Raw genomic sequence first — 71,705 nt, forward strand, 5'->3', positions numbered from 1 at the left:
ATTAGTCGCTGCAGATTCACATGCTGTGCACATCCCGCCATCTGGTTTTGGGCTCGGAGTGTTACAGGTTGTTTTTCTTTGAAGAAGTCTTTTCGAGTCACGAGACCGAGGGACTCCTCCCATTTCGGCTCCATTGTGCATGGGCGTCGACTCCATCTTAGATTGTTTTCCCCCGCAGAGGGTGAGGTAGGAGTTGTGTATGCTAGTAATAGTGCCCATGCAATGGAGTAATGTACATAATGTAGTTTAAAGTAATATATTTTAAAATTTTAAATTTACAAATGTTCAAGATCAACTTCTTAACGGCTACAGGCTTCCGGGGAGGCGGGTGGGCGCATGTGAATCTGCAGCGACTAATGCCACGAACAGATGTACACTGGGTAAGTGACATTTTCCGTTCAATGGCATGTGTAGCTGCAGATACACATGCTGTGCATAGACTAGTAAGCAGTTATCTCCCCCAAAAGCGGTGGTTCAGCCTGTAGGAGTTGAAGTTGTTTGAAACAATGTTCGTAGTACTGCTTGACCTACTGTGACTTGTTGTGCCGTTAACACATCTACACAGTAGTGTTTGGTAAATGTATGAGGCGTAGACCATGTAGCTGCCTTACATATTTCAGTCATTGGAATGTTTCCTAGAAAGGCCATGGTAGCACCTTTCTTTCTGGTTGAGTGTTCCTTTGGTGTAATAGGCAGTTCTCTCTTTGCTTTAAGATAGCAGGTTTGAATACACTTAACTATCCATCTAGCAATGCCTTGTTTAGAAATTGGATTACCTGTATGAGGTTTTTGGAAAGCAACAAATAATTGTTTTGTTTTTCGAATTAGTTTTGTTCTGTCAATGTAGTACATTAACGCTCTTTTGATGTCTAATGTATGTAGTGCTCTTTCAGCTACAGAGTCTGGCTGTGGGAAGAACACTGGTAATTCTACTGTTTGATTCAAGTGGAACGGTGATATAACTTTCGGTAAAAATTTTGGATTTGTCCGTAGAACTACTTTATGCTTGTGTATTTGAATAAATGGTTCTTGTATGGTAAATGCTTGAATTTCACTCACTCTTCTTAGAGATGTGATGGCAATTAAAAATGCAACTTTCCAAGTTAAGTATTGCATTTCACAAGAGTGCATGGGCTCAAAAGGTGGACCCATGAGTCGTGTTAAGACAATGTTGAGGTTCCATGAAGGAACTGGTGGTGTTCTTGGTGGTATAATTCTCTTTAGTCCTTCCATAAACGCTTTTATGACTGGTATCCTAAATAGTGAGGTTGAGTGCGTAATTTGCAGGTAAGCTGAAATTGCGGTAAGATGTATCTTTATGGAAGAGAAAGCTAGCTTTGACTTTTGCAAATGTAGTAAGTAACTTACGATGTCTTTGGCAGATGCGTGTAAGGGTTGAATTTGATTATTATGGCAGTAATAAACAAATCTTTTCCACTTATTTGCATAGCAATGTCTAGTGGTAGGTTTTCTAGCTTGTTTTATGACCTCCATACATTCCTGTGTAAGGTCTAAGTGTCCGAATTCTAGGACTTCAGGAGCCAAATTGCTAGATTCAGTGATGCTGGATTTGGATGTCTGATCTGTTGTTTGTGTTGTGTTAACAGATCTGGTCTGTTTGGTAGTTCGACATGAGGCACTACAGAGAGGTCTAGTAGTGTTGTGTACCAAGGTTGTCTTGCCCATGTTGGCGCTATGAGTATGAGTTTGAGTTTTTTTGACTCAATTTGTTTACCAGATATGGAAGGAGCGGGAGAGGGGGGAAAAGCGTAAGCAAATATCCCTGACCAGCTCATCCATAACGCATTGCCCTGAGACTGATCTTGTGGGTACCTGGATGCGAAGTTTTGGCATTTTGCGTTTTCCTTTGTTGCAAATAGATCTATTTGTGGTGTTCCCCAATTCTGGAAGTATTTGTTTAGTATTTGGGGGTGAATCTCCCATTCGTGGATCTGTTGGTGATCCCGCAAGAGATTGTCTGCTAACTGGTTCTGAATTCCTGGAATAAATTGTGCTATTAGGCGAATGTGGTTGTGAATCGCCCAATGCCATATTTTTTGTGCCAGGAGACAACTGTGTTGAGTGTGTCCCTCCCTGTTTGTTTAGGTAATACATTGTTGTCGTGTTGTCTGTTTTGACAAGAATGTGTTTGTGGCTTATTATGGGTTGAAATGCTTTTAGCGCTAGAAATACTGCCAATAGTTCTAAGTGATTTATGTGAAACTGTTTTTGCTGAGTGTCCCATTGTCCTTGGATGCTGTTTTGATTGAGGTGTGCTCCCCACCCTATCATGGAGGCATCTGTTATTACATATTGTGGCACTGGGTCTTGGAAAGGCCGCCCTTGGTTTAAATTTATACTGTTCCACCATTGAAGCGAGGTGTATGTTTGGCGGTCTATTAACACCAGATCTAGAAGTTGACCCTGTGCTTGTGACCATTGTGATGCTAGGCACTGTTGTAAGGGCCGCATGTGCAACCTTGCGTTTGGGACAATAGCTATGCATGAGGACATCATGCCTAGTAGTTTCATCACCATTTTGACTTGTATCTTTTGTTTTGGATACATGGTTTTTATTACATTGTGAAATGCTTGAACCCTTTGTGGGCTTGGAGTGGCAATCCCTTTTGCTGTGTTGATTGTTGCCCCTAAGTATTGCTGTGTTTGACATGGCAGGTGTGACTTTGTGTAGTTGATTGAGAAACCTAGATTGTGGAGGATTTCTATGACGTACCTCGTGTGTTGTGAACACCGTTTTAGCGTGTTGGTTTTGATTAACCAATCGTCTAGGTATGGGAACACATGTATTTGCTGCCTTCTGATATGTGCAGCTACTACTGCTAGGCATTTTGTAAAAACTCTTGGCGCAGTTGTTATTCCGAATGGCAACACCTTGAACTGGTAATGTACCCCTTGGAATACAAACCTTAGGTACTTTCTGTGTGAAAGATGTATCGGTATATGGAAATATGCATCCTTTAGGTCTAGTGTTGTCATGTAGTCTTGTTTTTTGAGCAGTGGGATTACGTCCTGTAATGTCACCATGTGAAAGTGATCTGATTTGATGTATGTATGTATTTAATGTTCTGAGATCTAGTATAGGTCTCAGACTCTTGTCTTTTTTGGGTATGAGAAAGTACAGAGAGTAAACTCCTGCACCTTTCTGTTGGCTTGGTACTAATTCTATTGCTTCTTTTTGTAGCAATGCCTGAACTTCTAGTCCTAGAAGATCTATATGTTGTTTTGACATATTGTGTGTTTTCGGTGGGACGTTTGGAGGGAATTTGAGAAATTCTATGCAATAACCATGCTGGATAATTGCTAGGACCCAAGTGTCTGTTGTTATTTCCTCCCAATGTTTGTAAAACTTGGTTAGTCTCCCCCCCACAGATGTTATGTGTTGGGGATGTGTGACTTGGAAGTCACTGTTTGTTTTGAGGAGTTTTGGGACTTTGGAACTTTCCTCTATTCTTTTGGAACTGTCCCCCTTTATATTGTCCCCGAAAACTTCCCCGCTGATACTGGCTCTGGTAAGTGGGTCTTGTTTGTGAGGTTGTGGGTTCTGTGCTTTGTCCTCGAAACCCCCCTCTAAACTGTGTTTTTCGAAATGTGCCTCTGCTCTGTGGGGAGTAGAGTGCGCCCATGGCTTTGGCCGTGTCAGTGTCTTTCTTAAGTTTTTCGATCGCAGTGTCCACCTCCGGCCCAAACAACTGCTGTCCGTTGAATGGCATATTCAGCACAGCTTGCTGTATTTCTGGTTTAAATCCTGATGTACGAAGCCATGCATGTCTCCTTATTGTTACTGCTGTGTTGACAGTTCTAGCAGCTGTGTCTGCAGCATCCATTGCTGACCGTATCTGATTGTTGGAGATACTCTGTCCTTCTTCTACTACCTGCTGCGCTCTCTTTTGGAACTCCTTGGGCAAATGTTCTATAAAGTGTTGCATTTCGTCCCAATGGGCCCTATCGTATCTGGCCAACAAAGCCTGTGAATTGGCAATACGCCACTGGTTTGCTGCCTGTGCCGCCACCCTCTTGCCTGCTGCGTCAAATTTTCGACTTTCTTTATCTGGAGGTGGTGCATCTCCTGAAGTATGTGAGTTCGCTCTTTTGCGCGCTGCTCCTACTACAACTGAGTCCGGTGTTAGCTGTTGTGTGATGTACACGGGGTCTGTTGGTGGCGGTTTATATTTTTTCTCCACTCTTGGAGTAATGGCCCTTCCTTTTACAGGCTCTTCAAACACTTGTTTGGAGTGTTTTAGCATTCCGGGTAGCATAGGACGACTTTGATACTGGCTGTGTGTGGACGACAGTGTGTTAAAAAGAAAGTCGTCTTCAATGGGCTCAGCATGCAGGCTGACATTATGAAATGCCGCTGCTCTCGACACCACCTGTGCGTAGGCTGTACTATCCTCTGGTGGCGACGGTCTAGCTGGATAACATTCAGGACTATTATCTGACACTGGTGCGTCATAAAGGACCCATGCGTCAGGGTCATCTTGACTCATTCCTGTATGAGTTGGGGATTGCATCATTGGTGGAGTGGCTACCGGTGATGGTTGCGGAGAGCATTGTGGAGATGGTGGCGGGGTTACTTGTTTAGCCACCTTTGCCTGTGGCTGCTTGTCTTTTTCTTGAAAGGCAAGTTTGCGTTTCATTTTAATCGGAGGGAGAGTACTGATCTTCCCTGTTTCTTTTTGGATATGGAGCCTTCTTTGTGTATAGTCTGGCTCTATTGTTTCCAATTCCTGTCCAAATCTATGTGTCTTCATTTGTGTGGACAGTCCTTGTTCCTCAGTGTAGGAACTTGTTTTCGGTTCCAAGGCCGGATGTTTCGGTATCGAAACCTTTTCGGCTGCTTTTTTCGGTTCCGACGAAACCTTCTTTACTTTCGGCGTCGTGGTCTCTCTGTGCCGACCCATTTCAGTGCCGCTATCTCGGTGCCGAACCTGCTCGGAGCCACTATTTTGGGCCCGAGATTGCTGTGTGGCGGTATCTCGACCAGAGTCGGATGACTTCGCCACCAGCGTGCCCTTTTTCGGTGCCGATGATCGGTCACCTATTTTTCGGGTTAAGCCATGGCCTGTTGGCGGTGGCGTCCCTGGGCTTTAGTGGTTTTTTCGTGAGTTTTGTGTTTCGACGTCTTACTCACGGTTTTCGGCGTTTCTTCGGGATTGATCTCATCCGAGTCCGATTCCTGGATGGAGAATGTTTCTTCCTCCTCCTCGAAACGCTCTTGTCCTGTCGGCGCCAAAGCCATTTGCAGTCTCCTTGCTCTTCGGTCTCTTAGTGTCTTCCTGGACCGAAACGCTCGACAGGCTTCACAAGTATCTTCCTTGTGTTCCGGCGACAAACACAAGTTACAGACCAGATGCTGATCTGTATATGGATACTTGTTATGGCATTTTGGGCAGAAGCGGAATGGGGTCCGTTCCATCAGCCTTGAAGAGACACGTGGCCGGGCCGACCAGGCCCCGACGGGGAATCAAAAAAACCCCGAAGGGCCACCGGAGCTCTTCAAAAGTCGGTGTCGATCTGTTGTAACTAACCCGATACCGAACGCAAACATTACCGACGATTTTTCCGAGATTCTAACTAATTTTCCGACCCAAAACTCGGAGCGAAAAGGAACACGTCCGAACCCGATGGCGGAAAAAAAACAATCTAAGATGGAGTCGACGCCCATGCGCAATGGAGCCGAAATGGGAGGAGTCCCTCGGTCTCGTGACTCGAAAAGACTTCTTCGACGAAAAACAACCTGTAACACTCCGAGCCCAACACCAGATGGCGGGATGTGCACAGCATGTGTATCTGCAGCTACACATGCCATCGAAAATATATATATATATATATATATATATATATATATATATATAAAAAACTAACATGAAATTGGTGCCCATGTGCATTGCCAACTAAGGGTGGAATCACATTGCACCTTGTGACTCAGGAGACTTTCTTCAAAGAAAAACAACTTGCAAACATCTGAGCCAACAGATGGCAGGAGTGTGTAAAAAAATATTTATCTACTGTAAAACATTCCACAAACAGTTCTTTCCTAAAACGTAATGGAATGTTTCTGGGAAAATATCTGACAACAACAGAATTGTCTGAGATTTATTTGATGAGAGGAACTCCTTACAAGGCATAATTATTTTTTTAAAACACTTGACATTTCCCGAAATCCTCAAAACACTGTGTTCATGTGCCACTTCTGAAATTTATGATCCTGGTTTAAGAGTCATTCTCCCAATTGCCCCTAATCCAATGAATGCTCTCCTTTGGTGTCACTGCATACTTTAGCCAACATTTTCATATCTTTGAATTAAATGTTGGAGGTGAAAAAAACAAGTAAATGAATAGTGTTTCCTCCATAGGAAGATGTTACCTTATTAGGTGCTTCTAATTTAAGATCATTCGTTTGTAACCAGAAGAAACTGATTGAAAATTATACAAAATCAAAACCCAAAATCGACTAGCACATCAATGTTGGTTTAAAATTCAGGAGGACTGTAAGGTTCCTCATCAGTATCAAATGACTGGTGATGGCCCTTGAATTCCTATTGTTCCTCTATGCTTAAAACCATATTACATTTCGCTTCTTGATCTTTGCTATCACAATTATGTGTAACATGAACTTTTCTAGAGCTATTTTTTGGTACAAGAAATATTGCCAACATTGGCACGGTGACCAAACTGTTTAAATTTGAAGTGTTCTCTCCAACAGAGGATGTATTTTGTAACCACAACAGCATTTTCCTTGTTTAGTATTATAACTGAGGACTTTATTACGGTTCAGTTTCCTGAAGGGCCCTGGCAAAATCTTGCCATGGGTTTTTTGGGTTTGATCTACAGGTTAGCCATTTCTTTTGTAAATACATTTTAGTTTTGGTAGATTCATTCTCTAAGAGATTGGAATAAACATTTACTAAAGAATCCAACACAGATGTTGTCTTGTCCCTTTTATATCTCGACCTACACAGCGCATGCTGCTGAGAGACTTATTGTTTACAAATCAGTGGGTTTACAACTCACCCAAAGCATACCAATAGTTGTTTTTGTTGTCACTCTCATTTGCAATCTTTCAAATGCTTAGGTCGCATGGGCTTGCCTTCCTTTGTTACGACACCTCCTCTTTGGTGTATGGACTAAGTACATGTGTTCTTCCTTGTCTTTTTGCAAAACACTACTATTTTCTTTCTATATACGTTTCAGTATTATTCCTGGACATGCAATGTGCTTTCCTACTTTTAAACCAGGCATACAGCTTCTTATATATGTTGCTTTTACCCTTTATGCAGTCTCTTACACTTGTGAGACCCACAACTGAACTACTCCAGGCCACACTACGCCATCCCACTCTACATCATTCTTCTATATGCAACCCTTCCACACAATACCACTCTACAACACTCCACTTAATGCCACTATATTCCAGTCTACACCTCTCTAGTCTATGCCACACCATTCTACACCACTCCCTCCACACAATGCCACACCAGTCTATGCTACTCTACTGTAGGCCACTCCACTCAACTCAACTCACTTTTAGCCATGCTGAACAGCAGCTACTGTGCTACACAACATTACTTAAAGACATTTGCAAAGCCAACAGCTCTCACATAAGCAAGACTTATTGATTTTGCCAAAGCTTGGTAAAAGAATGTTTCAGAGATGGCTTTCTTTTATCCATTACCACTGACAATGGAATACAGTTTACTTCACATTTGAGGACAGAATTCCTTCACTGTAATGGTATTTTGCATAAACATACCCTCTTTATTCTCTTAAAAGTATTGGTCTTGCTGAGAGATAATGAGGTTCTTGTGGAAGGAGTGAGTAAGCAGCCATTGCAAAGTGTGTGTGTTTTAAACTTACTACAAGAGAACATGTGGGCAAATCAATGCATTCTGCACTAAACTTCCACATGCACCCTAACCTGCAGCTGCACAGAAACACTGAGGTGATTTGCTTCGTTCAAATATTTATTTAGGTTTTATGCTGGAGCTTGAATTTCTAAATTAAAGCTGTGCACAAACGACAACATCCACCTACTTCCTCCCAACACTTTCCCTCCATCATCCACATACAAAAAAACAAAACTTTACAATAATTTTCTTTATTAAGTCATTTATATTGTTAACAAAAAATATATTTTTGTATAAAATTTGAGTGCAATGGACCAAGGTATCCCTTTTACGTTTCAAGAACAAGCAGAATAGGTCCTTGTTGGTCAGAGTCCCTCTGGAAAATATTGGCAGCAGATGTTGGGTCAGTCTCAACATCACCCATCAGTTGGGGGTCAGCTGAGGAAACAGAGAATAACCGTAGGAAGTGTGCCTCCGCACTGCAAGCACATAACAACAGGAAAGCGATGTATCCCCTGCAAAGTCCTCACCAGGTTGGGCTATCTAGAGAAAGCACATTACTAAGCTGAGACAAACTCCACAATGCTTTAGGTATTTGAAAGGGACCAAGAGGACACTCACTACACCAATGTCTCCACTACCTTATGGATTTAAAGTCCTACAACCATGTGACTTACTCCAACATCCATGTTTGAGTCATGAATACTTCCACTGGGTTTTGCTCACAGGAGGGTCACAGCAAGAAATATTGAAGCAATAAACTGGGAAGTTTAAGGTCGGAGGAACACGCTATCTGGCACACATCTCATTGCGCACAGATCTACAAGTAAAAACATAGGAACTGTATCAGAAGGTGGATACCCAATTCTATTCTTGCAACTACAACACGACGGCGGTGCAACATCTTGAAGGATGGGAACTAAAGAGGTTTAACGGAGCCGATTAATTTGGTCGGTTCTGTCAAGTCGGATTCCATTCACGTTACTGAATAAGTATATGGGGAAAAAAATGTGCAAAGGTAGCAGCTTTCTAAATATCAAACTGTCAGATATTCTTATTACCAAAAATAAAAAATAGAGGCTCCTTTAGCCTTGGCTAGATAGGCATTTAACAAGGTTTACTCACCAGTGCACATTGCCACAATCTATCTGTACCGAGAGGCATAGGGGCTGATTCTGAATGAAAAGCTCTGCAACAGAGTACCTATCTTGTGCTAGTATTCTGCCTTCGATTTTAATGCATGGATCCTTCAGCATGAAAACAAGGTTTTGTATTTTTCAGGTCTCTTCTAATCAAAGTGCAGATTATCTCAGCGCATGCCAATTAATGTTATACATGTGCTGACGTGCTTTTCATTCAGCAGATAATGCTATTGCCCCTGGAAGAAAAAAATAAGCTATGCTGAACAGAGCAGACACCCTTGCTCTGACAATATCTCTCATTACTATTTATATCTTAATTTCTCCCCTTTCTAGTTCTTGCAACGTAATTTGACCAGGGGCACGTTATAAAATTTCTAACATAAACAGTTACTTATAACCTGATTAAGAGAAATGGGTCTAGAATGACAAACTCATAGCCTGCTAAATGTATGGGAGGGACGGGGGGTGGGAAAAGAGACCCTGGAAACTGTTGACAGAAGAACCAACAACCAAACATCCCCACTGTTAATCTAGGTCAAGAACAGAACCCAAAAGCAAAACGAGTGTGACCATTGCACACAATGTTTTAAATGAGAAATACCTTAGTATAATGAGTGCCGCCCACTCCCTCTGAAACTCCAAAAATAAAAACTGTTCTGGTTACTTCAAGAATTCCTAACAGATCCAATAACTTCCACGTGGAGATAGCCATGATGTGCCACTGGAGTCTTACCTGGCTTATATATATAGGTTTAACATCCAACACGAAGAGGTCAGGTGGTTAACTTCAAAATGTCCGCCGAGAAATCCATTGCGTTTTATAACACAAGCGTGGCCGGTAATGGGTGTGTCAGCTGAGCAAGCCTTCCTAAAGGAATTCCTGAAATGTCCCCTGCACGTTACATGTGGATAAAGTTGCAGCTCGCACCTGTGCTTTCCTGCACCATGCCCTTGTTTATCAATGTATCTCCCAATGGGAACTGGCCCTTGCTCACTAAATGTGCACTTGAATAAATATATATATATATATATATATATATATATATATATATATATATATATATATATATATATATATATATATCTAAAGTGATCAGCCCTCACACTAACTGTGTAAAAATATATCATGAATGCTATTCAACCCAGGCACAATCCCCTCTGTGTGGATAAATGTATTAATCGTACGCTCATCTCAGAGACACTTACCTATAGTGTAGCACTGATGGCAGTCTGCTCTTACCATCTTCTTCACTTAGTGATTTATTACAGCTTAGCCCAGTATGCAACTATCACAGTGAGCAGCTTAGTCTTAAAGCACCTGCTATTGCTTAAAAAAAATTAGGCTGCACGTACACATAGTATACACTGTTATAGACCTTCCCATGCCACATTGCTGTCTTAGTTAAAAAAAAAAAAAAAAAAGACTGCATTAGTGAGTTCTGCTCTGCAACGCTTGCTAGTCCACAATTACGTACTACACATCCTGTGTGGTGCACGAAGGCTTTGTAGTCAATAATAGTTAACAGCTGCTAAATTAACCACCCATTTCTAAGGGAACATAATTCAAGATGGGTGCTTATATCTCAGATGTACCCCAGTCTAGGTATATCTACAGGGACTTATAAGAATTAAGAGGTTAGGACTTTGCTCATGTGTAGATTTCAATGATGGCCATTATGAAAAGGCTCCTGTTTCAGCGTATCAAGAAACGGTCTGCAGGAGCGGGAGCAGCTGAGACTTCAGTTCACACAGGGCTGCGTTTCATTCACCCTGAGCTTCATCTGTTCCTATTACGCACAACATTGAGGTCCTGAGAAGAGCAGCCAGTTACCCTGCCAGAGATGCCAAAAGCTATGACAAAGATTGAGAGCACCTTGGTCGGAGGTCAGCTGTCTACGTAAACAAAGAGAATGTCCTCATCTGTTCCATAGCTGCGCCAGGCTTCCTCAAAGTTGCTCATGCTGGTGCGGCACATTCCTAAAAAAAAAAAAAAAAAGTTAGATTTAGGGGAACAGCAACAAATCAAATACTGACTAAATTATCTTTAAAAGCAGTACTAGCCAAAATATTATGAACCAACAAAACAGTATGTTTCTTGTAATCCCGGTTCATGTTTCTAGAAAACACTTGCAAACGCAAGCCTCTCTCAGATACAATAATTACAACAATCATATTTTGACCTTTACCACAGCTCAGAGAAGGCAAGGGAACCGTTGAAAGCAACCTGTGATCAGCTTTGAGGTTCCCAAGCATCCACTGTTAAGAGAAAAGTAAAGAGCTCACATGCACATTGTCAAAAAATGGAGGTTTCAAACCAACCTGTCTACATGCAAGACTGATAAAAGTTACCCTTCACATCACTAGAAGGGTTACTAACTCACTCTTGAAAATGACCATATTTAAACTCTGCATACCATATTGCTCCCTGCAAATTGAAATGACTGTAGCTGCTGGAGAGAATGGATAAAGCAGATGTGGTGCTCATGGAAACCACTGGGATTCAAACAGCAATGCCCTTACAATACATTACAGTGCATAGCACCACACCAGTTCAGGTGGGGGGGGGGGGGAGGACTTCAATACAAGATGCCTCTGAAGAGACTACACCAAGGGGTGCCCACTGTCTCAGTGCTCTTGAGGGTGAAAAACATTTGTATTTTGTAGTTTAAGAACTATTGGCAGACAGCGTGGACTGACATACCTTTGGGATAACACATCGATGACTAAATCTATATATTAGTATTAGAACTAGTTCTAAGCTCAGTATGAAAGGAAAATCTATTGTTGAGCATGGAGGTTGGAGAAGAGAAGAAAAGGAAAAAAAAAAGCAGCACTACCCTGAGGACACGCACAGCATTTTTAGGTAGTGCTAGTGCTGTCTCTCCGAGACATGCTGTATATACTCTGTGGGCTTAAGCCCGCCCATAGGCTTACCATTTGCTGGCTGCATCAGCACGCTCCTATTCTTTCTCCCCATTTGTCCATGGCGTGCATGCATCATACCATTTCCAGTGTTTAACACTCCCCGAGAGCAGGGACTTATTACTATATCAATCCACTGGTCACATTTTAGCATCTGTTTTAGAAACTACTTTCTTCTTTGTTTAAAAGCAATTCACACAATGGGTCTGTTTTCACTCCCTCTGCGTTTGTAAACAGGCCTTTAAATCTTGTTCTTAACTCGTTATATTTGCTGAGCATTCAAGGACCAAGATCAAATGTCAGACGCAATTTTCAGAGGGTGTCTGTTCTATGCCCCCACCCTCATCGCTGCTTGTTTTGTTATCTTTATTCACACGTTCCCCTTGCAGCATCCTTGTAATGCAATGCTTCACATCTGTGGCCACAGCAACACGTTGCTTTTTTCCACCCTTATTGTGTCCCCACACTCGGTGTCCCTTCTGTCCTCCATGTTGCTTTAGCCCTTCCCTCATCGTCCATGCTTCTTCCAGCGACTGCCCTTTGCAGTCCTTCAACCACCAGCTTTGTTTAAAAAAAAAAACAACAAAAAAAACACACACACTTTTGCAGTACTTTTCATTTACCGATGTATCTCGGATGACTGGTGCACATGCCTAAAAAAATTACGTGGCTGTATTGTCACTGCTCCTCTATTTCAACCTCCACTGGCCAGTCTCCCCCTCTCAACACAAATTTCTAGCCAAATTTCAAGCTAAATAATACATATTGCATATGGGTAAAACATTTCTCATCAATAGGCTTGATGGAGCTTGTGATTAGTTTTTGAGGCCAACACAAGACAAGGGCATCTGGGATGCTGTGTGACTTTGCTAAAAACCATTGGCAATTGGCAAAGCCAAAAGTTCCCAAAGACAAGACCTACTGGCTTTGCCAATGCTTTTTTTTTTCCGGACTGATGTAGTAAGGTTTGCTCGAACAGGAAACACTGAATTTCATAGAATAGCACAATGCAGATCATAAACCAGAAGTCAATTTAAAGATAAAATAAGAAAAGGTAAATAAACATACAATACAAAATAAGACGAAGATACCCTACCTTCATTGTAAGAAGAGCAAATAAGCCACCAAAGTATACAAAAAAAACCAAAATAAATACCAACTAAAAAGAAGATAAAGAGAGTGACACCTTAAAGCCCTCACACAAGAGAGAGGACTTTCAGGCTGTGCTCGTAATGTGAAGATTATGGCGTATTCTTTCAGTGGTAGAAAATGGACACCCATCAAGGAAAAGCAGGAAAAGTAAGATTAGAGGATTTGGCTTTCTTGAATTCGGTCGACTATGCTTTTTTTGTACAGTATTTAGAGTGACCAAAAAAAAAAAAAAAAAACACAAAACCAAAAAAAATACAATGGAAAGCAAAGGGAAGATCATTTCAGGCGTACTGAAATGACCATGAAAGCGCACTGCTTGTGAGTGGGGCGAAGCAGTTATCTGTGGATACTCACGGTCAGCATAGGCCGGGTTGTTGTAGAAGACACTGCCCACAGTCCGATTATAGCCACACAGCACAATGAAGTGGCCCTGGTAATCAGGGTTTCTGCAGAAGCACTTCTGACCAATAGGGAGGAAGCAGCAGTATTTGACAGGGCTGGAGCATAGGTCACAGAGCAACAGCACTGCATTCACTAGGACTATGGCCACGTGCCCCTGAGAGAGGTGTTCCTGCAGGTCCTCGATCCTCACCGCGCTAGGGACAAAGAACAAGGAAGGCAGGTGAGGCAAGTCTTAGTGTATACTTGCATCCTACAGACAGAAGCAGATTTTCATTCCCTACTCAAAGTCAAGAACGGGCTTGCATTGAACAACTCGGACTCAAAGGACTGAACAATACACCACACATAAAGAAGAGCTCTGGCAAGCTCCATAGATCTGTACGATTGGACTACTGGAACCTAACATCTCATAAAAATGTCTGCAATATAGCTTGCACCCTCTGTTGAGTTTCAGCATGTCACATCTGTGGGAACTTCACAGAGGAAAAAGGTCCAGTATTTTCCAGGGCATGCAGATTTCGGAGCGATAAGGACCACAATCTGCACTTTTTTCCTAAAAAGTTAGAATATGTGAATTATTGCACCAATTAAATTCTCAACACATCAGTGTTATCTGGGTGCGGTAGTGAACGCCTCCCACAAGGGGCACACTTAATCAGGCCCTTAGTAAATTAAGCAGATGAAGAGAAAGCAGCAGCAACATGAGACCTCCTCCTCGAGACAGGTTGTTCCCAGTTCGACCTACTACAGCTATTGTCTTAGCAATCAGTATGAAGTAGCCCGAAGTTGGGAGGCTCAGCACATCAACCACCCCTGCCTTAAGTATCACAAATCTCTGCTCCTAGTACTGGCAAGCAGAACAAAGATATACTAAATACCAGCAGAAAAACACATGTTGTCAAGTGAGGCACAGAGTAAAGCTTGAGGTCAGAGACTGCACAAAAATGGTCACAAACTCAACTTACACAAGTAAAAAACAGTGAACTCACACCAGTTTGAAAACTGCTGGACCCCTCTGACACATTTAGTAAGTCTTCCTTCAGATACCTTAGTCAGTGGTGAACTTCACCAGTCTGCAAATAACATGGACTCGATTTGTAAACCAAGTTTAAACTGTCTCCAGAAACACAGCCCAGAACTTTTTGTGGTGGTGTGAGCAAACTCCTCATGGTGCATTCACAGTCCTAAGATTACAGTGGTATAATGTTACGGTGACATGCTGTGTACCACACATGGGAGTGTAGGATTGCATATATCACAGAAATTAAGACTGTGCACGTCTATTTGACATTGGATGGTCCATGGTGACAGAAGCTCGGCTTTGAAGTCTCATGCAACAAAGGAGAAGAGAAAACACCATTTCTCACCGTTTCTCCACCACCACCCCAGAGGTTGCGGCTCGGGCAAAAAGCTGATTCACTCGGTTCTCTTCTGTATCAAAGTGTTTCCTGTAGAAAGACTGGGAGAAAAGGCAGTTGTGAACAAGTACAAATACTGCAAAAGGATGCCATAGCAGCTACAGTCCAGACTTTGGGGGTCTCACAATGTGTTGTACTGCGTGGGGAAACAAATTTGTATGCAGGACCGTTTAGATTTTAACAGATGTCCCTGCTCAAATTAGCTAAGTCTATTTAATGGCATGGAAAGGGACTAAGAACAGCAAATGTTTCATGAACCTGCTCACAACCAATCCTCATCTATGCAGGTGTGATCTTTAAACATTACTACTTTGTACCAAGGCAGAGAGAAACAAGAGATCGGTGTCGCAATTCTTAAAGCTCCAAAAGCCCACCAAGGACAACTCGTGTAGCTCCCCAGATGAACCACATTGCGCAATGGCCCCCTTTTGCACAGACGCCAAGCGGGCACGCCACATGTTAAAGTAGTGATTCCCAACCTTTTGACTTCTGTGGACCCCCACTTTATCATTACTGGAGCCCTGAGGAAGCTCTGCAGACCCCTAGGGGTCCAAGGACCACAGGTTGGGAACCACTGTTTTAAAGGACTTCCATTAATTAATATCATGTGAACCAATAAATGACAGTCCAGGCAGCCATTTCTTGTCATCTCAGTTTGGTCTGGCTAACTGCATACCAGGTACTGGGAAGACTCACACTCCGAATTACGTCAGTACCGCTGCTGGAACTGGAACACACATATTCTGAATTCAGAACTAACTTCTGTTGGATCCTCATGCTAAAGGAGTAGGCAGCTACTAGTTTATGCAGAAATGGCAAGGGAAGATGTTTATATCCTTGGCTTTTATTGAGACTTTGAACTCAGATCAAGATAGCCTTCTATAAAACAATATTTTTTTGGGCCAAAAATGCGTGATTCTGTCAGATCATGCCACAACCACTTCTAGTTCCACCTCAGGTATAAATACCAACCAGAGTGGACAGGTTTAATATGATTTATTGGCTGGTAAATTGCAGGTTTTATTTCAGTTTTTTTTGCATCGCAAGGGAAAAATATCTATCAACTTTTTCCACAGATCAAATTTGTCTTTATTTGCAGGAGATAGATGTTTACATTACACTACATATATTTATTTATTAAGACCTGATGTAATTTATTAGTATCTGTTTACTAATTTGGGTTCAGCTACAGGAGTATCAGTTCAGACTGTTTTGCACATTTAAAAAAAAATCGTTCTACCATCAAAAGATCCTAAACGAAGTAACAAATCCAAAAAAAAAAAAAAATACATTGCCTTGGTTTTCATGAAATCGTGATCCATTTTTCATTTGTATTGGCAGTAATTTCTTGTTTGAAAGTGCACCTTAAACATGGCGGAGGACCAGGGTCTTATGACGGGTGGCCCATGATGAATGGACTGCCAGGTCTACAGCATGGGCTCCTTAGTAAAAAATGCATTAGTTTCTCCACCTCTATACGAGGCTAAAAACATGCTTTTGGCAAGCTCAGACTACGCCAAACCCTTAATAGAGCTCTTATGCTCCCAGGTGGTTAGAATACCTTAGCAAAATGCAATCATGTTGGGCGTATGTTACAGACTTGTTTTGCCATGGTGTTGCTTCTGGTCATAAGTATATGCCTAAAAACTGTGAAGGTAGATGAAAGGTTGGGACACATAGTTCTGGGAGTATGCTGAATGCACAACATTCTAGAATGCTGACCTGGTTCTTATAGCCTTTGTCTACCCCCAGTGTCTGCGTGCAGAAGCGGTGCTTCACCCCAAAGTGACGCATGAGGTAGGCCAGGTCAATGGTCCAAATGCTTTTCGTCAGTCGTAGTTCTCCCATTGCTTTCTGGAACTCCTCTTCACTTAGCTGGCTCAAGTACCTGAGGAAGGAAGGAAGAAGTCATGCAAAACCAGAAAGAAAAGAAGGACACTTGCAAAAAATTGTTACAAGAAAAAAGAAAAAAAAAAAAAATATATATATATATATATATATATATATATATATATATATATATATATATATTTGTTCAAACTGAAACCGACTATTCTGGCTTGTGGGCTATATCAATGTTGTCAAAGGTAATAAAGGTACAGGACGTGCAACCAATGGACAACACAGGAGAACAGGTACAGGATAAAAAATAAAAGTAGGCATATACACATCTTCAGCTGAACAGACACGCCTGAATTTATATTTGCTGTTCAGCTGTGACAGAATGCAACATATGTGGCATTAATTCCTGTTCTCTGTGCTCTACTCTTTGATGCTATACAATTTGTGTTGCCTAAATTTGTCTTCTAACGTCTTTCCCCTGATAGCTGTAGAAAGAATGTTCCCCCTAAGATCTTTGTACAGCGAGTAACCGCTGCAGAGAAAAAAAAAAATATATATAAATATATATATATATATATATATATATACACACATACATACACACACACACACACACACACCAGTTTTTACTTTTCCTTGCTGCACTATTGGACCCAGAGCATGGGACCGCAGGGTTTCGACTTTTGTTTTTGATCGGAGGTAATTGCCTTTGTTGTATACGTAGTTCAGACACTGATGATGTATGCATGTAATGGAATGCATAGTGAAAACCTAGATGTGAAGCAACACAGCGCTTTACAAAGATGGGCTAAACCAGTAAAGTATAAAGGTATGGTTGGGGCTGAGGAGGGGCATGAAGGCATGACTGGGGGGTATGGATCCCTCAGCCTGTAGCTTACCAAGGACGTGGTGCTGCTTGAAAAGAAAGATCTTTGTTTTCATCTTAAAGAGCAGTGTTGGAAGGTTGCTACACCTGGGTGGGTAGGGAGGTCCAGATCGAAGCAGTACAGCAAGAGAAGGCTTTGAGACTTGGCTTCTTCTCCACAAAACAGAGAACACACACTGGGAAGTACTGACTCACTTACTACATGCCTACTTTCAGTTCTAACAACAAGATTTCTATGTGGCGGTTGTTTGCTGTGTTCTCCCTCCCTGCTCAGAGTTTACATATCCTGGCTATTTTGTTTTTTGTACAGTTCTAAATTTTGTGTTTATTAAAAGCGATAATCTTGAAACTCATTCCTCCGAAAAAGGTGGCAGGGACATATATCGCTCGCAAAATCCATCTCCATTGGTGATAAACTGTCATGAATCACTGCATGGGCTTTCATCATTCGATTTGACATGCTGAAATTCAAAAGAATGTGCAACTAATAACAAAGAGCATAAAGGGTTACCTTTGCCTTGTAAGAGAGCTGGTAGATTTCCAAATTGGTCACTGAAAGACCAAAGTTCTTTATTGTGGCTTCATAGCAAAAATTTTAGATATTGGGCAAATACTTAAAATTCCATTACCCAAAATGACTCATTCTCCAATATCGGGCAGACTTAAAAACAGGCCCAATGCCTTGTGAATAAGCTGATATTTACTAAAGCAAAATAACAGGAGAGTTACCAGGGAGATGTTGGTTTTATCATGCCAAGAAAAATATTATGTGTGTTTTGACTGCAGCTACTTAATATAGGCTCACTTAGAAGGGGGTGTTGTAATTTAGATTGATGCATCTCTGAAAATGCTAGCATGTACCTGTGAATTTGGTGGACTTGCAGATTCCCTAGTAAGAGGTCAAATTGTTAGATGTGCCAATAGCATTAGAGTACAAGAAAAACTTCTAATGAAGAATTTTGATTTTAAAGAGACCATGGCTAAAAATACCAACATGTGGACATGTGAGATGAGAGATGATAAAGGTAAAGACAACCATGAAGGAGGAAGAGGAGTTCATGAGATAAAGAATGAGACAGATAAAAATGAAGATTACAAAAATCCTAATAGTGAGTTTCCTACAAAAAAAAAAACCCCAAAAAAAAACCACACACTTCAACAATGGCGAAAACACCAATTCTAACAGGAATGGTGGAATTAAATGTTTTAGGGGTGGCAGTGAAGAGCATCTTTCAAATAGTCCAGGATATTTTGCAAGATTTGCCACATGTAAAAAAAAAAAAACATTTGGAAAAAAAGGAGGCATTATGCTCATGTACGTCAAGGGGCTAAAGTTTAAGGGGTGCATTGTGTAGAAGAGGAAGAAAAGTTTGTGTTGAGTGTGAGGAATGATGGATTAGTGGATGGTGATCCACTGCAAATGCCAGAATGTGAGATAATGGTCTGTGGGAAAAAGTTAACTGTACTAGTTGACTCAGGGTCACCATATTCTATGGTGGGTGACAAGAATTGGGACATGGTATTTTGTTTGGGCAAAACTGAACTACTTTCACCTGACATTAACCCGGTGGGATATGGAGGAGTGAAAATTCATGTCTTGGGAAATGTAGTAATGAAAATTCAATTTGCAAATCGAGAAACAGCAGGAAAAGTATATGTTGCCAAGAGAGGAGACAGTTTGTTAGGATGGAGACATCAAAAGGGGCATGGGATTAATTTAAAATCCCAATATACAAGAAAAAGTACTATATCTCTCGACAGAAGAATTACTTGATAATGTTTATTCTGAATTCTCTAAGGTTTTTGGTACTAAGACTTGTTAAAGAATTTTGAACATTAGATTGTTCTGAAAAAATAAAAGCTGTACTATTTGTGACCAGAGTGTGAAAGGTTCCTCATATGATGATCGATTCACTTGAACAAGAGTTGAAAAAAAACTGTAAAGATTGGGTGTGATCGAAGAGACAGAATACTCTGAATGGTTGCTCCAGTGGTTTTGGCCCCAAAGGATGGTGTGAAAGACATAAGAATGTGCAAGCACATATGGGTAGACAGACAGTCCCTTCCTAATATTTCAGAAAAATTAGCCGTGATAACAAAATGCAAAAGTTTAGTGTCATGGATTTGTCCTCTGCTTACCACCAGGTTTTACTCCACCCAGATTCCAGAGACTTAACATACTTCATAACCCCTTTAGGTGCCTGTATTTATTTTTTTTGCATGAATTTTGGGCTGGCAATCTGCAGCTGCACTTTTCCAAAGGGTAATGAAGAAAGTTGTGGAAAACCTTCAAAAAGTACTGTTTTTACAAGATAATATTTTAGTCTATAGGGAAACAAAATCAACAAGCGCATGATGATAAATTGTGGCAAGTATTATGCCGTTTGTAGGAGGCAGAATTATTCATAAATAAAAAGAAGTGCAAGTTTAGTGTGACTTCTGTAACCTATTTAGGTCACACAATCTCAGGTGAGGGGATGAGTCCAAAGCTAGGTTTGGCCAACAGTATTGTACAGGCACCTACTCAGTTTGTGAAATTAAGAACAGCATTGGAAAGTTACCTACTCTGGGACATTTTGATGCTTCTAAGAGAATAGTCTTATCAACTGATGCCAGCATCCATAGGTTTGGTGCGGTGTTGTTCTAAATGGTGAATGATGAACTGAAGGTGGTGGCATTTACTTCTCGCTCTTTAAGAGGTGCTGAAGAGAGATAATCGGTGATAGAGTGGCAAGCGTTAGCCGTGTATTGGGCAATTCCTGATTTTAAAATTCTACTTGTGGGGCATACCTTTTGCAGTCAAGTCTGATCACGGACCTCTGTCCCAGGTTTTTACACGTATAGAAGTGGAGACTTTATCCCCCAGGATCAGATGATGGATAGAAGGGTTATTGGATTTTAACTTCAATGTAGAGTATGTTCCAGGACCTAAGAACAGTGTGGCAGACTGTTTGTCAAGGTTACAGATTGATCAAGAAGTAGGTTTTAATGACAGTTCATTGGTTGGTTTGGTAAGTGAGACTGCTGTTGATGACCAAGAATGGGATGAAGCCAACTCTAAAGTTGCTGATTTTGTGACACTAAAAGAACACATAATTAATGGATGGCCTGAAAATAGTTAATTGAACACATTTTTAAATGTCAAAGATGAGCAGAGCATTTTGGGTGGGGGGGGCTTCTGAGGGGCAACAGAGTGCTACCACCTAGTGATTTAAAAAACAAAATCATAAATTTAGCACATAAAGGACACATGGGAAGGAATTTGACTAAGGCCAGAAAGAGAGAGTGGTACTGGTAGACAGGTATGGATCGCCAGGTTGAGGAAGTTGTGAAAGATTGTTGGCAGTGTGCACACAATGACAAATGCAGGAAGACCCAAACAGTTCTCTTATCTCCTGTGGAAATCCAGGAGAAGCCTGGACCAAGCTAGGATTAGACATAGCAGGACATTTTGAATTGCTGGTATGTCACGAGTGGTATATCTTGTAGTTAGTCGACTAGACTTCTAAATGGGTACTCACTAAGTGTGTAGCTTCTGTCAACACAAGAACGGTGATTGAATTTCTCACTGAAGATTTTTTTCAGGAAGGTGTTCCCAAGTGTATAATCATAGACAATGGGGTACAGTGTGTATCACAAGAAATATCCTTGTTTCTCCAAGAATTGTCTATAGTACATTTTAAAACAGCTTTGTACTCCCCCCACGTCAATGGTGTAGCGGAGAGTATGAACAAGATAGTAAAACGTAGTGCACAAAGAGCTTTACTAACAAAGAATTCCCTGAAAAATGTTCTGAGAGAAACATGGTGGCCTCATCGCAATACACCAAATGGTGTTATTTCTGTGACTCCTTTTGCTGCATTAAGAGACAGGAAACCACACAATAAACTTAACCCAGCATGGATGAATTTAAATACTGGGATAAGAGAAGTACCTCCATCTGAGAAAGATCTGAATTCTCGTAGAATTTCTCACCAAGAAAGTATAAAACTTAATTTGATAACAAAAGAAATGGTATCTAAACAAAACCGGAGTATTGTTGACAATGTGTTGGTAAGGAAACCTGGGACACTAAGGAAAGGATGTTCTAAATTTATGGGACCTTTCATTATTTAAGAACTAAGGAAGAACGTGGTAGTGTTGGATTTGGGGGATGTGTTAAACATGTCACGGTTGACAAAAATTGATGTTGATAAGTCTAAATTGAATTGTAAATACTCTTTGAAAAAGGACTCAAGTGTTGAGCAAGGTAGAGCCTGTGAGAAGCCTGTTGAGAATTCTGCTCAGAGGGCAAGGATCAGACCTGCCTAGTTCAAGGATTATGTAGTCAATCAGGCATCAGTATTTTTCTTCATTATTTATAATGAATCTATTTTCCCTAGTGTGTTTTTCTTTCAATTTTCTTACAGGATGAATATAAAACTTTTGTTTCCCAGTGTCACCATTACAATTTCTTATGTATCTTTCATATTTTCAATTTCTGTTAATATTGTATGGGGGAAAGATGTGTTGTAATTTAGACTGATGCATCATTCTGTATTTGGAACAACTCCTGGTCACAGATTACCTAGGCAACTACTACTTTACCTATGTTAATGATTACATCAGAATGCACTCCATACTTGCATCAAGTAAAGGTTTAAATTTGATCAGCTGATCTAGAGGTAAGTACGGGTTGGTGGTCTGTGAACTGTACTGTGAATAAACAGTATAAATTATATGGACACAGAACTTAACAGGGGGTGCCTTTTATAACATTAGTTATATTAGCACAAGAAATGTTTGCTACTGCCTGCTCTGTGCCTAACCAGTTTGTAAGGAGTGCTGTCCATATGGTACCTGTCTGTGAAGCATGAAAACAAAAACATTTCCATTATATGAAAGACTTCTTTTTTTAAATGGTTGCATGTTTATTAAAATATGATAAAATGTTATTTCACGTTTCCTCCCATATATATTGTTTTCTGTCCTATGTAAAACATATGTGGGATAAGCTTGAAATAACTTTACAAAACCCAGTTCTTATTTCCTTATCACTAGTCGCCTGTAACAATAATGTAAAAACGCTGTTCTGCGGTAACAATGTATTACAGTACAGGTGTGATGTCACAGTGCCTGCTGCCAGCATAGAGGGCAGGTCACTGAGAAGTACAAGTGTTGTTTAAACAATGAAAGTGATAACTAGCCTTTTAGCTCTCTCTTTGGACTTATTTCTTCCCCTCCTTAAGTGCACACCATAACTCACCCCAAATGCCATATTTTGCTGTTGGTAGGGAGGCTTTGTTTTTCATAAGCCATCAGCAAAGTGGTGTATTGATCATGGTGAACAGCATGACTTACTGTGCACATGCTGCATCAAATAAAAGTGGCCATTTCAGGACTTTTTGGAGTTTGTGAACCATAATGAACCTGTAAGTGTGTACCTATTCAACGCTGCACACAGCCTTTGGCCAAGTACATCAGGGATGACCTGAGGGAACTTACCCTACAGCCTTCCACACAACCCTTCCATTCACTCATCCACATCCTTCATTATTTTACTTGTTTTCAAGTTAAAAAAAAAAACAAAAAAAACAATCAAAATGTTTTTGAAAATCACAAACAACTTTTCTGAAATCAAAATGTGATCTCCTTCATCTGCCAATCACATTCCAAGCTCAAATGTGAAAAACAGAAATGGCAACTTTTCAAAATGGTCAGATGTACGAAAGAGTTAACCATCTCAAGCCCACTTTAAACACTAATATCTCAAAAACTACTACACAAGTTTACACAAAACCAGGAAAAGCACACTTGGATTGGAGTTCTACAATCATGCCAGGTACAGAGGAAGTCTATCCAGAGGATTTTGTTGTTAGAGGAAGAACAATTTCTAATGGTGGCCAATATGGGAAAACGTCTAATAGACGAATTTGCACAAAATGTGGCTTGCCAGACCTTAGCTGGATACGATAAGCAAGTGACAAATATTTGGTGCAGATCCGGTGTTGTGAACTCAAGTTAAGGGCAAATCACAAATTGCCTTTTCAATAGACGGTATAGTTGAACCACAACTACCCAATGGAAACTGTCACAGTGAAATTGTACATATATGTGCTTTAATTAAAAAATAAGGAACTTCCAGATGTTATCCAATTAGATTTGTTAGAAATTGAGTTTCTGGAGCAAAAGAAACTGATAATAAGGTCTTGGCCGTCCGCAGGATCTTGGGTTGAACAGGGAGGCAAGCCAGCAAACTGCTTACAAGGTTGTCGCTGTCGTAAGTAGGAGATGAGCAGGGGCAAACGATTCAGTCCTTGGAGCGACTCTGGAGGGGATCTTAGGTTCCAGTGTGCAGGGCAGAGGTCAGCAGGGCAGCACAGCAGTTCCTAGGAAGAGTCAGTCACAGCAGAGTGGCAAACCTTCTGGCACAGCTGCCTTTACTCCAGCAGGGTTTCTTCTTAGTCCAGCAATGTACTACCTGAGGGGGTCAAGAGACCCCGTACTTACACTGACAAGTGCCTTTGATGTGGGGGGTGACTACAAAAGAGTTCTTGTGGAGGTACACTGGTCCCCCTATCAGGTTGGCCTGAGCTCCAGACAGAGTGGGAGGTGATCTAGGCACTACCCTTTGAAATGTAAGTGTGAGCTCTTCACAACCTCAGACCCATCAGTATGCAGATGTAGCCAAGTACCCTGTGTTGTGGGTGTCTGAAGGGAATACACAAGTGTAGCAGTTACCTAGTCCAAGCCAGACTTGTACTGGAAACAGGCTGTAGGCACACAGGGCAGAGAAATGTCCACTTTCTAAATTTTGACTTTACCAGTAAAGAGGATTTATTATTACCATCCAAATGGTACTAAACGTGATGCAGCTACTCCTCTCAGATCAGGAATAACAGCTTAAAGATTTTATAAGGAATTCCCAATGTTGGCCTATGAGAGGGGCAGGCCTCACAGTAATGAAAAATGACTTTAGAAGTTTTTCATTACTAGGACATGAAAAACTTAATGGTACATACCCTGCATTTTGCTTATATGGTACCCTGCCGTATGGGTTACCGAGGGCCTACCTTAGGGGTGACATATGTAAGAAAAGGGGAGCTCTGGGCTTGGCAAGAGGTTTTAGATGCCAAGACGGGGTGGCAGTGAGACTGCACACACAGGCTCTGCAGTGGCAGGCGTGAGTTTTGATTACAGAGTTACTTAAATGGGTGGCATAATCAGTGCTGCAGGCCCACTAGTAGCATTTAATTTATAGGCCCTGGGTATATGGTATACCACCCTACAAGGGACTTAAAGGTAAATTAAATATGCCGGGTGTGGATACACCAATGTTACCATGTTTTAGGGAAGAAACACGTGCAAGTTAGCACTGATTAGCAGTGGTAAAGTGCTTATAGCCTTAAGGCCAACAAAAAGATACAGCAACAAAACGGGAGGTAAAGGCAAAAAGTCTAGGGTAAGACCACCCTAAGGATGCCAGGTCTAACTAATAATATGCACTGATGGTAATAAATCATTCTAGCACAAACACAATACTGTGTCTTAAAATCAAGAACGGGATGCACTGTCAATTCCATAAGTTAAGTCCACTCATTGGCACACATCAGTAACTCTACAGCCATCTGCACAACAGATGATGCAAGGACATGGAGGCAGGAGCTCATGTGACACCATGGTTTTCTTCATATATGTATCTCCCACTTGCACCCTCAGGTATTGCCACTTTATAGTTTAGCTCCTGCAAACATGCTCTCGCCAAGTGAAATCCCACCCACTGTATATAAGCTGGGGAATAATCAATCCTGTGTACTAAGGCCCCTAAGTTATCTAGATAACTCAAAATATAACCTAACAATATCTTGGCAGGTTCATGCTTACGTCCTGGTAACTTAACCTGCCATAAGCCATCCCTTCTGCAAAATTCAGTTTATCCCATTGCTTCACTGGCCAGGCATCTGCTCCTGGTACAGCTCAAAAACAATATTTTGGCTACAACCTTACCACGTTTCACAACATGAATGATATTACCATTACCTTTCTCACTGCAACTAGACCTGTGTTGGTGGTCAGGGACTGGACATTATCAAATATGTTGAAAATATACTTTATGTCCCCACAAAAAAGATGGTTTAACCTTTGAGTGGCTGTCCTCTATTCCACTGAAACGTCCTCCACTATTTGGGCAAGGGTCTTCTCTATACACGACACCTATGTACTGCATTACTCAAATAAAGCATATCTTGTGGAAATGTTGTATTATTGGAAAATAAATATTTCCATTGTATAAGCACACATAAGAGCAAAACGCAAACCCTATCCTGAGCCTTGCACACAGCCTTCCATGTAGGGGCCCCTAGTAGCCCTTCTTTGTGTTATATTTTAATCTTTTACATAGCAAAGTGACTAACCTGATCACCACTCATGTTGAAAAGGGAAAAAACACAAACCCTAAGGTTGCCTCTCGCAAACACATTTTTATGGGATTTGTCAACAGCCTTGCCAATGCTAAAGAAATGGATTTGTGTTGCTGATATCCGAATTTATCAGAAGTAAATGCAACATCACTCGCACCTACAATTAGCACAACAAATTTAATACCACCCAAAAGCATTTAAGCCAACAAAATTAAGTACCTCCAAAAATTATGTTTACATGATAGAGTCAATACCATTGATATATTAACGCAATACAGCCCTTGCATGTAAGGCAAAACTCAGTTCGCATTTTTTTTTTTTTGTCTTTACTTTTTAAAATTAGCTTTTAAAGTTTGCTCAAAGAACCCTGTGCCCCTTAGGCCAAAATACAGAGCTGGTATGCTGGTATCCTCGTCCTTTCACAGGGTCTCATATCAGTGCTGATTATTTGTTCCTTGATATATAACCTCACTGAAGTTTGTATTCTGGTACTATGGAGCCTTACGGTAGCATACAAATGCTCAAAAAAAAAATGCTCAAAAAAATACCAACATCAAATCAGTCCCTTCAGATGTACAGTATGACTGGTGTAAATAGAGTTTTAACTTACTGCAAGACCATCCTAGAGCAGGCAAGGCCACAATCCCAGTGATAAGACTGTTGGATCGCAGGAACTTTCAACTGGATGTGGTCCTCTAAGAAAGAAAAAAAAACATAAAAACAAAGCTCAACAAAATAAATATAATAGAGCTACTGCCTTTCGTAGGCCAGACCTTCTCCACTCTGCCAATACTCTAGTCTACTCAGGCCTTCAGCAGCCCTCTGGCTTACACTCTCCTCCAGAAACGTCTCTCTAGTAAACAGCACCCTTTGGATAGGTTATGTGGCCCACCTCCTCGAAGGAGGAGGTTAATACGACCCTGTCCATAAAACATCCTACTATGCCTTCACACTCTCAGATTTATGATATGCCATTTTCGGCTGAGGCTGGTGAGCAAGATGCAGCAACAGTCTGGAACTATGCACACCCTTGCTCTCCTACCAGGAAGAAACCAAAGACTTTGTTCTACAAATTACTTTGTTTTTTTAACTGCACATTCTATGAATTCCCAAAAACAGTAAAAAAAAAAATTTTTAAAAACAATTGTCTTAACAACAACAAAAAAAAAAAAAGGATACACATGGAGATCAGAATTCTGTCATAAACAAGAACCAAAATATTTTTTATGGAACAAATTTCTAAACAAAGGCTTTTCGCACAATACATATGAAAAATCAATTTTCTTTCAAGGGAATTTACAACAGCAGGAAAAGTTACACCAGCATTGGGAATGTGGAACTATGCTGCTAGACTGTACACAAAGCATAGACTACTTTATTGTCAGTTATTAAATTTGGTATACTCTTCTGTAGTGAGCTTCTTGGGGTGGAGTCCTTTCTAAATATCAGGCATGTGTGTAGATCCAGAACTCCATCTTCAAATGTTTTATTACTATTTTAAGGTTCAACTGAGCCCTAATCTTAGATTACACCAGGGGTGGCTCCTCCATTAGGGCGGAGGAGCATCACCCCCAGTCAGCAGCGTCAGCTGCAAAACCTTTAAAAGAAAACGATATTAAACAGTGTTTATTATCATTTTCGTTTAAAGGAGCGGGGCCAAGGGGATGACGAGCAGAGTGCACAGCACACCCCTTCACTGCGCATGTATGTTTGGCCGCTCTTCTCGGGCTGGCCAGATCCCATTCTGCCTGGGAGCGCCATGGGTGGGCGCTCCCAGCCAATCTCGACACTGCTCTGAGCAACGTCAGGATTGACCGCAGGGCAGGCTGGGAGCCTGCAGCAGCAACAGGAGCAAAAGGAGTGGCGAGGCAGTGGAGACAGTGTTTTTTTTTTTTTTTAATTTAATTTACTTGAATGTTTATTCATCCCCCCCACACCTCACCCCTTCTGCGCCCCACGAGCCGCTCCTGGATTACACCTTTGAGCACTTTTCTCATTTAAGCAGATAAAGTTGTTTTTGGCCAACGATCAGCTGTCTATAAGTTCTAAAGCATGGAATGAAATGCAGAAGGAAAAAATAGGTTTAAATCGTTACGATTTCAACCAAGTAATCTTAAATCAAGGTCTACTTTGTATGACAAAGTTTTTTGTAAACAATCGGTTTAATGTCACATAACTGGGTGTGTGTCTGTGTGTGTGTGTGTGTGGGGGGGGGAGGGGTTACTGCAATAGTTGCAATTTTGTAATGCTTATTAAATTGTATTCTATACATAATTTAAGGAGCTTTGAGACTGCCTCCATGATTCTATGGCAGGACCGGAAGCTCAAATTATGCTTTCTCTTTACTACTCCAAAAACAGCAGGCAATCAAAAACAGTAAAACATATCAACATATATTACATATCCCGTGAGGCTTTAAACCAAGCCTTTATCATAGTCCACCAATAGTATATGGACATAACCTACAAATCAGTGAAGCACCATCTTGATTGCCTCTTTACTTGCTGCTCTACAGTCAAGATAAGTACTTCTCTATGTTGTATGTTATGCTAAGATTTATATGATTATGGTATTGATTAAATGAATGTTGTTTGTTTGGGTAACATGGTTTTAGTTATTAACTGCTTTTGCTTTTCAGCGCCAGCGAGCGCTCTCTGCGCTGTTCTCTCACTGTGACCGTTTTCGGTCCATCACGTTTTCCCCCCAAGCACGTGTTGCACTCCTCATTCTCATTCCCATTCCTGGTTCCAAATGTTCTTTAAATAAAAACTATATATTTCTTATGTTTATTTGTATGTATTTTAAAGGAGCTCACAGAAGTGTAATCCCTTTCCGTTGAGCGGTGGGCTCCGTGAGCCGTTTCAGTCTCTAAGATGCCATGCAGCTCCACTCGCTGGTAAATTCCTTCTGGGAATGAGGATGTATGCTTAGTTTCCGGGCTATGTGCACGTAGCTCAGGGAAGTTGCAGACGAGTGCTTAATTTGTATTTGGCAACTTCAGAGAAATCTTCAGCCTGGCGCCGCCTCACCCTGGCTGAAACAGGGCGAAGCGCAAGCAATATAGAAAGACTCTGGGACAAGTGAGCTTGATGAATATTTCCCTCAGGCGATTTAAAAGCAAAAGGTATTGAAACTCTTCTGTTCATATTATGTCCTCAGTGGATGAGCAGGTAAATCAAGGGCCTCGTAGTGAGACATTTATTGTATTTTACAGTCACCTTTTTTTTCATTCTCACATATGAGTGAACCTTCAAATATGCGAGTTCAGCATTTCTGCCGTGTAAAAGTCCTCTTTTGTTTGATTAAATACACTAAACGTTTGTTCCATGTATAATAAATCCAGCCCACATATATGGTACACATGATTCATGCATGACTTGGCCCTTAGTCTACTAACAGCTGTGCCCTCAGGGCAGGAGTGTTTCTCAGTTTAAAAACTCACTTTTAATAAGTTTATTACTAAAGCATGATGGGGTAGCACACTGTCATTTACAGTAAATTTCCAAGAAATGTCCAAAACCCTTCCCACTAGCTTGCAGCTTTACTGATAAATATTTTTTTCTGAAACCTAATTTTCACAGATTATTGTTAATACACTATACAGTTGTATCATTTGCACATCACCAAGTGTTCTGACTTTTTTTCCATCCTATTAAAATATTTTTTTCATCACACAAGTACAAAAAAATGGTCTTTCACAGCTACTGAAATATATTTTGAAATGTGTGTTAAGTTGACTTAGTTATATAAATGGTGTGTGTTAGGAAAGACCTGATACCCACAGCCTTTCGTTTCACACAGGTCAGACAGTTCACCTTACAAAATCCTGAAACTCTGCAGTCACAAGGAAAAGTATTTGCATTGCAAGAAGACAAACTGACTTTTGACTTCTGTCTCTGAACACAGAGCAAATGTGACAAGAATAAGATTTAAAGGCATCTTACTTGCTAATTCAGGTTCAGTGTGAACAGAACACCTGTTCTTTGTCCAATTGCCAGAAGGGTCAAGTAGTTTTTAGCAGTGTCACTACCTGGGCTTTCCTTTTACAAATCATTTTAATCAAGTGTGCGAGTTCACTGGAAGCAAAGCAAGAACATGTCACATAACACAGTAAGCTGTCAAATGTAAATGCTGAGGCCTGTAGCCACTTTACCTAAACCACGCGAAGAGATGTTGAAAAGAAAAACCCACTCCTACTAGATGCAGACACAAGGTTTCCCCTGAAGTGGTCAAGTAGGATGCCTTTTCCATAGTGTGGATACATACCGTTTTGCCAGCTACATGCGGTGATTCATGTGTAATAAGAGCAGATAGCTCATATGTAGTGTGAATGACAGTGTGTAACTGTGGGAGCCAGCCGAGATGAGTGTGACAGTTCTGCTGAATGCCAGACAGTTGTTTTTTTCCTTTTTTTTTTTTAAGGGCGTGGCAGGAGAGGATGGGGAGTGGGGGGGGAGAGGAGATTGGACAGGTGAGGAGGAGTGTGAGACAGTTGGGAAAAACAGCAACAGTTGTGGAGATGATAGGCCAGTTGGTGAGAAGTCTGATTGTAGAGCGGATGGTGTGGTTTTAAAAACAAAGGTAGGGCAGTTATAAAAAAGCTGCAATAGTCGTGGAGTGGTTATATCAGTTGTAGAGATGTGGGGCAGTTAGAGCATTGCTTATCTGTGGAGAGGGAGAGGCAGTCATGGAGAGTCTGGACAATTATGGTGAGTGTTGCACACATATGGAGAATGGTGGGTAGTTATGGAGGACAGTGTGGGAGAGTGTAGCAGCTGAGCGAGGTAAGAGTGAAATGGTGGGGCAGCTGAGATGAGTGTGGGACAGTTGCAGGAGGGTGGTGCAGCTTAGAGGAGTGTGGGACAGTTGCAGGAGGGTGGTGCAGCTGAGATGAGTGTGTGACAGTTGCAGGAGGGTGGTGCAGCTGAGATGAGTGTGGGACAGTTTTGGGGTGGGTGGAGCAGCTGACCGGAGTGTGGGACAGTTGTGGGAGGGGTGGAGCAGCTGAGTTGAGTATGGGACAGTTGTGGGAAGGGTGGAGCAGTTGAGGTGAGTGTGGGATAGTTGTGTGAAGGGTGGAGCAGCTGAGATGAGTGTCGGATAGCTGTGTGAAGGGTGGAGCAGCTGAAGTGAGTGTGGGATAGTTGTGGGGCAGGTGGAGTAATTGAGGTCAATGTGGGATAGATGTGGATCGGGTGGAGCAGTTGAGTTGAGTGTGGGAAGGGTGGAGCAGCTGATGTGAGTGTTGGGAGCAGCTGATGTGAGTGTTGGGAGCAGCTGATGTGAAGGGTGGAGCAGCTGAGGTGAGTGTGGAACAGTTGTGTGGCAGGTGGAGCAGCTGAGGTGAGTGTGGAACAGTTGTGTGGCAGGTGGAGCAGCTGAGGTGAGTGTTGGGAGCAGCTGAGGTGAGTGTGGAACAGTTGTGTGGCAGGTGGAGCAGCTGAGGTGAGTGTTGGGAGCAGCTGAGGTGAGTGTGGAACAGTTGTGTGGCAGGTGGAGCAGCTGAGGTGAGTGTTGGGGGCAGCTGAGGTGAGTGTGGAACAGTTGTGTGGCAGGTGGAGCAGCTGAGGTGAGTGTTGGGAGCAGCTGAGGAGTGTTGGGAGCAGCTGATGTGAGTGTTGGGAGCAGCTGATGTGAAGGGTGGAGCAGCTGAGGTGAGTGTGGAACAGTTGTGTGGCAGGTGGAGCAGCTGAGGTGAGTGTGGAACAGTTGTGTGGCAGGTGGAGCAGCTGAGGTGAGTGTTGGGGGCAGCTGAGGTGAGTGTGGAACAGTTGTGTGGCAGGTGGAGCAGCTGAGGTGAGTGTTGGGAGCAGCTGAGGTGAGTGTGGAACAGTTGTGTGGCAGGTGGAGCAGCTGAGGGGAGTGTTGGGGGCAGCTGAGGTGAGTGTGGAACAGTTGTGTGGCAGGTGGAGCAGCTGAGGGGAGTGTTGGGAGCAGCTGAGGTGAGTGTTGGGAGCAGCTGAGGTGAGTGTGGAACAGTTGTGTGGCAGGTGGAGCAGCTGAGGTGAGTGTTGGGAGCAGCTGAGGTGAGTGTGGGACAGCTGTGTGAAAGGGGAGCAGCTGAGGTGAGTGTTGGGAGCAGCTGATGTGAGTGTTGGGAGCAGCTGATGTGAAGGGTGGAGCAGCTGAGGTGAGTGTTGGGAGCAGCTGATGTGAGTGTTGGGAGCAGCTGATGTGAGTGTTGGGAGCAGCTGAGGTGAGTGTTGGGAGCAGCTGAGGTGAGTGTTGGGAGCAGCTGAGGTGAGTGTTGGGAGCAGCTGAGGTGAGTGTGGAACAGTTGTGTGGCAGGTGGAGCAGCTGAGGTGAGTGTTGGGAGCAGCTGAGGTGAGTGTTGGGAGCAGCTGAGGAGTGTTGGGAGCAGCTGAGGAGTGTTGGGAGCAGCTGATGTGAAGGGTGGAGCAGCTGAGGTGAGTGTGGAACAGTTGTGTGGCAGGTGGAGCAGCTGAGGTGAGTGTGGAACAGTTGTGTGGCAGGTGGAGCAGCTGAGGTGAGTGTTGGGAGCAGCTGAGGTGAGTGTGGAACAGTTGTGTGGCAGGTGGAGCAGCTGAGGTGAGTGTTGGGAGCAGCTGAGGTGAGTGTGGAACAGTTGTGTGGCAGGTGGAGCAGCTGAGGGGAGTGTTGGGGGCAGCTGAGGTGAGTGTGGAACAGTTGTGTGGCAGGTGGAGCAGCTGAGGTGAGTGTTGGGGGCAGCTGAGGTGAGTGTGGAACAGTTGTGTGGCAGGTGGAGCAGCTGAGGTGAGTGTTGGGGGCAGCTGAGGTGAGTGTGGAACAGTTGTGTGGCAGGTGGAGCAGCTGAGGTGAGTGTTGGGGGCAGCTGAGGTGAGTGTGGAACAGTTGTGTGGCAGGTGGAGCAGCTGAGGTGAGTGTTGGGAGCAGCTGAGGTGAGTGTGGAACAGTTGTGTGGCAGGTGGAGCAGCTGAGGGGAGTGTTGGGGGCAGCTGAGGTGAGTGTGGAACAGTTGTGTGGCAGGTGGAGCAGCTGAGGTGAGTGTTGGGGGCAGCTGAGGTGAGTGTGGAACAGTTGTGTGGCAGGTGGAGCAGCTGAGGTGAGTGTTGGGAGCAGCTGAGGTGAGTGTGGAACAGTTGTGTGGCAGGTGGAGCAGCTGAGGGGAGTGTTGGGGGCAGCTGAGGTGAGTGTGGAACAGTTGTGTGGCAGGTGGAGCAGCTGAGGTGAGTGTTGGGGGCAGCTGAGGTGAGTGTGGAACAGTTGTGTGGCAGGTGGAGCAGCTGAGGTGAGTGTTGGGAGCAGCTGAGGTGAGTGTGGAACAGTTGTGTGGCAGGTGGAGCAGCTGAGGGGAGTGTTGGGGGCAGCTGAGGTGAGTGTGGAACAGTTGTGTGGCAGGTGGAGCAGCTGAGGTGAGTGTTGGGGGCAGCTGAGGTGAGTGTGGAACAGTTGTGTGGCAGGTGGAGCAGCTGAGGTGAGTGTTGGGAGCAGCTGAGGTGAGTGTGGAACAGTTGTGTGGCAGGTGGAGCAGCTGAGGTGAGTGTTGGGGGCAGCTGAGGTGAGTGTGGAACAGTTGTGTGGCAGGTGGAGCAGCTGAGGGGAGTGTTGGGGGCAGCTGAGGTGAGTGTGGAACAGCTGTGTGAAGGGTGGAGTTGGTGAGGTGAGTGTGGGGCAGTTGTGGGGCTGGCGGAGCAGCTGAGGGGACTGTGGGGCAGATGAAGGACAGTTGTGATCTATCCCCATGTGTGTGTGCACGGCCCTGGGGGGCCGAGGAGTCCGAGATTCACACACGGGTGCGGTAGCCCTCCCGCCTCACCTGGTGGCTTCAGGCCGGGGCGCTGCCCCCCTCTCGCGGCCTCCCTCGGGCTCTTCATGCCGCTGGCAGGGCAGGGGCTGGGGGGCGCGTCATGCCCTTCCGAGTCCGATCACCCAGGCTCCGTCTCCCCGGCCGGCTGCCGCCCCCTCCTGGATCCCTCGGCAGAAGTCCCGCCTCCCCCGGCCCGCTACTTCCGGTCCTGGTCGGCGTGGGGGCGGGGCTTCGGGAGGGAGCCGAGGGCCTGGGGTGGAGGGAGGAGGGCCTCGGGGTGGAGGGAGGAGGGCCTCGGGGTGGAGGGAGGAGGGCCTGGGGTGGAGGGAGCAGGGCCTCGGGGTGGAGGGAGGAGGGCCTGGGGTGGAGGGAGGAGGGCCTCGGGGTGGAGGGAGGAGGGCCTGGGGTGGAGGGAGGAGGGCCTGGGGTGGAAGGAGGAGGGCCTGGGGTGGAGGGAGGAGAGGGCCTGGGGTGGAAGGAGGAGGGCCTCGGGGTGGAGGGAGGAGGGCCTCGGGGTGGAGGGAGGAGGGCCTGGGGTGGAGGGAGGAGGGCCTCGGGGTGGAAGGAGGAGGGCCTGGGGTGGAGGGAGGAGGGCTTCGGGAGGGAGCCGAGGGCCTGGGGTGGAGGGAGGAGGGCCTGGGGGTGGAAGGAGGAGGGCCTGGGGTGGAGGGAGGAGGGCCTCGGGGTGGAGGGAGGAGGGCCTGGGGTGGAGGGAGGAGGGCCTGGGGGTGGAAGGAGGAGGGCCTCGGGGTGGAAGGAGGAGGGCCTGGGGTGGAGGGAGGAGGGCCTCGGGGTGGAAGGAGGAGGGCCTGGGGTGGAGGGAGGAGGGCCTGGGGGTGGAAGGAGGAGGGCCTCGGGGTGGAAGGAGGAGGGCCTGGGGTGGAGGGAGGAGGGCCTCGGGGTGGAAGGAGGAGGGCCTCGGGGTGGAAGGAGGAGGGCCTGGGGTGGAGGGAGGAGGGCCTGGGGGTGGAAGGAGGAGGGCCTCGGGGTGGAGGGAGGAGGGCCTGGGGTGGAGGGAGCAGGGCCTCGGGGTGGAGGGAGGAGGGCCTGGGGTGGAGGGAGCAGGGCCTCGGGGTGGAAGGAGGAGGGCCTGGGGTGGAGGGAGGAGGGCCTCGGGGTGGAAGGAGGAGGGCCTCGGGGTGGAGGGAGGAGGGTCTGGGGTGGAGGGAGCCGAGGGCCTGGGGTGGAGGGAGGAGGGCCTCGGGGTGGAGGGAGGAGGGCCTGGGGTGGAGGGAGCAGGGCCTCGGGGTGGAAGGAGGAGGGCCTGGGGTGGAGGGAGGAGGGCCTCGGGGTGGAAGGAGGAGGGCCTCGGGGTGGAGGGAGGAGGGTCTGGGGTGGAGGGAGGAGGGCCTCGGGAGGGTCAGTTGACGGAGAGAGGACAGGCCTGCGGGCGGAGGGAGGGCCGGAGAGGCAGGGAAGGCCTGTGCATGGTGGGGCCAGTGGATGGAGAGGGGAAGGGCCTGAGGGAGGGCCAGAGGGCGGAGAGAGGGAAGGCGTGTCCAGAGAATGACAGGGCCTTGCATGCGGAGGGAGGGCCTGTGGGCGGAGGGAGGGCTTCGGGAGAGAGAGAGAGGAAAGGTCTGGGGGTGGAGGGAGGGCCAGTTGGTGGAGAGAGGAAGGGTCAGTGGGTGGAGCGAGGGAAGGCGTGTCTAGAAAAAGGTAGGGCCTTGTATGGGGAGGGAGGGCCTGTGGGTGGAGGGAAGGCTTCGAAAGAGAGATAGAGAGAGAGAGAGAGAGAGAGAGAGAGAGAGAGAGAGAGAGTGGGTGGGGGGTAGGGAGGGGAAAGGTAGGGCCTTGTATGGGGAGGGAGGCCCTGTGGGTGGAGGGAGAAATGAAGTGTCAGGAGGAGAGATAAAGCCTGTTGAGAGAGAGGCATGGACTGTGGCTTGAGAGAGGAGAGGGCGGACTGCCAGGGGGGGAGAGAGGAGGCTTCTCGAGAGCCTGCGGATGAATGGGGCTTGTTCATGGAGGAGACAGCCTGTGTCTGTAGGGGGGCTGGGTGGACGAGGGAAGGCAGAGGGTGGAGGCAAGGCTTGCCAGAAGAGAGGTAAGACCTTCAGGTTGGACGAAGGCATATGAAAGGTGAGGAGACTGCAGTGAGTGGAGGCAAAGTCTGTTGGAGGGGGAGTGACTGGGTCTTTTGAGAGGACAACTTCTACATAAAGTACTGGCGTGGAAAGTTAAAGAAGAGTAATCATCAGACAAATATTAAATATTACATTCTGTCTAGGAGTGCCGTCAGTGAAATAGGGAAAGGTATTCAGTGAAGGAGAATGCGTTTTCTGTTTAGTACGTATTGAATGTATTTATTTAATGACACGGTGGCTTTCCAACTCTGTACAACAGGAACATTAAACAGGATGAGATATAAATAGGGTTCCCTGTTTTAGGGTATTCTTTTAACCTTTCTGACTGTAATTATCCATATTTGTTTTTTACCATTGTATCGGTATTTAGTTATATTTATTTTGTGTTTTGAAAATAAAGTCTTATAATTGTATATTTTAGCATGTATATAACTGATAAACCTTCATTCTTACTTTGATGCCTGTCGTGTTTTACCAAATTACGCAGCTAAACATAGCAAAAAAATTGGCCCATAGATACATATTTGTGTTATACCATTATGTGCCATTATTTAAGGAAATCTCATTATTATTTTTTTAACTCTGCTCAGCTGTTGGCCTGGAGTTCATGAAAGACAGCATTGACAGTAGCTCAAAAGGAGCCACAGTTTCCATATTTTTTCTGATCGGAAAAATAAATGTAACCAAGAAACACATTGTTTACCTACTGTATTTATCTGCACAAACAAAAAACTGAGAGCCTTAGCTATAAACGTGGGAAAGTGTAAATATAAACACAATAGTGACTTTGAGGAAATAATTCATTCGAGTCAATCGCCTGCTAGAGATAATATGCCTAGATGAGAAAACATGAAAGAGAGAGAATCATAATTAAGGGTCCTAGTTTTATGACATTTATTTTTTGCATTTCCGTCTACATTTATAGGCATATATTTTTTTATTCACTTTATCAGTATCCACATTTATTTTCTTTTAGGAGACAGGGACTCTCCAGCTGGACAGAGGCCAGCAGGAAGACGTGCTGAGGACAACCCAGCCCACGGGACCCCAGAGAAAGTAGGCAGCAGACACCGCGTACAGGGGTGAGACAGAAACCCTGAGCAGCACCAGCGTTCAGCGAAGGCTACTACACAGTTGTTTTTTGTTTAAAGAGACAGCTCAACTGCCAGTTACAACGCTAATAAACACACGGGTCAGCACAATTAGGTGTTATTTGGCCCGAAGGGCACTGTGCTGAAACATAAAGCGCAGCACCCGTTTAGATAAAAGTTAGGCGCTTGGCCGCCATGGTGAAACCTGAAGCGCAGCGACCCTAAAGGGGCTGTGTGCTGATACAATAAAAGGCAAGCAGTACTTGGAACAGAACACAGCCTATTTCCAGTTTGTAGCACAAGTTTTTGTGAAATGCATGGGTGATCCTTGGAAGCTATACATTTCTGAGAGTAGAAGCAATTCTGAATTAATCAAGGGGTTGTTTGTTAAGGACCCTCAAGAGTTTCCGAAAGAAACTAACGGTTATTATGAATAAAACTAGTAGGAAAAAACAGACACGTATGACAACATTTTCATTTGTAACTTCTTGTCACAATGGCCAGTTTTCAAAAGCAATATACTGTTATGTCTGCTAGACATTTCTGGTTGTGGGGCTATATAACGTTTGTCAATTCTCCAAGAACCTGGGGTACCCAGAGCCAACAAACTAGCTGCACCTTACAATGATTTTTCATTCTATGCTGAGCTAAAGCAATTCATATGGTAAAATATAAAGAGTGAAAAATGGCTTCGGAAGGAACCCATGTATTTAAAAAATGTAAACCAGGTACTGAGTTTAGGATCAGTGGTTATATGTACATCTATGCATTTCTGCGTACCCATACTAGCATGTGATTCGGAGGGCATTTTAAAAATGTCTGCTTTCTTGAACTCTGCCTTACATTTGGGAGACATAAATGCAGAGAAATCCAATCGGTAATAACAAGTGTTCTACTCTTCTGTGTTTCCACACATCTCACGATAAATATGGTATGTCACATGTGTGGCTGGTCCTAGCTCTTGTGACAATACATCCGAAAGCTCGACCTCAGATTTTTCCCAGCAGAATCATGTCTTTTTTACAATATTGGTAGCTGCTCATTTCTGGCCCTAGCTCAGACGACACCCAGGAAAACCTGCCATATCCCAGGGGCACCCAGGTTGGTGTGACTTGTGTGTTTCTAACCAGTTTTTTGTTAACCAGAAGCCCATACAAACCTCAAACTATGCCTAAAACGCACATCTTCCTCAGATTTCTGTGAGGACAAGTTCTGGAATCTGCAGATAGCTACAAATTTCCTATCACCCAGTGTTCAGTAAGTCTCCCGATAAAAATTGTCCCTCACTTGTGTGAGTGGACAAAATGCCCATGACAGAAAAAGGTCAAAAACACAAGATGAATAGATTTAATTTTTCCACCCAAAAACTGACCCTTTTCTGCAATGTTGTTGGCTGCAGGATTTGGGCCCTAGCTTAGCTGGCACCCAGGAAAATGTACCAAACCTGTACATTTCTGACACGCGGGGGAATTCAGGGTAGCACAACTTGCATGTCTCTCAAAAGGATTTTGTAATTCAGAAGCCATTGCAAACCTCACAATTTGTCTACAAATGTTAATTTCGCTCATATTTCTATGACAAAGTTCTGGCGTTTGTGAGGAGCCAAAATTTCCTGCCAGACAGCATTCCCACTAGTCCCCAGATAAAAATAGTACCTCACGTGTGAGGACAAGCCTAGTGCCTGTGACAGAAATGGGCCTAAAACGCAAAATAGACAAATACATTTTTTCTACAAAAAAACGGCCCTTTTCTGCATTCATAGTAGTTGCGGAATTTGGGCTGTACCTCACACAGCACAAAAACCTGCACATTTTCTGAAAACTAGACACCTGGGGCATTCCAGGGTGGCCTGGCTTGCATTGCTTGCACCAGGTTTTTTTTTCTACACAGAAGTTCTTGTAAAGCTCATACTTTGTCTAAAAATGCACATGTGCCTCACGTTTCTGTGATGGACAGTTCTAGTATCTGCAGGAAGTCACAAATTCCCTACCACCCAGTATTCCCCCAAGTCAAGTCTCCCAATAAAAATGGTACTTCACTTGTGTAGGTAGGCTTAGGGCCAGTGAGTGAAAAGGGTCCAAAACGCAATTTGGAGTCATCAACATTCCCTGTCAAGAAAATTATCTGATTTGGCAAGGTGGTAGTTACAGTATTTGGGGTCAAGCTTGGCAGCTATAAAGCGAAACCTACCAAACCTAGATATTTCTGAAACCTAGACACCCAGGAGATTCCAGAATGGTGTGCCTTGTGGGGGATCTCCCATTCACCCTGGCTTGATCCATTCCTGTCATGGGCACTAGGCCCAACTGCAAAAGTGGGGTCACATCTTTATCTGGACAACTGAAGGAACGCTAGGTGGTAGGAATTTTGTGGATTTCTATCGAAAGTTTATGTCACAGAAATTAAAGAAAAAGCACAATTGTAGGCAGACTTAGAGGTTTGCAGGGCATTGTGAGTAAGAAAGCATCATAGGATCCAAGGAAGATACACCACTACACTTCCACAGGTATCTAGTTTTCAGATTTGCCTGAGTTTGGTAGGTTTCCTTGGGTGGCTACCAATCCTTGTCCCAAATACTGCAGCTAGCCCTATTGCTGATTTCTTAAGTGTCTTTTGGGGCATTTTGTGTTGTGGGTTCTAGGCCCACCCACACAAGTGAGGTAGGGTTTTCATTAGGCTAACGGGGGAACGCTTAATGGTAGGAATTTTGAGACTCCCTATTCATTACGGACATTTACATCACAGAAACACAAGGCAAATGCACAATTTTAGGAAAAGTTTAAGGGTTGCAGGGAATTGTGGATAAAAAAGCATTGCGGGATCCATGCAAGGAACACCACCCTGGACTCCTCTTGGTGTTTAGTTTTAGAAATGTCTGGGTTTGGTAGGTTTTCCCAGGTGGCAACAGGCACAACCCGAAAAGTGCAGCCATTCAGCATGGAAAGTGGTATGATTCTAGAATTTAGCCACTCTCTACTGGCCCATATGTAAAAACAATTCCCAAAATAGTTGAAATATCCTCTCCTTTGTCATACAGATTTCAATGCATTAGTCCCCAGGTGGGCAGAAATACTGAGTCATGTGGGCAAGCAGGTAGGGACTGATGGCATGAGCCAGCTCCCACCCTATTATTTGATCAAAATAATAATTTTGACATCAGTGAGCTTTCTGTCCCCTATCATAGGGCAAATGGGGGCAAACCCCTTCTCTGCCCCTGGGAGGTAGAAAGGACTAGGTATATTATAAAAAAAAAATCTCCTTGGTTTCTAGTGTGCTTTGTGCACCTCCAACCCCTGGTGGGAAGATTAGAGGTAAAACAGTCCTATCTGCCCCGGCGGAGGGGACATTTGTGGCCAGAGGGAGGGGAGGAGCACTAGCCCATTGCCAGGGGGACCACTCGCCTCCTCCAAAAATGTAATCCCCGGTGTCCAGTGGACTTTCTGCTCACACCCTTTGTGAGGCAAATTTGTGGTAAATACTTCCTATCTGCCCCCCAAGGTTGGCAGAAAAACATTTTTGGCTGGGTGAAGGAGGACACTAGCCCATTGCCAGGGGTGGGGGTTTTCCGTTCCTCCAATAAAGTAACCCCTGGCATCTAGTGGGCTTTTTGTCTGCCCGAAGGCAGATTGCCGATAAATACATCCTATATGCCCAGAGGAGGGACGGGCTGAAAGGCTTATTATTTATTGAGGTGTGAGCTCGATCTGATCTCTAGGGGTGTCACGATCCGCCTTTCGCTTCCCACCCTGGTCAGATGAAACTGGAGTGCGACCTTGGTTTTTGCATGTTCTGGTCTGGCCGATTTAGGGGCGACCCTTTCCGCTAGCAATCCAAAAGGGAAAAACCTCTTTTGCAGGAACTCCCAGAAACAGGAAAAAGGTGAATGTCAGGACAACAGGACTTCAAGAGCTGGAACCTAAAAAAGCTGGAAAAACACTCCACAAAAATAGCAAACAGGAGCGAGGCCCACCACCAACAGGAAGTGTTGCAACACAAGAAAAACAAGAATCAGGCTCCTTATATACCAATGGACAGGAAGTGACATGCAGGAAGAAAGAAAAACGCCATCTTGAATTGGGAATGCTCTATAGGGATAACTGGAGAAAATACACCATTTTGTAAAAGAAAAAGGAAACCAGTGCATGCAGGGAAGAGAACAGTATCCTGGGAAAAGGAAACACTGTCCCGAAAGAAGTGCAGGAAGAAAGAGTCCCACAATCAAGCCATAAGGTAAGTATCAAAAGAGGGGGGCCATGGGAGCATTTGCGGCAAAACATCATGCTGTGCGTTGAATGTGGCGAGGCCTGAAACCTGACCACCGGCTGTCCGACCTTGCTCCGGGCAACAAAATATGCTGTGGCTAAGCAGGCAGCCCTGTTGTGAGCCCGGCGGCCCAGAAAACGGACTGCCGACCCCACCAAGGGCAGAGAATGAGATGCCATGGGCTCTTGCGGTGTGACAGTAAGCCCTCCCCAAAGCTCCACGTTTGTCCTTGAAAAGGGAGGAAAAAACATCAGACCGGGGGGGGGGCATGAACAGAAGAGGTGTCTTCCCAGGAACACCCATTAAGAGGATAACCCTTCCAATGAATGAGGAATTGGAGACAGTTCTGAAAGAATCGAGAATCACATATTTCTTGCACCTCGTATTCGGGTTCATCCTCTACCAAAAGAGGAGGGGCACAGGAATAATGTCTGTGAAAAGGGTCAGGCAAATACGGTTTTAACCGGGACACGTGAAATATTGGGTGCATTTTCCAAGTCTGAGGTAAACGGAGACGAAAGGACACTGGATTTATTACTTGGAGAATCTTGAATGGACCATAGTAACGAGGTTTGAATTTGTTTTGGGACAGATGGAGAAGCAAAAATTTAGAGGAAAGCCACAATTTGTCTTGTACTTGATATGATGGTGCAGCACGCCGTCTAGTGTCAGCGGTCTTTTTCATGTGTTTTGTGGCTAGGAGGTTGGAATGTATGATCCACTGGATAAGACGGAGTCGTCGAAGCAAACAAAGTGACTGCAGGAACAGTAGGTGATTCTCGGAGAACTGTAGAGAAGGCCTTAGGATGATAACCATATGTAAAAAAAAAAAGGAGTGGCTCTTGATGCACTCAGTACTGCATTGTTGTACGAGAATTCAGCTAATGATAGATATGTGGACCCTTTAATCTGTATAGCGTTACAAAAGCAGCGTAGATATTGTTTGAGTCCTTGATTTAGGCGTTCTGTTAGTCCATTGGTTTGGGGGTGGAACCCAAATGATAAGGCGACTTCAACATGCAGGGTGTTACAAATATGCTTCCAAAAGCATAAAACATATTGAGGGCCACGATCAGATATAATAACCTGAGGAAGACCATGAAGGCGAAAAGATTCCTGTGTGAAAATTTTACTCAACTCCTAGAGCAGTGGGTAACTTCTTTAGTGCTGTAAAATTTGCCATTTTAGAAAAATAATTCACTGTTACTATTATTACACAATTTCTTGTGGGAGGTGGTAATGAGCATAGGAAATCGGTGGACACGTTATGCCTAGGGGTTAGAAGAACGGGTAAAGGTTAAAGCAGTAGGGCTGGTTTGGTACGCTGTATCTTTGTTTGTGCGCACACAGGACAAGAAGCAACATAGGCTTCGGTATCATCTTTGATAGTGGGCCACCAGAAACAACACAGGAGTAATTCTTGGGTTTGCCTTGACTCCACGATAACTAGCAATAGGAGAGTCGTGACACATCTATAATGCTTCTGTTTGAACCTTCTTGGTAGGGAGGAACAATGCATCTTCGCAATAGTAATACCCCTTAGCCTTACGTAGTTGAGGATTCAACGCATCCCATTCTTCTCTTGAGAGGGACACATACTTTGATTTAACTGTGTCAAGGAAGGATTATTTTACCCCAATTATTCAATGTGGCTCTATAATGTTCTGTGAAGGAAGAATGGCACCTTCAGGATAACAATGTGATAAGGCATCTGCCATGATGTTCTGAGACTCAGGTATATAAGTAATGAAAAAGTCGAATTGACTAAAAAAGAAGGCCCTCTGGGCTTGACAACTGTTTCGGCATTGAAAATTGTGAAGACACTGCAGATTTCGATGAACTTCAAAAGTTTCTCTGGTGCCCATTAGAAACTGTCTCCATTCATTACAGGCTATTTTCAGGGCAAGTAGTTCTCGTTCCAATACGAAGTAATTGTGTTCTGTATCTGTCAGTACATGTGATAAATTAAAGACCGGATGTTCTAATCCATCATCGTCTTGTCTTTGTAATAGAACAGCTCTTATTGCTTTGTCAGAAGCCTCTGTTACAACTATAAATTTTCTTGAGGTATTAAGATGCCGTAGAATCAGAGCTTAAGTAAAGGCATATTTCAGATCTTGAAAAGTTGTCTCTGTGATCTTTGTGCAGCAGGATCCATTCCGAAGACTTTCTTTCTTTAGAGTCTGAGTAATGTAACTTATCTGCAGGGCGAAGTCTGCTATATCTTGTCAATAGAAATTGGCCAAACCTAAGAAGCATTGGGTCTCCTTTCTAGAGGAAGGAGATGGTCAGTCCAGGATAGCTCGAACTTTCACTGAATACATAGCAATACCGGTTTGGTTGATATGATAACCAAGGTACTCCACCTCGGTCTTGTCGAATTCACATTTTTCTGGTTTGCAGGACAACCGGTGTTGGAGTATTTCCAGGACTTGAGCTACATGTGTTGTATGTTGTTCTGGGTCGGTGGAATACACCAGGATGTCACCTAGGTATATAACAATGATTTGGTTTAGGAGATCGGAAACTCCAGAGTCCGTGAACCTGTGGAAAATAGATGGAGCATTGGTTAAGCCAAAAGGTATTTAAAGTGACCCAAGGGAGTTCAAAAGGCAGTTTTCCACTCATTTCCCTTCTTGATTCGTAGGATATGATAGGCTCCCCTGAGATCTTATTTGGTGAACATTTGTTCTCCTCTAATAGCTTCCAAGATGTCTTTGATAAGGGGTAAAGGATACATGTCCTTTATGGTGATTTTATTCAACCTGCGAAAGTCTATGCAGGGTTCGTAGATCCTTTGTCTTTTATGGTACAAAAATAGAGGTGCCCCGGCAGGAGAAGAGGAGGAAGTAATCAACCTGCTCCACAAGTTTTCCTCTAGATATTCCTTAAGCGCCTCTTTTTCTGGTTCAGAAAGCGATTGCACCCTCCCAAAAGGGAATCACCGCTCCGGGCTCCGAAGGAATGGCACAGTCATATTCTCTATGTGGTGGTAAAACCTGCCTCTCTGGTTTCTGAAAAACATCTGCATATTCCCGGTAATGGCTAGGTAACCCTTGTATGTCATTGTTAGAACAGCCCACCTCCTTATTCATTAACGTCATGCTCTTTGGTGACCAATAAGTTTCTGACGGATAGCAATTATGTTGGCAAAATTGTGACGAGAGATATTGTTCTGGTTTCCCAATTAATATAGGTATTGTGCTGTGTCAGCCAAGGTATACCTAATATTATCATATGACTGGGTGAAGTCATCAGGTTAAAGGTAATGTACTCTTGATGTTTCCCAAACTTTTAGCACAAGGTGGGAGTTGTATCCGTGACCGGTCCTGAAGCTAGAGGAGAACTGTCAACCCTATGGGCCTGCTCTGGTGTTTCCCTAGGTATTTGAGGAATCGCCTTCTCCTTATCCCATTTCTTATCAAGATATGTTTCGCTAGCAACACAGTCTAGCAATGCTAATACTCTTTCTTCCTTGCTAGTTCTGTTGTGTTTTCTTTGGAGAAACATATAGAAGGTATCTCTGAACATCCTGTCCCCTCCCTTCTCACAGAGGACGGGAGTTGGCATTTCCCGTCGACTTTGAAGGACGAGTGGGACAGGCACAAATCAGATGACCAGAATTGCCATAGTAAAGGCACAGCCTGTTCCGTCGTCTGTTTTCACGCACGGTCTCAGTTAACGGTCCATGGGCCACGTCTGTTTGCATGGGTTCATCTTCAGAAGACACTCTGGCCTCAGATCGATTCTCTTCTAGGCAATGAACTGTATGTGTGGTTCCTGTATGTGGACACAACCCTTTTGTTTCTCCAATCTACGTTCACGAAGGCAATATTCTACGGATAATGCTAGTCCTGTGAAAAAGGGTGATGAGGGTGCGTTCTACCCAAGTGATTTCTGCTGCCAATTGCCTAAAAGGTGTGATGTATTGAAGGACGTCCTGATTACCCTGCTGGCTGGATATCACATAAGGCTTCTTCTGCAGAAGGCTCCAGTCCAGGTTGCTCGAACATTTGTTTGTCAGACAACCGAGGATCATCTGTGGCTACCGAAGGAGTCACCCAAGCCAAAGCTGGACCAGACAGACAAGGCGCTGATTAAATATCCCACTTTGGTCTTGCCTGAGTGAATTGAGAAGGTTAAAATGCAAAATAAACCGTCAGAGAGTCAAGGAATTCTCGTAACATATTAGGATCCCTGGAGAAACATGGTATAGTAGCAGACACAGTTGGAACGTCTGTGGTTCTAGAGGCCAGTGCTTGTCGTAAAGCTGCATTTTCAGCATGTAGCTGTTGCATTTTCTGGGCTGGTAGTTGTACTGTATGGATTAGCAACTGGGTCATCTACACTACATCCTCCGATGGATCTTCCATAGCCTTAGAACAAAACTGGAGTTTTGGTTGTTGCAATCTGTCACAGTCTGCCTTTCGCTTACCACCCTGGTCAGATGAAACTGGAATGCGACCTTGGTTCTTGCACATTCTAGCAGGCAGAGATAGGGGCAGACCCTTTCCAGTAACCACGGTGCTGCTAAAAAAAAAGGGAAAAAAGCTCTTTCTCATGAACTCCCAGAAACAGGAAAAAAGGTGAATGTCAGGACAAAAGGACTTCAAGAGTTGGAACCTCAAAAAGCTGCAGGAAAAAACAAGCAGGAAAAACACACCAGAAAAATAGCAAACAGGAGCGAGGGCCACCACCAACAGGAAGTGTTGCAATGCAAGGAAAACAAGAATCCGGCTCCTTATATACCAATGGACAGGAAGTGACATGCAGGAAGAAAGAAAAACACCATCTTGAATTGGGAATGCTCCATAGGAATAACAGGAGAAAAGACACCATCTTGGAAAAGCCCCACGATTAAGACATAAGGTAAGTATCAAAAGAGGGAGGCAGCAGGGAGCATTTGCAGCAAAACATCTTGCTGCACTTTGAACATGGCGAGGCCTGAAACCTGACCCCAGGCTGTCCGACTTTGCTGTGGGCAACAAAAAATGCAGCGGCTGAGCAGGCGGCCCATGGTGAGCCCGACGGCCCAGAAAAATGACGGCCGACCCCACCACAGGCCAAAAATGAGATAGCCGTGGCGTGACAAGCAGGGCCAACCACACCCCACTTGGAATAAATAAATACTCCCTACTGTCTAGTGGGCTTTCTAACCCCCTCCCCCTGGCGCAGATTGGGGATAAAGAACTTCTGCTGCATTGGGGGGAGGGTGGGGTGGGTAGATTGACTTTTAAGTCCTGGAGAAGGGGGAACACTAGCATAGTGCCAGGAGAGGCAGCTGACTGTCAGAAATACTCCCTAGTGTCTAGTGGGCAGAAACAAGGATCCACTTAGAAGAGCAATCTCCGTTTCCAACAATACCTACTCTATGTAAATCAATGCTTCAGGGGCTAAGATGTGCCACTGAGCACTGATTCTCTGAAGGCTCATTTCCCTTCCAACTTCAGTGAAAGGACATCAGTGTGCTATTCATGCTAATAGTCATTTCACAAGCATTTGTAATGCAATGGGTCTTGCTTTTCCTCGAGTTGGAGCTATTAGCATTGTAAACGCCTAACAGGACATTTCTTGCCACATAAATTGAAAATAAGCCGCCATGAGCATCAGCGTTAAAGAGACACACAAAAGGAAAAATAAGTTTGCTTTCAGTCAAACGTATCAGCAAAGTGCAATTAGCCATGTGACAGGGGCGATGTCCAAGGCGATAACCAAAGCATCCTAAGGAGGGACAAACGTAGAGCATTTACCAACAAACATAAAGTATTTTTGAAGGGCAAGCCCACGAACGAATGGTAGTGATGGGCGTGAAGTGGGCATTGTTAAAAGCCCGAATACATACTAACACGTTGCAAAAGCAGCGTTTGCGCGCTGCTATGCTTGACCTAAAAAGGACTCCGGCTGCTGTGGAAGCTCTTCCCCTGCAGCCCGGCCTGAAAAATAAACAAGCATTGGAAAAGCCAAGAGGTCTCACCTATACAGGAGCTATTGGCTTTGTCAATAGGAGTTGTACACCAGCGTGGCTGGCTTCAGCATGTCTAAAAGTTAGTGGGGTAAAGGAGAGCAGAGTGGAGTGTCATAAAGTTGAGTTGAGTGGAGTATTATTGAGTGGCATAGAGAGTCGTGGAGTGGCACAGAGTGGCGTGGAGTGACGTAGAATGGTGTTGAATTGAGTTGAGTGTCATGGAGTGGCACAGAGTAGAGTGCTGTAGAGTGTTGTGGAATGTCATGGAAGAAGGCCAGTGTTGTAGAGTGGAAGGGCGTAGAGTGAATTCAGTGGTGTAGAGTAGAGTGTTGTATAGTGAGTGGCATACAGTGTCATGGAATGATGTAGAGCAGAGTGGATTGGCATAGAGGGTGGTGCATAAGATTGGAGCAGAGTGCTGTAGAATAGAAGGACATAGAGTGGAGTAGATTGTCCGCAAAGCCAAGAGCTCTCACGTATGCAGGAGCTATAGGCTTTGTCAATATGTGCTATGTTGTACACCAGTGGGGCTGGCTTCAGCATGACTAAAAGTGTGGTAAAGGAAAGTTGAGTGGAGTGTCATAAAGTTGAGTAGAGCGGATTGTTATGGAGTGGCATATAGAGTTGTGGAGTGGTACAGAGTGGCTTGGAGTGGTGTAGAGTTGAGTGGAGTGTCATAAAGTTGAGTAGAGTGGAGTGTTATGGAGTGGCATAAAGAGTTGTGGAGTGGTACAGAGTGGCGTGGAGTGGTGTAGAGTTGAGTGGAGTGGAGTGTCATGGAGTGGAACAGACTAGAGTGTTGTAGAGTGTTGTGTAGTGCCGTGGAGTGCCGTGGAGGAAGTACAGTGTCGTAGAGTGGAAGGGCATATAGGCCCTCATTACAACCCTGGCGGTCGGTGATAAAGCAGTGGTAATACTGCCAACAGGCCGGCGGTAACAAAAATGGAATCATGACCACGGCGGAAACCGCCAACACATACAGCCACTTTAACACTCCGACCGCCACGGCAGTAGCAACAAACCACGGCGGTAACCGCCAACAGCCACTGCATTACAACCCGCCCATCCGCCAGCTTTTCCGGAGCTGTACCAACGCCATCAAAAGCACGGCGGAAACAGAACACAGAAGGGAAACAATTCACCTCTCAACACTCAAGAAAGAACCACGATGCCATGGAACCCGAGCTGCAGGTGTTCCCCATGCTGGTGTACCTTCTCATACACCAGGAACATGAACACCGGCGACGACGACCACGGTGAGTACTCTACCTAGCAAACAGGGGAGGGGGGAGGAAAAAGAGAGTGACACACAGGCAACACGCAACACCCCTGCCCTCCCCAACACTATACACACAAACACATACAACAACATTACATATACACCCCGTAACCCCTCTGGAATAACGCAAGGACAAAAGGAATGGAGTAAAATGAGTGTAATATTAGTAATTTTAAGAAATACGTCCATAAAGAAAAAACAGTATGTACAATATATAGAATATATACAAAAGGAGGGCAATGCCCACTCAAAAAATGTCTGTGGCCCACTGGGCCAAAACACATAGGGGGTGATTCTAAGTCCGGCGGGCGGCGGAGGCCGCCCGCCAGACTTCCCCCACCAAAATACCGCTCCGCGGTCGAAAGACCGCTGAGGGTATTTGGGGATTTGCCCTGGGCTGGCGGGCGGCCGCCAAAAGGCCGCCTGCCAGCCCAGGGCAAATCAACCTTCCCACGAGGACGCCGGCTCAGAATTGAGCCGGCGTAGTGGGAAGGTGCTACGGGTGCAGTGGCACCCGTCGCGTATTTCAGTGTCTGCAAAGCAGACACTGAAATACTTTGTGGGGCCCTCTTACGGGGGCCCCTGCAGTGCCCATGCCATTGGCATGGGCACTGCAGGGGCCCCCAGGGGCCCCGCGGCACCCCCTACCGCCATCCTGTTCCTGGCGGGAGACCCGCCAGGAACAGGATGGCGGTAGGGGGTGTCAGAATCCCCATGGCGGCGGAGCGCGCTCCGCCGCCATGGAGGATTCTGCAGGGCAGCGGGAAACCGGCGGGAGACCGGCGGTTTCCCGCATCTGACCGCGGCCGAACCGCCGCGGTCAGAATGCCCTGCAGGGCACCGCCGGTCTGTCGGCGGTGCTCCCGCCGACCCTGGCCCCCATAGGCCGAGGCCACACTTGACTCGTACCTCAATACGGAGAGAACACTGCAGGGGCATCAGGTCGAAAACACACAGGCACCTCACGGGGACAGGGAATGGGGAGGCACCTCAGCCGGGAGATGGTACAACGCCACTGGTCCTGGAGGGGGCAAGGGGTCCACTCCAGGACCAGTGGCGGATTGTTTGGTCCTGGGGAGTGCAAAGCCACAGTCTCTCAAGTGGGTGGTTTGCCCGCTGCTTGGTCCTGGGGAGTGCAAAGCCACAGTCTCTCAAGTGGGTGGATTGCCCGCTGCTTGGTCCTGGGGAGTGCAAGGCCACAGTCTCTCTAGTGGGTGGTGTGCACACTGCCTGGTCCTGGGGAGTGAAAAGCCACAGTCTCTAGTGGGTGGTTTGCCCACTGCTTGGTCCTGGGGAGTGCAAAGCCACAGTCTCTCAAGTGGTGGTTTGCCCACTGCTTGGTCCTGGGGAGTGCAAGGCCACAGTCTCTCTAGTGGGTGGTTTGCCCACTGCTTGGTCCTGGGGAGTGCAAGGCCACAGTCTCTGGAGTGGATGGCTTCTCCACTGGTTCTGGAGGGGGCCTTGTGCCCAGTATGCTTCATCCTGGCAAGGAGGGGCTGAGTGGATGCCTTCTTCCACTGGTTCTGGAGGAGGCCTTGTGCCCAGTATGCTTCAACCTGGCAAGGAGTGGCTGAGTGGATGGCTTCTTCCACTGGTTCTGGAGGGGACCTTGTGCCCAGTGTGCTTCATCCTGGCAAGGAGGGGCTGAGTGGATGGCTTCTTCCACTGGTTCTGGAGGGGGCATTGCGCCCTGTGATGCAGATCTTTTGGTGTGCAAGGTCACAGTCTCTCACCTGGGTGTCAGAACAACAGCTTTTGCAGGGGCCAGGATGTACTGCAGCCCATGTAGTCACCACTACATACTGCTCTCCGGTGGTGACAGCTGCTCAGTGTATGCCAGTTGCGCTGCAGGTGGCGGTGCTGGCAGTGGTGGTGGTAGCCTTCAGGCCTTAACCTGCAGCCTCAGAAGGCTGCCCACTGGGGCTGCTGCTGCTGGAAGTCGTGCTGCTGGCAGCGGGGCAGGTGGCGGTGCTGGCCGCGGTGTAGGTGGCCGTGCTGCCCGCGGTGCAGGTGGCGGTGCTGGCAGTTGTGGTGGTAGCCTCCAGGCCTTCACCGGCAGCCTTGGACGGCTGAAGTGCCATGGCTGGTGTTCTGTGCCCCTTCCTGCCCTTGGCAGATGGTGGTGCCTCCTTGCTTCTGGCAACTGGAGTCTTTGACTTGCCCTTGCTGGCTGGTTGTGCCTCCTTCCTCTTGCTGGCTGCTGCCCCCTTCTTGCCCTTGCCAGGTGGCGGACCCTTCTTGTCAGGTGTTGCTGGCACACTGGCTGGACTGACGGGTGCCTCCTTGGAGCCTCTCACAGCTGCAGAAACCACAGTGGCCGTGGACTGGGTGGCTGAGGTGCTCGGCTGGGTTCTGTGGGGGGAGGGGGAGGGAATAGGTCAATGTTGGCGAGGAAAAGCTTCTTAGGGTCACTGGGGCGGGAAGAGGGTGAAGGTTTGGGAGTGGAGGAAGAAGGAGTGGTTGAAGGAGGTGTCAGTCTGCTGTGGTTGGGTGCTGGTGCATGGGCTGGATGCTGTTGTGAGGTGGATGCCTGATGGGTGTGTGTGTGCTTGCACTTGTGTACTTTGGGAGGAGTGGTCACAGACACTGTGGGAGAGGACACAGGGGACGTGTGCATGGATGTGGGGGTAGTGACTGCCAGTGAGGGGCGTGTAGTGATAGGCGTGCTGGTGATGGAGGTAGTAGATGAGGATGTAGTGCATGCAGGTGTGAGTGGAGACACTACTGGGAGGGGGATGGACGAGGAGGAGGAGGGGGACACAGTGGAGGCAGTGGATGTTGGTGTGTCTGCATGAGGATGGTGCTTGTGTGAGTGCCTGTGAGATGAAGTGTGGTGCTTGTGTTTGCCTGAGCCACTTCTGTGTGTTGATTTGGGTGATTGCTGGTCTGAATGTGTGCTTAGGATAATCTGGGGTTGAGGCGATTGGGACTGGGTAGAGGAAGTTGGGTGGAGAGGCTGGAGACAGGGACAATGGCTGCCATCAGTACGGAGGCCAGAGCCTGGAATCCTCTCTGTTAGGCCGCCATGCCAGAGTGAATGCCCTCCAGGTATACATGTGTTTGTTGCAAATGCCCTGCTACACCATGGATGGCATTCAGTGCGGGTGACTGCCCAACAGAGATGGATCTCAGGAGGTCAATAGCCTACTCACTGAGGGCAGCAGGGCTGACTGGGGCAGGGCCTAAGGTGCCTGGGGCGAAGGAGATGCCCACCCTCCTGGGTGAGTGGGCACGGGAAACACACTGAGGGGCTGCTGGGAGGGCGGTGCTGGTATGGGGGTGGAGGCTGTACCTGTTGTTGCGGTGGGCACAGGGATGTCTGCCACCACCAGGGAGCTTCCATCGGAGGAGGAGTCGCTGTCGGTAGTGTCCCCTCCTGTCACCGTCGTAGTGCTCCCCTCACCCTCCGTCCCACTGGTGCCCTCACCGTCGGTGGATTCGGCCTCCAGGCCCATGTGGGATGCAGCTCCCTCTGTCGCCGGTGCCTCTGCTTTTCTGCCAGATGATGCTAATGCACAGAAGGACAGGGTGACAAAACAAGAAGGGGGGAGAGACAGAGGATACACTTGGTCAATGCCATCAACAACACTACTGTTGGTGTACACAACACACAGGGAACAGCCCTGTGCACTAGGCTAGGTTTCTGCAAAGTCGGTCCTGGAGAGCCGGGTCCATGCCAGATTTTTTGCATATCCACATTTAGAAAAAAGATGTTTCAGAAATCTACATTTTTCTAAATGTGGATATGCTAAAAATCTGGCATGGACCCGGCCCTCCAGGGACCGACTTTGCAGAACCCTGCACTAGGCCATGCACGACCAGTTACAATGCTAGTCACCAGCCCATGGGGTACAATGTCTAACGCCATTAGCTGCACACCTGAAACCCACAGGACCCTGCCCAGTAGTAGATGGCCACTAACACTATTGGTTTTGGAGTGCATCTGATCTTGCCCATCATTGAACATACCCTGCCATGTTCGCCCTGGCCTAGGGGCACCCACATCCCCCACCCAGGTAAAACCTTAATGCGCGCAAAGTCATGATTCTGATTCTGTACTCACCCTCCTGTGGCTGCTGTGATGCCTTCAAGCGCCCATCCAACTCCGGATAGGCCACCGCCAGGATGCAGAACATCAGGGGGGTCAGGGTACGACGGGCACCCCTTCCCAGTTGGGAGGCCAGCCCCAGCTGGGCCTCCACCGTCTTCCTTGCCCAGCGGCGCAGGTCCTCCCACTGTTTGCGGCAGGGGGTGTTCCGCCTGTCGAAGACCCCCAGGGTCCGCACCTCCTTGGCGATGGCACGCCAAATACCCTTTTTCTGATGGGCACTGACCTGCAGAAAAAAAACTGCAGAAAAGGGATTAGTCATACTGGCTGGACTGTCATACTCATGGCCCACCATATCCCTCCCATCCCCTTACGCACATACATTCCCCACCATACATGCAGCACTCTGCCCAGGACCCCTCAGACCCCCCCTACACGGGGCCTATAAACACAGCAATCCATACATTCATGGGCCACGCATCATGCTCACAGTTTACTCACCTGTTTGTCTGGAGGACCATAGAGTAAAGTGTACTGGGGTAGGACCCCATCCACTAGTCTCTCCAACTCCTCTGAAGTGAAGGCGGGGGCCCTTTCCCCAGACACTCGAGCCATTGTTGCTTCCAGACACAGGTCACAGCAGCACTTGCAGTGTAGGTCCTATCCTGTTGAAGGTCAGGTAGCAAGTGAGTGAACAGATAGAAAATGGCGGTCACGTCCGAGGCAGTGCATACCGTCACCCAAAGGGCCCAATGATAATCAATGCATTGTTGCGCAGCCGTCATCGACCACTGACCGCAACGGCGCACAACGCCAGCAGAATTACCTCATTTCCATTTGTCTCTCCTCACAGGTCAGACAGCCGCCATTTCAGGGGGGCACAGGCCATGGCACCTAACTGCGTCACAGCAGACATTGGCACATCGACTGACTCTCGAGTTCACATACTGTTTCTGTAAATGAAGAAATGCATATTAATATTGACATGTGTGAATATGACCCTCTGCTCACCGTTTTTCACCCTAGAGTTCAACCGCTGAGGATGAATAGGAGATGGAGACATCCCCCTGTGTACAGACCCCTGGTGGACCTGGCGACAATGGATGACAGGCACATTATCCTGACTGACAGACTTGATAAGGCTACAATCCAAGAACTGTGTGCCCAATTGGAGCCAGACCTGATTTCAGCTATCCGCCAGCCCACAGATATCCCCCCTCTAGTGCAGGTCCTGTCAGTGCTCCATTTCCTGGCAAGTGGTTCCTTCCAAGCGACACTGGCCATGGCATCAGGGATGTCTCAGCCAATGTTCTCAAACGTGCTGACCAGAGTGTTGTCTGCCCTGCTGAAACACATGCACAGCTACATCGTATTTCCCCAGGTGGAGGATTTGGCCACAGTGAAGGCTGACTTTTATGCACTGGGACATATCCCCAACATCAGTGGTGCCATTGATGGGACACATATTGCATTTGTCCCCCCCCCCGGAGAAATGAACAAGTGTTCAGAAATAGGAAAAGGTTTCACTCTCTGCGCAGATGGTGTGTTTGGCAGGCCAGTACATCGCCCATGTCAGTGCCAAGTATCCTGGCTCTGTGCATGATGCCTTTATCATGAGGAATAGCACCATTCCATATGTAATGTCTCAACTTCAGAGGCACAGGGTGTGGCTAATAAGTGAGCCCATGGTCCCCACCCAGTTGATATAGGTATATGGGCATGGGTTTGGCCCTAAGGGTGAGTATGTGGCTAACAGGTATCCCTGGAATATTTGCAGGTGACTCTGGTTACCCCAACCTCTCATGGCTACTGACCCCAGTGAGGAATGCCAGGACAAGGGCAGAGGAACGTTACAATGAGGCACATGGGCGAACAAGGAGGATCATTGAGAGAACCTTTGGCCTCCATAAGGCCATATTCCGGTGCCTCCATCTGACAGGTGGATGCCTGCCCTACTCACCCAAAAAGGTGTGCCAGATTATCGTTGCATGTTGCATGATGCACAACCTGGCCTTTAGACGCCAGGTGCCTTTTCTGCAGGAGGATGAGCCTGGGGATGGTCGTGTGGCAGTGGTGGAGCCTGTGGACAGTGACGAGAGGAGGCAAAGGAAGAAGATGTGGACAACAGAAGTACCCTAATTCAACAGTACTTCAAGTGACACACAGGTAAGACACTTTAACTTCACCTTCCATTGCAGTTTTGTGTTTGACATTGAACATGGCAGCCTAAATTCCCTATTTCTATGGCCACTTACTGTACCCTTTGGCATCTCTATTGTCAGATCTCTGTGCCCCACTCTGGCTCCTGGTGTGTTTACAGCTGCCCACTGCAGGTCATACCTATGTAAATATTACAGTACATTTCAATTGCAATGTTTACAGTTTGTGAAACTAATACATTTGTCATAGAATTCACAGACTCAATACTTTAATTTGTTCCAAGGGTGTTTATTTATGTGCTAATAAGTGTAGGGGGTATTGAAATGGTCTGGGTTGCTGATAAAGGAAAGTCCACTGTAGAGTCCATTCTATTAGTATACCAGGTGCATTGTTCAAGGGGGCATAGGAAGTGGAGCTATGGCAGTTCAAGGTGGACAGGGTGACAGAGTGGGACAGAGGGTGACAATCAGGGGAGTCTTATTTCCTGGTGGGCGTCTTGGCAATGTTCTCTGGCTTCTGCCTGGATCGCAGGGACCATTTGCATGGTGGTTCTCCTTCTGCAGGGGGTGGGGTGCTGGTGGCCTGTTGTTCCTGTGGAGGGGCCTCCTGTCCACTAGCGCCGGCGGAGGTGGAGGGCTGTTCTTTGGTTTGGCTAGTGTCAGGGGCCCTTTGGTGTGCCACTGCCTCACTCATGGTGTTGGCCATGTCTGCCAGCACCCCTGCAATGGTGACCAGGTTGGTGTGGATGTCCCTCAGGTCCTCCCTGATCCCCAGGTACTGTCCCTCCTGCAGCCGCTGGGTCTCCTGTACCTTGGCCAGGATTTGGCCCATGGTCTCCTGGGAATGGTGGTATGCTCCCAGGATGTTGGTGAGTGCCTCATGGAGAGTCAGTTCCCTGGGCCTGTCCTCCCCCTGTCGCACAGCAGTCCTCCCAGCTTCCCTGTTGTCCTGTGCCTCTGTCCCCTGAACCGTGTGCCCACTGCCACTGACCCCAGGTCCATGATCGTACTGTGTTTGTGGGGTGGCCTGGGGTCCCTGTAGTGGTGGACACACTGCTGATTGACGTGTCCTGGGGACAGGGAGATTGGCCTGCTGGGTGGGTGCTTTGCTGGTGTTTCCTGAGGGGGGAGGCTCTGTGGTGGGTTGGGACTGTGGCTGGGTAACCAACTTTCCAGAGGTCCCTGATGGGCCAGGTTGGTCATCGTGATCCAGGTGTGCAGAGCTGCTGTCCTCACTGTGGGCCTCTTCGGGGGGGACTGGATGTGGCTGGCACCTCCTCTCCAGTGACGTTGAGTGGGGTCCTGTGGGGATGTAAATGCAGTGGTATTGTATCTGTGTGTGCTATCTTGTGCATGGATATGTTTCCATCTATGGTTGTTATTACCAAGGCAGCTTTGGCTCATGTGAGTTGTGCTTGGTTTGGCTAAGTGATTGCCACTAGTGTGCATGCTTTGGTGATGGGTGTCCATGCAGGTCTGTGATGGGTGTCCATGCATTGGTGTTGCATGCATGGCTTGGTATTGGGATGGGTGGGTTGTGATGGTGGGGTATATGTGAGGTGGTGGGGTGATGGGGGTGAGGGTAGGGGTTGTTGTTTGTGATGACATGCAGGTAGGGTGGGGGATAAAGTAGTAAAGATTTGACTTACCAGAGTCCATTCCTCCTGCTACTCCTGCCAGGCCCTCAGGATGCATGATCGCCAAGACTTGCTCCTCCCATGTTGTTAGTTGTGGTGGAGGAGGTGGGGGTCCACAGCCAGTCCTTTGTACAGCTACCTGGTATCTTGCTACCACGGAACGCACCTTCCCCCGTAGGTCGTTCCACCTCTTTCTGATGTCATCCCTTGTTCTTGGGTGCTGTCCCACAGCGTTGACCCTGTCCACGACTCTGCGCCATAGCTCCATCTTCCTAGCAATGGATGTCTGCTGCACCTGTTATCCGAATAGCTGTGGATCTACCCGGATGATTTCCTCCACCATGACCCTTAGCTCTTTCTCTGAGAACCTGGGGTGTCTTTGTGGTGCCATGGGTGTAGTGTGAGTGGTATGTGTGAGGGTGTGTGGGGTGATGTGTTGGGGTGTGTGCTGTGAGGTGCATGGATGGTGTTCTGTGGCTCTGGTTCTGTGGGTGCTCTTGGTGTGTCTCTCTCTCAGTTGTCAATTTTCTTGAGTCGTAAAGGGTTGTGGGTAATGTGTGTGTGTGTTAAATAGTGGTGTGTGGGTGTGGTATGTGTATGTGTGTCAGGTGTGTGTAGTTTGAATTGTCCAATGTGGTGTTGTTTTGTATGTGTGTGTATTTTGAGCGTGGTTTATAGCGGCTGAATGTCCGCCGCGGTGATTCGTGGATCATTGCTGTGGGCGTAGTTATGTTGGCGTAACGGTGTGGGTTTTGCTACTGCCAGTTTATCACTGACCTTTGGTCTGGCGGACTTGTGTGTGTGTGTGTCTGTATAGTGACGGATTGCTATGAATCTGTCATAATATGGATAGAGGTAAATAATAAGGGCCTGTGTGTCATTGAATGACGTTTATTATGACATTGGCAGTAAGTCCTGCTTACTGCCATGCTGACTGCCGCCAACATACTGCCGACGCAGCGGTTTACCGCTACCCATATACGTCGGCGTATGAGATGATGTTGAGGTTGTGGGATCAGGCGATGTTAGCGACCGGGGCCATGTAGAAGTTGAAGATGGTCAGGCTGAGGGATGAACCCTGGGGTACACCGCATGTGATTTTGGTGGCCTCCGAGTGAAATGGGGGAGGTGGACTGTTGGGGTTCTGCCAGTGAGGTAGGAGGTGACCCAGTCCCGGGCTCTGTCGCAGATTCCTGCATTGCTGAGGCGTGAGCATAGGGTGTGGTGACAGATGGTGTTGAACGCGGCCGAGAGGTCCAGGAGGATGAGAGCCATGGTTTTGTCATTGTCCAGTATGGTTCTGATGTCGTCGGTAACGGCGATGAGGACAGTTTTGGTACTGTGGTTGCTGTGTAATCCGGATTGGAAAGGGTCCAGGGTGCAGTTCTCCTCAAGGAAGCGGGTTAGTTGTCTGTTGATAGCCTTCTCAATGACTTTTGCCGGGAAGAGGAGCAGGGAGATAGGCCGGAAGTTCTTGAGGTCCTTTAGGTCCGCCTTGGGTTTTTTGAGGAGGGCGTTGATCTCTGCATGTTTCCAGCTCTCTGGGAAGGTGGCGGACTCGAAGGAGCTGTTAATGATCTTCCGTAGTTGGGGTGCGATGATGGAGCTTGCTTTGTTGAGGATGTGGTGAGGGCAGGGGTCAGATGGAGAGCAGGAGTGGGTGGGGTTCATGATTTTGATGGTGTCATCATTGACGGGGGTCCAGGCGAGCAGGAGGTTGGTCGAAGGTGAATCTGTGGTGTTGGTGGTTGCCGGCGGGGTCTGGGTGCTGAAGCTGTTGTGGATGTCTGCAGTCTTGCTGTGGAAGTAGGAGGCTAGGGAGTCACAGATGTCTTGGGATGGCAGGATGTTGTTGGCATTGGAGCTGGATTGGAGAGTTACTTCACGACGTTGAAGAACTCCTGGTGACTGTGTGCATTGTTGATTCAGTCTTTGAAGGTGGTTCTCTTGGCGGCTCGGATGAGTTGGTGGTGTCTGCGGATGGTGTTTTTGAAGGCTGTGTGGTTGTACAGAGTCTGATCTTGGCGCCACTTTCTTTCGAGTCTTCAGCAGGTTTGCTTAGATTTGTGGAGGTCGGCGGTAAACCAGAAGGCATTTCTGTTGGTGCGTCTGTTGGAGGGATTCTTGATTGGGGCGAGAGTATTGGCACAGGTGTCGACCTATTGCCTGAAGTTGCAGGCAGCTGCACCAGTGTCGGTGGTGTCGATGGCTGGGTTCCTGGAGAGGGTCCCGATAAGTTGGTCTTCGGTGTCCTTGTTCCAACTGCAGTGGGGAATCCTTTGTAGGTGGTGGTGTGTTGTGGGTTTCTTGAAGGAGAAGTGGATGCAGCAGTGGTTTGGCCAGTGGAGTTCGGTGGTGTAGCTGAAGGAGACGTGATTGCTGGCAGAAAAAATAGGGTCGAGTGTGTGTCCTGCGGAGTGGGTCGGTGTTGTGACGAGCAGTTTGAGGCCAAGGTTGGAGAGGTTGTCAATCAGGGTGGCGGTGTTGTTGTTGTTGATGTTCCCGAGGTGGAAGTTTAAGTCCCCGAGGAGTATGTAGTCAGTGGATGCGACAGCGTGCGTGCTGATGACATCGGTGAGGGATTCACTGAACTGCTGTCGGGGGCAGGGGGACTTGTAGATGAGGGTCCCTCAGAGGGTGGTGTTTGGGTCAGTGTGAATCTGGAAGTGCAGGTGTTCGGCGGTGCTGAGGGTGTCTTCGGCGCTGGTCGTGATCCTGAGGGTGTTCTTGTGGAAGATGGCGATGCCTCCTCCTGGTTTGTTGGAGCGGTCCCTGTGGGTCATCTTGTAGCCGTCCGGGATGGCTATGGCGATGTCAGGCGCTGAGGAGGGATTCATCCAGGTCTCAGTCAGGAAGGTGACGTCTGGGGAGGCTGAATCGAGTAGATTCCATAGCTCTACTGCGTGGTTGTGGACGGAGTGTGTGTTGAGGAGGATACATCTGCAATGGTTGCATCCTGCCTTGGTGGGTGGGTCGTTGGTGTGGAGGCTGGTGGAGGTGCAGTTCCGTCAGGAGAAGGGTCCGCAGGTGGTCTGCGGGGAGGCTTGAAGGCAGGCGGGAGAGCAGCTGGTGTTGAGGGCGCGGAGGATGGTGGCGTTGTAATGAAGACGTGCGTGGCGGCGGTGGGGGGGATGGGAGCCAGGGGTTCTGGTGCGGTCCAGGCGTGGATGGGCGCAGATGGGCTTGCCGCTGGCGCGCCAGCGGCGCGGCCACCATTAAGTAGAGAGGTGGGGGGAAGGAGAGGACAGCTGGGAGGTGGGAGCGGGGGTGAAAAACGGCACAAAAAAAGGGGGTGGGGCTGCAAAAAGGGAGCGGGCAGCAGCGGCAAATGAGAGAGAGAGGGGGAGAGCGAAAGTGAGAGAGAGAGAGCAGAGTGAGTGAAAAACGAGGAAGAGAGTAGGGAAGCAAAAAGGAGCACAAAGGGACAGAAGAGCAGAGAGCAAAGCAGAGAAAGGAGGAGAAAAGGAGGAGAGAGGCAGAAGGTAGCCTAGTAGGAAAGCAGAGCTCTCCCACTATACACCAGGGATGAGGCGCAGACAGAAGCCTGCAGGTGGAGGAGGGCCTCAAACTCCTGGCAGGGGTCAGGAGTTCAGAGGAGCCAAGGACAGGGCTCTACTTACCAGGTGGAGCCACGGGAGGCAGAGCAGTGCACTGACCAGGTCACACATGTGTTGTTTGCTAGACCTAGATACTGACCACTCTGGAGGCAGAGAGATGCACCTGTGTACCGGCTTCTGGTTGACCTTGCCACCATGGAAGACAGACACATCATACTCACCTATCTTCTCAACTGTGCAGCTATCATGGAACTGATAGTTGGAGTCAAATCTGCTGCAAGCCATACAACAACCTACAGCCATTCCTCACACTGTGCAAGTGCTTTCCGGCCTCCACTTTTTGGCCACTGGCTCTTTCCAAGGGACCATGAGATTGGCAGCAGGTATGTCTCAACCTATGTTCAGTCATGTGTGGTGGAGTGTCGTCTCCCCTGCTGAAACATGTTGACAGCTACATAAAATTTCCCTATACTGAAGATTTACCCCATGTGAAGGCTGACTTCAATGCAATGGGGTATATCCCTTATGTAATAGGGGCCATAGATGGTACCCATATTGCATTGGTACCACGAGCAAGTGTATAGAAATAGGAAGAGCTATCATTCTATTAATGTGCAGATGGTCTGTTTAGCAGACCAATATATCTCACAGGTGAAAGCAAAGTTTCCTGGCTCTGTACATGATTCTCACATCCTCTGGAACAGCAGTGTCCCACATATGATGACACACTTACAGAGGGAGAGAGGCTTGCACGTTGGTGAGTATGAGTGTGTGTACAATCACTGTGACCTCTGCAAGCCTACACTTTCCACTCTGAACATAGCAGGACTGTAATAGATGTTTCCACTATCCACAGGTGATTCAGGGTATCCAAATCTGTCTTGGCTACTCACACCGGTGAGGAATCCAAGGACTGGGGCAGAGAATCGGTATAAGCAGGCTCAAGGGAGGACGAGAAGGGTCATGTCATTGAGCGGAAATTTTGTCTTCTGAATGTGACGTTCCAGTGTTTGCACATGTCTGGAATTTCCCTGCTCTTCTCACCTCAGAAGGTGTGCCAGATTGTCATGGCCTGCTGCACGCTGCACACTTTGGCACTAAGGAGGCATGTGCCATTGCTGGAAGTGGAGTGAGTAGGGGACGTATCAGTAGCAGTAGAGGGAGCAATGAACAGTGATGAAGATGGGGACGAGGATGTTGTTTTCATAAGAACTCAGCTCATCCAGCAATACTTTCAGTGACATTCTGGTAGGTTTATCTCTCAATATACCACTTATCATGCAGAACTACAGTATGGGTGTTGTTTGAAATCTATCTGTGATGTGAGCAGTGTTGTGTATGAGTTAGGTACAGCAGTACAGTGTACCTGATAGGTAGGTATTATTGGGCTGAAGTAATACTGCCATTGCTATTGTCAGTCTGTATGAATTGATTTCACTTACTATCCGAACCCCTTGTATGCCAAATGTATCTATGAATTATTTTGAAGTGACAATGGAATGTACATTCTTCATAGCTGTCCTTATACATCAACTCATGGTACAGTTTCCCCAAATTTCATTTCTCAGTTTTGTCATACTATCAGTGGAAGATAGCATACTGATAATTGTGGTAGACAGCATTTCACCTATGTGTCATGTCTCTAAGACAGGAATTGTGTGATTAGTTTCAGTATTGTTCATAAAATATCCTCTTCGTGTTGTTGGAATTAGGTATGTTTGTAGATACTTACTATTGCAGGTGCATGTAGTATTGCATAGATATGGCGATCTATCATTATAGATTTTTTGTTGACGCCTTTACACAGAAGAACTGTTTTTGGATGCTGAATTCTCTTCCTTCTCTGCTACCTGTGGAGATGTGTGGACATTGACACTGTGCATCTGACACCGAGCTGTATGGCCAAAGGCTTCACATATTTTACATTTCACACAACACTTGATCACTACACCACATCAATGTTTGTTCATTGTCACTTATTGAACACCCAAACCCAACTGTTGTGTTAAAGTATATTTATTGTGATTCTAATAGAATGGGCTGGTGCAAAAGAGTGGGGCAATGGTGTACAAAATCATCAGGTTGTTAGTCCAAGCATTCGGTAGCACAGGTTCAGTTTCCAGGAGTGATAGGTAATGGAGATATGGCAGTAGTCAGTCCCCAAGGTGCCTTAGTGTCACCCAAGGGAGACAGTTCCAGAGGGGCTCATTTTCTGGCAGTGGGGTTGGTCTTGGCTCCAGTCCCTGCAGGAGTTCTGGGTCTGCGTCCACGTTTGCGTGGGGATTCCTCATCTAAAGGGAGAGGTTCACCTGTGGCTTGTGAGTCCTCAGGCAGGGCCACCATTCCAATAGCTAAAGCAGATGTAGAGGGCTGCTCAAGACTGTGCCTTCTGGAAGGGGCTTGGTGGTGGGTGGAGGACTCACCCTAGGACAGATATTAATTCATCCATAAACCCCTTTATGGAGGCCATGGTGGCATTGTGTTCCTGCCACTGCTGCATGACCTCCTGGTGGTCCTGGGTTAGCAGCCTTTGGTGTTTCCCCAACATGGTGAGTATCTGGCCCATCATGTCCTGTGATTGGTGGAATGCTCCCAGGACTTGTGCAATGGCTTCCTGAGCAAGTGGCTGCCTGGGTTGCCCCACACTTTGCCCCACAGATGCCTTCCCACTGGCCCTAGCCCTCTGTGCCTGTGTCCCCCGCACAGTGTGCCCACTTCCACTCACACCAGGAAGTGAGTGCAGATGTTTGGATTGGTGTTGGTGGGGTTGGGAGGGCATGCAGGGGATAGGGATGCATGCGATACAGGTGTACTGAATACAAGATGATTGTAGGTGACTTACCAGCCTCCAGTCCTCCAGGGATTCCACTGAGTCCCTCAGGATGCAGGATTGCCAAGACCTTCTCCTCCCATGATGTCAGCTTGAGAGAAGGAGGTGGGGGCCCACCGCCAGTCTTCATGATCGCAATCTGGTGCCTAGATGCCATGGATCTGACCTTTCCCCTCAGACCGTTCCACCTCTTCCGTATGTCCTACCTTGTGCACGGATGCCTTCCCACTGAGTTCACCTTGTCGATCCTCTGCCACATCTCCATCTTCCTGGCTACGGATGTCAGCTGGATCTATGCACCGAATAGCTGTGTCTCTACCCTGATGATTGCGTCCACCATTGTCCGCAACTTGTCTTCTGTGAAACGGGGGTGCTTTTGTGGGGACATGGTGATGGTTAGGTGTGTGTTTGTGTGAAATGTGTAATGTGCAGTGTGATACGTGAGGGGTGTGCAGATGGCTGTGTTGTGTGTATGCAGTGTGTACAACGGAGTGGCTGACAAATGTCTCCTAACTGTTTGTAGTACCAAAGGGTTGTGGGTTGTGTGGGTGTGTGTTTTATGGTGGTGTCTGGCGGGGTTGGTATGTGTATGTGTATCAGGTGTTGGGGTATTCGATTTGGGCAATGTGGTGTGGTGTTATTGTGGAGGTTCCTTTTTGACCGTCGTGCTCCGCACCGCCATTGACTTAACGCTGCGCTTCGGCCGCTGTGCTGATTTGTGGGTCATATTATGGAGGGTGGACTGTTTTTGGCGTGGCGGTGTGGCTGGGGCTGCTTCCTCTCTCCCACCATTGTTCAGCCTGGCAGGGTGGGATTTATGGCTGTATTCTGCTGATTTTGTTTTTGTGAGTCGTATTAGGGTGGGCGGAAATACCGCCAAAGTCATGATGAGGGCCTATATCTTCATGTTACTGTAATTCAATGACAGTAGCACCTTTTCTTTTTGCCAGTAAAAATCATATGTTCCGCTGATGTCATTATAACTAAAATGGGTTTCTATCCCTGTTCTAAAAGCACCTGGCCCCTAGGAAACACCATCCTGTTCTACTAAAATTATATGCAATGCATATTGTTTTTAATTAGCATTTGTATTGTAAACTGGTAGCCACCTTGTTTTGGTGGCAGCATGATATCTTATTTTTTTGTGGCATATGCTTCCTATTAACAAAAAAATCACACCCACCTTCCAAGGCTAGTTCCATTGGTTTTGTGAATGCTTTTTAGTAAATGTGCCTTTGGACATAAACATTGCCAGGTCATTATCAACTGTTTCCATATATTACTGCCTCACATGAGCAGATTCACCTTACAAGCACATGTAACACATCTGATCATTAATGCCCATAATATGTTGGGAGTGGCACTGTTGAACCAGCACCAGCTGTATGCCAGGGATGTGCTCCATAATGCTATGGATGTTCACAGTATTCAAATGATTACCAGCATTACTTCAGGTGTGTGACCCATCAAGCCAAAATAGCCACCATTGTGACATGTGAGGGGCACCATCATGCCAATCAAGCCTAAAATATGCCTAGAATGACCTCCATTGCAGTAGGTATTTAGAAGAAGCCAGGTTCAACCGAGATGCTGTGGTCATATAGCCATCTTGGAGGACACTTATTGTAGATGTGGACTCTCTCTCAGACATGCATGGAGATATACATACATATGTACATACACACACTCATCCTGCAGCAATCATGATTTTTTAAAATTACCTGTCCCCTCCGTTTCTCACCTGCTGCCCAACTGGCTCCCACATATACAGAAATGACTACACCGTTGTCCCGAATGGCGGTCCTAGTCAAGATGAATGGCAACCAGGAAGTGGTTGTTGTGGCACTAAACACAGACAAGATTTATCATTTGTATCAAATTGCATTTATTGGTGCATTATTGTTTGGTAATTAGTTGACCATATTATTATTGTATGTTATGGTTATTTTATTTTTTCTAGGCTCTTACCTGGTGCTTCACGAGTGCGTGCTCATTTTTTCATTTGACGCTTCTTTGGAATGTTCAGTATAACGTCTGCTCCTGCTTCAAAGAGCGTACTCCTTTGTCCAGGCCGCTCCCCTTCCTCAGCTGTCCGCCTAGGCTGTGCTTCACTTCTGACGCCTGCGGGGATCTTTCTTATTGTTGCCGCCTCGTCAGGTGTCTTGCCTTGCTTGCTGCAGGTTGTTTGTGACTGATGAGGGATTTCCTCGGTTTACGGCCCTGCCTCCTATATCTCAACTCCCGGTAAGCCCTCCTCCAAAGGCCCTTCCCTTGAAGCCTCTTTCCATTTTTCAGTGGTTATTAACCCTTTCAGGCCCTGTCAATTTTCCTTCACTTATGGAGTTCTTTCTTCAATATTTTAAAGTGTCATAATGTCTGAGGATGAAGAACCCCAGATTAGGAAAGATAATCTGAAATCCTTTATCAAGGATTCCGTTCAGCAGGTGGTTTCAGTCTCTATGTTGGATGTCTCTAAGACACTGGAAGGTTCTATTTCTAGAATGCTTCATATTTCTCCTGAACGTCCTTCTAAAAAAGGAAAGAAACGCGTGGCACCTCAGAGTGTGCTTTCTAAAGGTGTTTCTCACAAAACTGGTCCTCTCACCCGAGAGGTTTCTTTTTCGGGGCACCCTCCCCCCCACCTCAATGTAACTCAATTACAAGACACTGATAATGATGGTATTTTGGATGATGCTAATCCTAATTTGTATGTGATTTCTGATGCTTTAAATGGACCTCTGGAGAAAAGGCGTACAATTTCTCCTCTTTATGGTGATGCTTCTCATCCCGTGTCCAATGATCTAGTGCAGTGGTTCCCAACCTGTGGTCGGGGGACCCCTAGGGGTCCATGAACCCTCCTCAGGGGGTCCGCGATTGCTTAAAAAATTTAATAATTTCAAGATGAAATAAAAGATTTTAAATATTATAAGTGCTTAACACTATAAACAGTACATTTACTTGTTATAAAAGACACACGTGTAAGACAGACTTCCAAAATCCATAAACTGGTTGTGGTCCGGGGACGCCTGGTGGTCCACAAAGCCAACTCAGGGGATCTGCGGCTGCTTAGAAAATATAATAATATTAACAGATTTGGTCCACAGCTTTTAGTAATGACTCACTGGGGGCCTCAGATGCTGAAAATGATGCAGTGGGGGTCCCCGGATTTCAGTACTGATAAAGTGGGGGTCCACAGAGGTCAAAAGGCTGGGAACCACTGACATACTTCATTCATCCGCCCTATCAACTGTTTACACCAAGTAAGCCTAATTGCATTTAAAATCAGCTACTAGAAAACAAGTAGTTATCTGCTAAGAAGCAACAAGCAAAGAAGGAAGGAAATGGTGGTCATGAGACTATATGGGACTGGAGGATTCTAATTCTTTGTGTGTTCATTCAGTGTCCTGATTCTTCCACCTTTTAAGTGTCAGAAGAGTAAATAAAAGTTAATGCATAGTTTAGATTTTCTTAGCCTTGACGTCAGAAAGGCTAGATTTTATTAAAGACATGGAGGCGAGTATTATACTTAAACTTTTCTTGCATTAATTACCAACAGCCAAGAGGAGAAAAAAACTACATTGTATCAAGTTAGTTTTAATGAATTTATTAACCTGAAAATAAACACCTAGAGAAGAACAATGAAGAGAAGGCACATCTAGTTCTTTCATATCAGAAACACGTTTGAACGAAACCAGAAACACAAAAGCATAGTTAACTTTTTAGATAAATGTTTGAGAGGAAGATCAGTATTGTCAGGCAATTAAATAACTATCGTAAAATCTAATTAACATCCCACATGTTATTATACTTGGATACAAGAGGTTTAGTGAAATGTACTCCTTTAACGGATGACAAAATAGAGAATGTTAACCCAGTAGGTCTCCCATCCATTCTGACGTGTTCTGCCGAAACGGCCGATCTACATGTTTTAATAATACAGTTGGCTTTCCTCTGTGAAGCCAAAGAAGCTAGGAAATTAACAACCAAGGTTACATTTGCTGAAATCCCTGTCCAAACACCAGCTACACCAGACCAACCAGGATGACCTGTAGACTTTTGCTGTGCCAGGGGACCAGGATTGTTGAATGAGTTGATAGCCTCCTCCGAAATTCTTGGAGTTCTCCAAACCAGAAGGTCTGAGGCTGGTTCCAACAGTGTTGAGTATCAAGGTTGAGCCTGCCAAAATGGAGTGAGCAGAAAAAGGTATGATTGTTATTTGTGAACCTGTGCGAGGACTCAGACAATGAAGAGGAATGAGGGAAACACATAGAGAATAGATTGAGGTCATGACTGGAGAAATGCATCTGTAGCAAGAGCTAAGGATTTTGGTTTCCACCTGAAGAAGGAAGGGAATTGAGAATTGAGATGGGAGGCAAAAAGGTCTATTGACATAGTGCCGAAGATTGAAGAAAGACGATTGCATACTAAAGGATGAAGTCTCCAATTGCTTGAATCCTGTAGGTATTTAGAAAACCATTCAGTTACTACATTCATTTTGCCTGGCAGATACTCTGCTTTGACGGAAATGTTCCTTTGGCGACAAAGGGGGTCATTTTGACCACAGCGGTCGGTGGTAATGTGGCGGTGGTACCGCCAACAGGCTGGTGGTACATATCGCCACATTATGACATTGGCAGGTTGGCTTAAGCCAACCCGCCAATGTACCACTCCGACCACCATGGCGGTAGCAGCTGCTGTACCGCCTCAGGCATTTTGACCCTACCTACCACCATAGTTTTCGTGGTGTTCGTAACGCCACAAAAACCATGGCAATAGGCCCTATCAGTGACAGGGAATTCTTTCCCTGTCACTGATAGGAGGCCCCCTCCCCCCAAACATTCCCCAGATGCCCCCCTCCATCCACGCTCCCCCCCACTTCCAATCTCCCACCCGCCCTACACATAAACGCAGACACACATACACACACTCACTCACACAGGCATACACGCATTCATACACGCATGCATCCATTCAGTCATGCACACATCGGTAACACATTCACACTGACACGCAGACACGCATTCACATATCCATTCATACACGCATTCTCACACATGCATACATGCATGCACGCAAACCACACTACACATACATTCGCATTCACACACACACATTCATGCACACACCCCCACACAACACCGCCCACCCCCCTCCCCTATCGGAAACCCAACTTACCTGGATCGAGGGGTCTTCTGGCAGGGGACAGGACGGAGCGATGCTACCGCAAGCAATGCCCTCTAGCAGAACACCGCCAGGCTGTATTATTTGACATAATATGGCTGGTGCCGGTCTACTGGCGTGGCGCTGCTGGTGGTAGCAGCGCCACCTTAACGGCATCCGCCAGCATGGCCACAGCCGGATTTCCGCCCTTCTTGTGGCGGCAATCCGGCTGTAGTCATTATTTGGTGGATGGCTGTTAGCCGCGGCAACGGTCTTTTGGCAGCCGTCGCCGCTGCGGTAGGTGGCATTTACCACCAATGTTTTAATGAAGGCCAAAATTCCCACAGACTTTTGGCAAGAGTTGCCAGAGGATTGAACCGCGTACCTCCTAGTTGGTTTATGTAGCTGACCGCCAACAGAGTGTCCATCCATAAGAAGATTTTTTAGAAAGGTTTATATGGCAAAGGAACCTGCAAGCATCTCTAAACAATTGATGTGCAAGGATGATTCTTGAAGCGACGATACATCTCCAGTCGAGAGCTGACCAAATCTTGTGCTTTATCCTCTCTGACTTGCATCTGAGTGTAAGACAAGATCTGAGTTGACAGAGAAAATTGTTCTCCCGTTTTAGGCGTCTAAGTGACTCAGCCACCAGAGTGAACTCTGAGTCTAAGATTACCGGGTCTGAGTAGGCCAAACCTTTGTGTAGATGCTGAATCATCAATCTTTGTAAAGCTGGATAGTGGAGGGGACCGGAAAAAATGGCTTGAATGTAAGAAGCCAGAAGAACCACTAACCGAGACAGAAATCTGAGGGAACAATGGGAAAGTGACAAGGAGTGGCAAATTTCCTTCTTGATTAAGGCAACCTTTTGTTGCAGGAGTTAGAGAATTGACAAAGAGGTATCTATCATGAAATCCAAAAATTCCAGTCACCTTGAAGGAATGAGAGAGGATTTTAAAAAGCTGGATCTAAGAGGAGATCTTGACACAGATGTAAACGAGAAAGTAGAGAATTTTTGTCTTATGCCATAATCAGAAAGTAATTGAGATATATAATGACTCTGACTCCTCGAGCCCTGAGGAAGGCTATCACCGGTTTGAGAATCTTAGTAAGACACCAAGAGGCTGAGGAGATACAGAAAGGTAGAGTTTTGAAGTGGAAGAAGGGTTGGCCCCATTGAAACTGAAGATACGTCCGACAAGACGGGTGAACTGGAACTGTCAAGTAAGCGTCTTGAAGATCAAGACATACTAATCAATTGTCCTTAAGGAGAATGTCCATGAGATGGAGAATGGTCTCCATTTTAAAGTGGTGATAAACTACATCGTTGTTGAAAAACTTCACATTGATGACTGGATGACATTTTTTTGTTCTCCTTCAGAGCCAAAAGAATGGTGCTGAGGTAAAGAGGGATCAATCGTGGATTGTTCAATGGCTTGTTTTGAAAGGAGCAATTGAACTTCTGCTTGACACTGCAGAAACTGCTCTTGTTAAAAATGAAGAGGACTGGGCAGGCGGAACTGCACCATATTCTGATAAAGATCTATACAATAACCCTGAATGGTCTGAATAACCCAAGGATCTAAAATTAGAGACAATCAAGCATTCAGACAAACAGCCAATCTGCCTCCTACTGGAGGAAGGCCAAAATTGGAAATTATTTCCTGAGTGCTGATCTCCTTTGTTTCTGCATCCCCTGTTCCAGAATCCTTGGGACTGGCAGGGGTAGAAACTGGGTTCGTAATCTTGTTAATATTCCTGCTGGGAGCCTTGGTTAGAGGAGCCTCTGTGGAAGGATTGATCTATTGAGCGATATTGGCCAGGAAAGTGACTCCTTCCTTTGCCAGCCCTGCCAAAAACCCGGCAGGAAAAAATATTTTTCAAAGAAAATGGATCCTTATCTATAGCAGCAAAAGTAGAAAACATATTTGTCCAATTCCTTGACGATGGAGTCTCCAAATAGTAGGCAATTTGCTTGTTGACCCTCTTCTTTAGCTGGGCTTGCTCAGTTTAGGATCTACCTGTAAGAGAAGATGCTTGCTTCTTTCTTGAGAAAGTTAATTGCTACCATACATATGGCAAGTTCCGGCCAATTAGATAGGATCGCAAGGTCAACTTGTTCTGCTTCCATTTTCGCCTCTTCGGCTAAATCCAGAATCCTGGTTAAGGGGACAACTAGATCTAAAATCCTGTCCTGAGAATTGGACAAGGCCCTTTCAACCCCTTTATTGGAGTCTTTGACAAATGTAGTAAAAAATAATAACATATTAGGGTCAATGACAGAGGTGTCAGTAACCTTATTGGGAAGGGATGAGCACGTTTGGATTTCAATTTATTTCTGGAAGATTTATCTAAAGCATGTCATAAATACAGAGAAATGTAATCTGAAACATGTTCAGAAGAGAACCATCAATGGAATTGGGGTGATGAACTAATAAAGGGTCAGACATGGGTTTGCCTAAATGATTCACTAGATCAGTGGTTCCCAACCTTTTGCCTTCTGTTGATCCCCACTTTATCATCACTGGAACCCAGGGACCCCCCACTGAATCATTATTGGAATCCGTGGACCCCCCACTGCGTCATTACGAAAAGCTGTGGACCTAATCTGTTAATATTATTTAATTTTCTAAGCAGCCACAAATCCCCTGAGGTGGCTTCGTGGACCACCAGGGGTCCCCGGACCACAGGTTGGGAACCACTGAAGTATATGTTTACCTAGGTTATGGATTTGGGAAGTCTGTAATACACAAGGGAATGTAATGTTTATAATGTTAAGCAGTTATAATATTTAAAAAGTTTTTTTTTCATCTTGAAAGTGTGTAGATTCATTGAAAACGTATCAATGTATTAAGCAAAATTCTAATGCAATCCGCATAGGTCATGCAATCCGCATAGGTCATTTAGGGGAGGCTTGTCCTGGGTGGTGAGGTTTTGGAGAGAGTTGACACCTTTGACTATTGTGGTATCAAGTTAGCAGACAATGGGGGTCATTCTGACCCTGGCGGTCATCGACCGCCAGGGTCGACGACCACGGAAGCACCGCCAACAGGCTGGCGGTGCTTCCTTTGCTATTCCGACCGCGGCTGTAAAGCCGCGGTCGCCCAGCCGGGTCCGGCGGTTTCCCGCCGGATTTCCCCCGGCTGGGAGAATCCTCCATGGCGGCGCTGCTTGCAGCGCCGCCATGGGGATTCCGACCCCCTTCCCGCCAGCCTGTTTCTGGCAGTTTTCACCGCCAGAAACAGGATGGCGGGAACGGGTGTCGTGGGGCTCCTGGGGGCCCCTGCACTGCCCATGCCACTGGCATGGGCAGTGCAGGGGCCCCCTAACAGGGTCCCAGCAGGATTTTCACTGTCTGCTTTGCAGACAGTGAAAATCGCGACGGGTGCAACTGCACCCGTCGCACCCCTGCAACACCGCCGGCTCCATTCGGAGCCGGCTTCAATGTTGCAGGGCCTTTCCCGCTGGGCCGGCGGGCTCTCTTTTGGCGGTCGCCCGCCGGCCCATCGGGAAAGTCGAAATGGCCCCCGCGGTCTTTCGACGGGGGAAGTTTGGCGGGCGGCAACCGCCGCCCGCCAAACTCGGAATGACCCCCAATATATCATGGCAATATGTCATGGCAACCCCATGTTGACAAAATGGGAACCAAGCACAGGCAAATCATTGGTGCTTTATTGCACGAGCCTAGAGCTTTGATATGTAAACCAGTAGCATACGCCAAGCAGATCTATGAGCTAAAGGCTGTGGGGACAGTTCACTATGCGGCTGAGCTTTGGGGATTTTCCTGCATTAATGAATTGACAAAACTAGAGCACACATTCCTGAGGAATCTTGTCCATCTGCCA

General features: G+C 46.3%; 1 protein-coding gene and 1 long non-coding RNA gene across 3 annotated transcripts; one reads left to right on the forward strand and one right to left on the reverse strand.

The window, feature by feature from the left end:
- Nucleotides 1–8,103: 8,103 nt before the first annotated feature.
- On the reverse strand, nt 8,104–34,066 carry GUCD1 (guanylyl cyclase domain containing 1). Of its 2 annotated transcripts, none has more exons than XM_069215118.1 (6): nt 33,791–34,066; nt 26,642–26,726; nt 16,684–16,792; nt 14,854–14,945; nt 13,439–13,680; nt 8,104–10,987 (listed from the first exon to the last, which is right to left on the reverse strand). In XM_069215118.1, the coding sequence occupies exons 1-6, from the start codon at nt 33,846–33,848 to the stop codon at nt 10,896–10,898; spliced, it is 678 nt and encodes a 225-aa protein (XP_069071219.1). In that variant the 5' UTR covers nt 33,849–34,066; the 3' UTR covers nt 8,104–10,895. The 2 variants fall into 2 exon arrangements, with proteins under 2 accessions (XP_069071219.1, XP_069071218.1); XM_069215117.1 differs by having other exon boundaries at nt 16,627–16,792; nt 33,791–34,050.
- A 1,586-nt stretch (nt 34,067–35,652) lies between these two features.
- LOC138265278 (uncharacterized) lies at nt 35,653–37,414 on the forward strand. The gene is made up of 2 exons (XR_011199334.1): nt 35,653–35,863; nt 36,845–37,414. It is a non-coding gene; the product is annotated as an uncharacterized lncRNA (long non-coding RNA).
- The last annotated feature ends 34,291 nt before the right edge of the window (nt 37,415–71,705 follow it).

Source organism: Pleurodeles waltl, chromosome 11 (genome assembly GCF_031143425.1).
Source record: "Pleurodeles waltl isolate 20211129_DDA chromosome 11, aPleWal1.hap1.20221129, whole genome shotgun sequence".
In the NCBI taxonomy this organism is placed as follows: domain Eukaryota; kingdom Metazoa; phylum Chordata; class Amphibia; order Caudata; family Salamandridae; genus Pleurodeles; species Pleurodeles waltl.

Coding starts and splice junctions, on each gene's coding strand:
- GUCD1 (XM_069215117.1), bottom strand. CDS start 33,848: ATGAAGAGCCCGAGGGAGGCCGCGAGAGGGGGGCAGCGCCCCGGCCTG. Junction 14,946..16,626: donor ACAAAGGCTATAAGAACCAG/GTCAGCATTCTA, acceptor CTTTTCTCCCAG/TCTTTCTACAGGAAACACTT. Junction 13,681..14,853: donor GGGGTGGTGGTGGAGAAACG/GTGAGAAATGGT, acceptor CTTTGTCCCTAG/CGCGGTGAGGATCGAGGACC.